Source organism: Aquarana catesbeiana, linkage group LG01, assembly GCF_042186555.1.
Source record: "Aquarana catesbeiana isolate 2022-GZ linkage group LG01, ASM4218655v1, whole genome shotgun sequence".
Classification (NCBI taxonomy): domain Eukaryota; kingdom Metazoa; phylum Chordata; class Amphibia; order Anura; family Ranidae; genus Aquarana; species Aquarana catesbeiana.
In genome coordinates this window covers 602,648,328-602,720,416 of record NC_133324.1, presented here as the reverse complement: position 1 = coordinate 602,720,416, position 72,089 = coordinate 602,648,328, and the positions used below count along the sequence as shown (strand labels likewise).

Below are 72,089 nucleotides of genomic sequence, written 5' to 3'. Positions count from 1 at the left end.
ATAGAATATCCTATCCCACAGGTGGGAGACTAGTTATAGAACATTATATCCCATAGTTGTAAGACTATTTACAGAAAGTCATATCCCTTAGGTGAGACTAATTATATTCCACAGGTGGCAGACTAGTTATAGAAAGTCATATCATATAGCTGGGAGATTATTTGGAGTTGCTTTTAAAATAAATGATTTTTTTTTGAGCCAACGCCTACCGAACAGTGGCAACTGATGCAAATAATTTATTCTAACAACATTTACCAGCTGGATAAGACTTTCTATAAGTAGTTACCCACCTGTGGGATATGCCTTTTTATAATTAGTCTCCCACCTATATGATATGCTTTTCTATAAATAGTATCCCACTTATATGATAGAACTGTCTAAAAATAGTCTCTCACCTCATCAGTGACATGCATACTGGGAAGTGGGCTTTGTTTGCTGGTGGTCAGATGTCACTATTGTTAATAAGGGAGAAATAACTGTGCATTTATCATGAAGAATTAAAATGTATTTTTTAGGCTCTTTTTTAACATCACTTAAAGATACTGTTTAAGCGTATCTGCCTTTACTAAAATTAGTTAAAATAAATAACTAACTATCTGCACAATTACCTATCTAGTGTGGGTTGCAAGTAACACAGAAAAAGCGATTCCACACCGCCTAGGAAATAACGTAATGCAGAAAATAGCGCAGCGCTACCCAAACTACTAAATCCTGTGCTCAAATCAAAATTACTATGAAAAAACATATACAGTACATGTGACGTTTATAAATCTTCAATTAGTTTGCTTCTCATCTAATTCAAAGGCAGATGTGATAAAAGTTCAAAAACATCATATAAAAGTAAATCAATAAAGAAATAGTCCAACAAAAAATCTTCAGTTATGAACAGTACCAACAATCTTCTGTGAACATGCTCCCCTGTTCCACAAAACATGTGACATACATTCCATCCAGTGGTATATGAGTCTGCTCACCTCTGTACTGGACCTCTGCTTCCTCAGATTGTTGGCACTGTTCATAACTGAAGATTTTTGTCAGACCATTTCTTTATTGATTTAATTATATGTGTTTGGACTTTTATCACATCTGCCTCTGAATATGGGGAGAAACTGACTAATTGAAGATTTCTAAAAGTCACATGTATATGTTTTGTCAGAGTAATTTTGATTTGAGCACATAATTTAGTTGTTTGGGTAGCTCTACACTATTCTACTCATTATGTTATCTCCCTTTACTATTGGTTTCTATTAACTTCCCAAATGTAGCACTACCCCTGTAGGGGTTGCAGAGGCCAATGACGCCACTGTTGTGTCTCAGCCAATCAGGAGGGAGAGTCCTGGAAGGTTGAGATATTTGTGGACATCGCTGGACAGAGATGGGGCTCAAGTAAGTATTAGGGGGGCTACTGCACACAGAAAGCTTTTTATCTTAATGCATATAATGCATTAAGATACAAAACCTTCTGACTTTACAACCCCTTTAAGTGCTGTCTCAACCACTCTGCCAGGCCCACTGCCTGTGGATTGGCCAAGCTCCCGAATATGCAGATCAATCCTCCGCCCACTAATATCTAGAAGTTTCTTCAAGCTTCCAGACCCAGTGGGAGGCACCAGAGACCTGCCTACATGAGTCATCTAGCCTAAACTCAAGTAAATCCTGACCCAGATTCCATGACTCATGCTTAACCACGAGCCAGACTATGTTTTGCCTACACTTACACTAGTAGCACAAGCACACTAGAGGGTGCTACATTTATATTTGCGATCACTGAACATTTCTTGTAGGCTCTAATTCTTGCTTTTGCAAATACATTCTTGGCATGTATGTATCTGTTTTATTCCATCATTAAATCTTAGAAAATAGAAAGCTAAACCAGTAAAAAGTCACTATGTGGGTTGTTTTTTCACAGTTCATAGCAGCAAACTTATTTCCTATTGCTTGAGATACTGCATGCCCATATGCATTTCAATTTACCTCAAGCCAATAAATAAAGCTCTTTTTTGAATTTTGTCTTTCCATTTTAGTGTACTTGTGTGAAACTGACCCCAAGCCTTGCTATTCTCATTCAATTCTAATATTTTTTACACTGCATGGAAAGAGGATTCAGATATTTTTTTATGAAGATGATGTTTCTCCTCACTCTGATGAATTGTTAATCTTTGCTGAATTTGTTTTGACAACAGGGAGATCCTTGGTTATTTATTTTGGCTGTGTTCAAAGAACACTCCGCATCCTGCTTACAAATAATACAATTGATAATTTTTCATTGGATCCATGGTGACCGATGAACCCTTAGCCAGAAAAATACAAGAAAATAACCTTAAAACAGCAAAGGGCCCAAACATTTCTAAAATAAATGTGGCACACTTTAAAGCTATATATGGTATAGTTAAAGCGTAACTCCACTTTTGTTGAGAAAAAAAAAAACAAAAAAAAAAAACAAACCATTCCCCTCTGGGTGATGTACATTGAAAGGAATATAATAACCTTTGTTGCAGATTCCTACCTTTTGTTATTCTGAAGTAATCCCTGTTCGTTCCTCTGAGCCTCAGTGATGAGTGGGTCTAATGGGAGTTGTTTCATAATTACCTATCAGGTGTGCACCTGCAGGGTATTAAAATGAGGAAATCTGCTGTGCCTGCATCCCTTTAGACATGTTCCTATTGGAAATATCTCATCAAAAATTACATTTTTATTGCAGGGGATGCCTGAAATCTGACTTGTATCTTAGGCGGACATCTGGGAAAATTGGTGAGCCAATCACACAAGCAGGAAATGATGTTTCTGGGGAGTGGTGAGTACACACACTCTGTGTACAGAACAACTCCATGTAGCCATATTACAATGCATTCTCAGAAAATGACAGTGGCTGCATATTGGAAAGGAAAGGTAATTTTTAATAACATTGAATTACAATATGACTTGTGTCGCAATTGTATACGCTATATTATTTTTTTTCTTTATTTGCTATTATTTTCCCCACGAAAGTGGAGTTACCCTTTGAAACATTGTAATTTCCAATCCCATAATCAGCTCCCTGCAAATGATGATACGTCTCTGGCAGCCTATGCCTCCTATTTTCACTCCATTGAAGAGCTACAGCCTCTGTAAGAATCAGCATGCTACACTTCCATGGGGACCTATGTGCCCTACTTGCAGACCCCTGAACCCCCTATATTGTGTGACAACTACCTTGCATTTTGAATCTTTTGTTTCACTCTCAAACCATTTCTGCTAATGCAGAATTCAGTTAAAGGCAAAAGTCAAGAAATATTGGCATCTCCTCTAAACTTAAGCCAAGTGGCTACAGCAGTGGTTGTCAACTTATGAGCTAATGGGGGCCTCAAATGTGGCCCCTGACATCACCAAAGGGCCGCACATAATGTTTATTATATGTAATGCGTAAGCGTACTGTCAGAAACTGCAGACCTAATAAAGCAAATGAGGGTCAAGTAGTGTGGACATGCTACATTTTGGGTTGGGAATATACTGCAGAAGACAATACGAAACTGGGTACGTTACATGAGGCTAGTAGAGATCAATGTTGTTACCATAATCAATGTTGCCATTACAGACTGCTGAGGACCAATGGCCACACATCATATCAGTCCCCAGGTTGGGCACCAGGGGGCTACAGAGTAGTTTGGATATTATCTTCAGTGTTATCAGTATATGCCAACAATTGGATACCAAAAAAAGAGCATCTCTTGTATCTAAGTACTTGAGGGACATATCAGAATAATTTTCCTTTCTCTTAAATCTGTGGAACACTATTGATCTCATTAGACCACTACTCATTAAGCCGCCTTCTTACAATGTTTAAAATTAAATATTTGATGAAATACCATGTCACTTACCTTTGTGTAATACCTTCTTGCTAACCCTATAAAAGTGCAAGAAATAGGTTGATCATAGTTAAGACCTGAGAGACTAACAAAAAATCTCAATAACATAAATCCTTAAAACAACCCCATTTTGAGAAGTTCATCTCTGAAAAGGTTTATCCATATGTTACTGTTGCTCATTACTGGCCAGCTACACAGTGTAATTAGTCTTATTTGATATAGTTTATGGAATGTCTGTGCTTATTCTCTGAAAAACACTGGGTGGTATATAGTAAATAACTATATTTCAAAAGAATAATGAAGTTCAGTAAACATTTCATGGCGAGTACAGTAATTCAGCCAGGAAAAACGGCATCTTTCATGCTTTGAAAAGGCTTCTTAGAAGCAAAAAGTATCTCTGGTAATTATTTTATACTGTCTACAAAGTTAAACAATACAAACAGCTACCTTGGGGAACGTACAAAGCACATATGCACAGGGGCTACCAGCCAAGGAGTCTTGAGACAACTTTTAAGGAAAAAAAAAAAAAAAAAAAAAAATCAAGGAGTTCTATCTATAATCATTTCCATACTATTGGGAGTCAGAAAAGGTACTACATAGGCATGTCTTTGTATATAATCCAAATCCACAGTACCAGTACAAGAGAAAAATTGTCTGCTAAGAGCAAACCACGGTTGCCAACATTTCATTGTACTTAGGAGCAGCAGTGTGGCGATTGCCTTTTTAGTCTCTCTTTGCACAGCGATTTTCAAGTTTGTGGGGCAACAGTCTAAATGTCAGCAGACTGGGAGTGATCACTGGTGCAAGTTAACTTCACAATTAACCCTTTACACACACGGCCAACATGTATTTTACCACCTTCCAGTCAGAGCCAATTCAAACATTCCTCTTTTTTGCTAGAAAACTACTTAGAACCCCCAAACAGTATACTATATATTTTTAAGCAGAGGCCCTAGAGAACTAGAGAATAAAATGGTGGGTATTGCATATTTTTGTCACACGATATTTGCGCAGTGATTTTTTTCAAATGCAAATAGGGACGAGCTCAATGTTCAGTGTGAACACAAGTTCGACTTAGAACATTGGGTGTTCGCCTGTTTCTAATACACTTCAGGCGGTGTATTAAAATTATATATATATATATACACACACACACACACTATCTCACAAAAGTGAGTACACCCCTCACATTTTTGTAAATATTTTATTATATCTCTTCATGTGACAACACTGAAGAAATGACACTTTGCTACAATGTAAAGTAGTGAGTGTACAGCTTGTATAATAGTGTAAATTTGCTGTCCCCTCAAAATAACACACAGCCATTAATGTCTAAACCGCTACAAACAAAAGTGAGTACACCTCTAAGTGAAAATTTTTCCTCCCCGATGTCATGTGACTCGTTAGTGTTACAAGGTCTCAGGTGTGAATGGGGAGCGGGTGTGTAAAATTTGGTGTTATCGCTCTCACTCTCTCATACTGGTCACTGGAAGTTCAACATGGCACCTCATGGCAAAGAACTCTGAGGATCTGAAAAAAAGAATTGGTGCGCTACATAAAGATGGCCTATGATATAAGAAGATTGCCAAGACCCTGAAACTGAGCTGCAGCACAGTGGCCAAGACCATACAGCAGTTTAACGGGACAGGTTCCACTCAGAACAGGTCTCGCCATGGTCGACCAAAGAAGTTGAGTGCACGTGCTCAGAGTCATATCCAGAAGTTTTCTTTGGGAAAAAGACCTATGAGTGCTGCCAGCATTAATGCAAAGGTTGAAGGGGTGGGGGGTTAGCCTGTCAGTGCTCAGACCATATGCCGCACACTGCATCAAATTGGTCTGCATGCCTGTCGTCCCAGAAGGAAGCCTCTTCTAAAGATGATGCACAAGAAAGCCCGTAAACAGTTTGCTGAAGACAAGCAAACTAAGGACATGGATTATTGGAACCATGTCCTGTGGTCTGATGAGACCAAAGACAAACTTATTTGGTTCAGATGGTATCAAGCGTGTGTGGTGGCAACCAGGTGAGGAGTACAAAGACAAGCATGGTGGTGGGAGTGTCATGGTCTGGGGCTGCATGAGTGCTGCCGCCACTAGGGAGCTACAGTTCATTGAGGGAGATACATTCTATGTATGTATGTATGTATGTATGTATGTATGTATGTATGTATGTATGTATGTATGTATGTATGTATGTATATATATATATATATATATATATATATATATATATATATATATATATATATATATATATATATATATATATATATATATACACACACATATATACACACAAAATATATAACACACACACGTATATAATATATATATATTATACACACACACACACACACATATATAGTGCATTTGGTGCTGTTTGTAATACACTTCAGGCGGTGTATTAATATGATATAGGTGTGTGTGTGCACGTGTGTATATATTTATTATATACACATACATACATACACAGTCTAGTATTTATATATATACACACTCTGCATTTAGTGTAGCCTATATATACACAGTGCATTCTGTGGTGTATAGTTTCTAATATACTTCAGTGTACATAGTGTAGTGTGGTGTTGCAAAACAAAAAATACATCATGTTTGGAAGGCCACCAAGGAGAGGCAGATGCTCACAGGCAGTGGCGACCCGTGCACTATGGGCGTCCATGCGCCCGGCCCCTTTTAGGACACGGGACGCATGGATTCCTATGGCAGGGGTGGGTGGTATTTTTTGAAGCACGTGATTAGAGCCAGAGGCTCTAAAAGCAGAGAGTGCGCCCTGGTCCCACCCAATTGTGTGACCATAGCGAATTAATTTTCTCTATTTTCACACTAACCTTCCTCCCCATCAATCAGGAGGCAGGACGTCAGACCTGCTTCCTGATTGGCTACAGCTCCAGGCCACTCTAATGGATGCCTAGCGCCTAGGAAGAGCAGCGAGGAGGCTCGCGCTGGAGCCCCCGCTCTGAGAGGATCTCCAGCTGACAGTGCTGCGGCAAGTCCCCTCGGGTGCTGGAGCCGCAATCCACGAGCGGGGGGTTGCCAGAGCCGCGATCCACGAGGGGGGTGGGGGTTGCTGGAGCCACGATCTGCGCGGGGGGTGCTGAAGCCACAGCCGCAATCCGCAAAGCGGGGGGGGGGGTGGGGATGGTACCAGAGCCGCAAACCCAGTGAGTGGAGAGGGGGGTCGGTGGGCACAGTGGCTGCATTTGATGGGCACAGGTGGCTGCATTTGATGGGCACAGGTGGCTGCGTTTGATGGGCACAGGTGGCTGCGTTTGATGGGCACAATGGCTGCATACGATGGGCACACGTGGCTGCGTTTGATGGGCACAGTGAGGCTGCAATTGATGGGGGGGTTTCAGCATTTTTCAGTTTGTTTGCGCCCCCCAAAAAATTTTGACCACTGCTCATAGGCCACTAAAAGAGGGCAAGCAGCCTCTGTGTCTACAGTTAACAGTGGTGGTTTTGGACATGGTGCATCCTCTGCAGGTGGCTGTGGGGCACGCTTGTCCTTTTTTTCTGCTGCTGGCCGTGTTATTGAGCCACAACATGCAGAAGAGTTGGTGGAGTGGATAACAAAGCTGTCCTCATCCTCTGTCACCCAGGCTCAGAGTAGTTTGCCTTCCAATACAGCTGCCAAAGCGGCCTATTCCACTGGCTCCTTGTCCACAGTAACTCCTTCCGTAGCCCCACCATCATGCACAGAGGAGTCCCCAGAATTATTCAACCACAGTGTCGGTTACATGCTGCTGGAGGATTTGCAGCGATTTGAAGGCTCCGATGTTGGTTCACAGGTTGAGGAAGGGAGTAATGTGAGCCTAGAGAGAGTGGGTGGCACAGAAGGGCAGTCATGTTCCCCCAGCTGCAGCATACTGCCAAGTTTGCTCCAGCGCTGCTGACTCCCCGCTGACTTTTAAAAGTTCCTTGGTGTGGGCCTTTTGAGACACATGTGCAGCAGATCGCACAGTTGCTGTTTGCAACCTATGTCTGAAGCGGATCAAGCATGGCCAGGACAGCAGCCACTTGGGCACCACATGCTTGACCAGACGTATCACAACCTGCCATGCAGTCCGTTGGCAACAGCACTTGAAAGACCCACCTCATAGAAAAAGGCGGACTTCTTCTTGCTCCTCATCTGGGATCTCCAGCCCTACTATACCTCCATTCCTCTCAAAAACCTGCACTGAGAGGAATGAAGGTATAGCAATAGGTGTCCCAAGTACTTGCAGCCAATCTGCTAGCAGTACACCACCAATTGATTTTAGCAGGTAAATTTCCCTACCTCAGTTGCTGAACCGCAAAAAAAAAAAATATATATTCGGTCCCAGCCATCCACATGCTCAGCGTCTAAATGCTAGCTTGGCCAAATTGCTAGCACTGAAACTGCTGCCTTTTTAGCTGGTAGACTCTGCCCCCTTCTGTGAATTTGTGTAATGCGCTGTACCTCAGTGGCAGGTTCCAAAATGCCATTTCTTTTCACGGAAAGGCCATTTCGGCTCTCTACCAGCATGTGGAAGACAATGTTTTGGCCTCGTTGGACTGGGTGATCAGCAGTAAGATTCATATTACTGCTGACTCATGGTCCAGCAGGCATGGGTAGGGACGTTACCTTTCCTTCACGGTGCACTGGGCAACTCTGCTGGCAGCTGGAAAGGATGCAGGACAGGGTTCAGTGTTGTTGGAGCTTGTTCCACCACCACGCCTCCAATAAGCTAGTGGTGATTCTGCCACAGCTCTCTCCTCCACCCCCTCCTCCTCTTCTTCCTCTAAGGCCACTTCTGCAGATTTGTTCACTGAACCAGCAGTGATCCGTAAGCGTTTAAGGGGCTACGTAAGCAGTCAGGCTAAAAGATTTCATGCAGTGCTTAAGTTGGTCTGCCTAGGGGACAGGAGCCACACTGGGGTAAATATTCTGTCAGCTCTGCAGGGGCAGGCTCAGATGTGGTTGACTCCCCACCAGATTCAGCCAGGAATGGTTGCATGCGACAATGGTACCAACCTTCTCTCCGTCCTCCGACAGGGACACTTGAGCCACGTTCCATGTTTGGCATATGTCCTGAATTTGGTTGGGCAGCGGTTCTTGACCAGGTACCCAGGCTTACAAGATCTTCTGAGGCAGGCCAGAAAAGTCTGTCGTCATTTCTGCTGGTCATACAATACCAGTGCTCAGCTGGCTGACATTCAAAGGGAATGCAACCTGCCCACCAACCACCTCATTTATGACATGCCCACCAGGTGGAATTCAACGTTGTCAATGCTGCAGCTGCTGCACACACAGCAGAGGGCCATCAATAAGTACCTGTGCGAGTATGGCACCAGGGTCATGGAAGCTTGGTTTCTTTTCGCCATGTCAGTGGCTACTGATCAAGGATGCACTGTTCTGTCACCATTTGAGGAGGACACAAGGATGGATGCATCAGTGACACTGTCCCTCTAGTCTTCCTGCTGGAGCACACACTTCGTGGAATTATGGGCAGGGCACTTGGGGCAGAACAGCAGGAGGAAGAGGAAGACTTCCTTTCCTCTCAAGGCCCCCTATATCCAGATATCATTCCTGCGGGCCCACCAAACACACAGAAAGAAGAGGAGGAGGAGGAGGAGGAGGAGGATTGTGTCAGCATGGATGTAGAAGATAACACTCAGCAGCAGTCTTCAAGGGATGGTTTTCAGTCCCCAGAAACCCAAGGAGTTGTACGTGGCTGGGAGGAGGTAGTTACGGATAATGTGATCCTTAGTGACCCAGAGGACTTAGAATCCAATGCCTCTGCAAACTTACGCTGCATGGCCTCCCTGATTCTGCAATGCCTGCGAAAGGACCCTAGGATTCGTGGTATCAAGGAGAGGGATCATTACCATGCAGTGCCAGCAATGATTGCCCACCACTGCCAGCAATCAGTGCCAAACAGTGCCCACAATTGCCACCAATCTGTGCCCACAAGCTCCAGCAATCAGTGGCCATTACTGAGGCCAGTCAGTGCTGGCTATCAGTGCCGCCCACCAGTGCTGCCTATCTGTGCCCACCAGTGTCACCTGTGTCCAGTAGTGCCGCCTATCTGTGCCCACCAGTGCCACCTATCAGTGCCACATATCAGTGGCACCTATCAGTGCCTATAAGTGCAGCATATTCGTGCCTCCTCATCAGTGCCCATCAGTGCTGTCTCAACAGCACCTATCAGTGAAGGAGAAAAATTACTGACAGAACCTAAGAAACACTTTTTTTCCCCCAAATTTTGGAAAAAAAATAAAAACCCAGGAGTGATTAAATACCACCAAACGAAAGCTCTATTTGTGTGAAGAAAATGATAACAATTTCACATGGTTACAGTGTAGCTTGACCACGCAATTGTCATTCAAAGTGTGAAAGCGATGAAATCTGAAAAAAGCCTGGGCAGGAAGGGGGTGTAAGTGCCCTGTATTGAGGTGGTTAAGCATTATTAAAATCACTGCTCCTGAAAAAACATCCGTTTTTAAAGCTTTTTTTGCATTGACACATGTCCCCTGGGGCAGGACCCAGGTCTCCAAACACATTTGATGGCAATACCTTGCATATAGGCCTTTAAAATTAGCACTTTTGATTTTTCACGTTCACATCCCATAGACCCCTTTCACACTGAGCTGCCCTGGGCATCAGCGGTAAAGTGGCGTTATTTTTAGCGCCGCTTTACCGGTGTTTTAGCTGCGCTACTTGGCCGCTGGCAGGGCGGTTTTAACCCCCCCCGCTAGTGGCCGAAAAGGGGTTAAATCCACCCGCAAAACGCTGCTGCAGCGTTGCTTTGCCGGCGGTATAGCAGCGCTGTCCCATTGTTTTCAATGGGGAGGAGTGGTGTATTCACCGCTTCTCCACCGCTGCAAAGAAACTGCTGGCAGGACCTTTTGTGACGCCCTGCCAGCGCAGTGCCCCAGTATTAAAGCACTCGTGTCGGGTTTGCAGCTGAGGCTTTTTTCAGGCGCTTTACAGGTGCTATTTTTAGCGCTGTAGTGCCTGAAAAACGCCTCCAGTGTGAAAGAGGTCATAGATCTTTAACGGTGTTCGCACAAATTTTTTGCCTGTTCTGCTGCAAACCGAACCAGGGGGTGTTCGGCTAAATGCAAATTTGGAAAATACCGAGTGTGTATGCACTGCTGCTAATAAACTGTAAACAAATAAAAAATAATAATAATAATAATAATAATAATAATAATAATAATAATAATAATGAAATAAGAAGTTTAGGCGCCCCCATGTGCAAATGCGAACGTCCGTCTCGCACACATATGTAAACAGCGATCGCACCACAAGTATTGCCTCGAACTTCAGCATGAGAGCAATAATTCTAGCTGTAGACCTCCTGTGTAACTCTAAGCTGGTAACTTGTGAAGACTTAAAACACTTTAATGAAAATTAATGTGCAAAAACACAATACCCAATTTTTTTTGTAAAAATGTAAAAGATGATGTTACACTGAGCAGATTCCAAATATGTCATGCTTTAAAATTCTGTACATCTGCGGAAAAACGCCTACAGTACCTAAATATCTCCATAGACAAAACTTTAAAAAAGTTTTCACAAGTTACCAGCTTAGAGTTACACAGGAGGTTTACAGCTAGAATTATTGCTCTCATGCTGAAGTTCGAGGCAATACTTCACGTGTGGTGCGATTGCTGTTTACATATGTGTGCGAGATCGTTTTGTCATAAATGACATGATTAGGGGTAGGTACACATGTCTCTACCTGCACTATAAATGCTCCAATTGGCAGACAAGGGAGCACAGTCATTGGTCAAAAAAAATTTGCTCAAGGACAATTAATAGTAGACAGGACTCAGCCTGTCATAGGTGAAGTGAAATAGATTGACCTATGCAGTCTTTGGTGAAATACACTGCACCATCTTGTGGAGCAAAATATAACCTCACATGAATGAAATTAAATCAATTATTGCGGTCATTGGTGAAAAGATGTGTCCATCAATCATGATGAACAGATACTTACAAGAGGCACTAGAATAGACAGCACCATCTTGTGGATCAAAATCTAACCTCACATAAATAAAATTGAATCAATCATGTAGGCACACTTCCCTGTAATTCCAATCGAGCATATAAAAAGTATGCAAAAATTAAAAACAATGCATGTGAATCAGCATTTAATATGGGCACACGTACATGCGCAACATCTGAGTTCATGGAGATATTGGACCCAAAATGGATGGAATAGAATAGTGACGATATTAAGAAAAAAATAGAATAAAATAGAAATAAAAATAAATAAAATTGATTCATTCAAATGGGAACAGGTTGTAATGTGTGGTGGAGGGGACATCAACTATTATTAATAAAACAGTTGATGTCCCACTCTACATTAAAACCATGAGGCACATGAGAACCCAATCTATAAATCCAGTTGGTCTCAGCTCTGGAGGTATTCCGCTTGCCATTGCTCCCACGCCAGTGAGGAACATACTTCTCAAGGGCAACAAAAGTGTTGCCCTTGGGATCTCGATTATGTTTCAAAGCATTATGCTTTGAAACATTATGCTTGTCACAACCCTTTCTGATGTTGACTATATGTTCCGCCAACCTGACATGTAGCATATGAATAGTACGCCCTACATATTCTAGGCCACAAGGGAACCTAAGAAGGTAAACACACTTGGTTGTACATGAAATGAAGGACTTAATAGGGCAAGTGACTCCTGTACTCACTGAAGTAAATTCAGTAATCTTCCTCCCTTAGTGTGTGTTGTTTCTGCAAGTTTGACACTTCCCACAGACATAGTAACCCTTCACATAACCAAAAAAGGTGGGTCTGGTAGGGGGATTAGGAACATTGGGTGCTACCATATTCCTTAGGTTTGTTGCCCCTCTGAAAATGACCCTTGGACGATCTGATGCTAGAGGACCAAGGACACGGTCATTCTTAGTGACTAGCCAGTGTCTCTTGATAATCCTCTTAATTGCCCAATGATGACTCGAATATGTGGTAAAAAAGACTAGACCAAAATCATACACATTATCACCTCAATGGGGGTTATTGCTGGCAGTTGCTGACGATCCCTATTGCCAACCTCTAATATGAGGGAGTCTAAAGCCTTGTCATCCTACCCTTTGGCCAAGAACCTGGTTTTCAAAACAGATGCCTCCTTCAGATAATCATCTAAGTTGGTGCAATTGCGTTTTTAACTCAAGAACTGGCCTTTGGGTACTGCCATCAGCCATGATTGATGAAGGCAGAATTCTAGTGGAATATATCCATTTCTGTCGGTTTGCTTGGCAAAGGTAGAGGTAACAATTTTTCCTTCTTGTATCGATTTTCAAGTCCAAGAAATTAATCTCTATAGAGCTTACCTCATGGCTGAGGGCAATACCCCTATTATTATTATTCAGAAAGGCAAAAAAAGAAAGAATCAACTGATTGAAGATCACCATCCCATATGAACAAGACGTCGTCAATAAATCTTTTCAACACAATTAGCTCTGAGCGTCTATTATGTAGAACTGTATCCTCTTCGCATTTAGATATGAAAAGGTTGGCCATGCTCGGAGCAAATTTCCTCCCATGGCCACTCCTTTAGTATGCAAATAATACACACCATGCCAAAAATAATTGTGTGACACAGAGAATTAAAGCAATTCTAAAATAAATTTACTCTGCATAGCAGGAATAGTTTAGTCGCCGGAAAGAAAACATTGAACTGCCTCATACCCCAGTTTGTGCGATATTGCTGTGTACAAAGACGCAACAACCGCGGTCACCAGCATGTATGTTGGCTTCCATTCTACAGTATTGAGGAGGTTGATAACATGTTTAGTGTCTGTAAGAAAAGAGGGGGTACCCATCACCAGTAGCTGCAAGTAATGGTCAATACATTTGCCGACTCGAGAAGTAATAGAGTCAATAACACCAATAAGGAGGCGTCCTGGAGAGTTTACCAAAGTTTTATGGATTTTCGTCAACTAATACATCGATAGTAATCTAGAGGCCAAAGGTACCAAATGCTCCTCCTCTTTTTTATTTAGAATCCCCATATTGAATCCTTTCTCTAATAGTATTGTAGCGCTGGTAAATTTTTTAATCTACTGCCGATAGGTGAAGTTAGATTTGCCTCTGTTGCAGCTTGGCTGAGTTGCGTGTGATTCCACACTGCGCCAGTGGGTGTCATTGTCCCCATGGGCCGGTGTTGGAAAGGCAACGTGTTGAAGCGTATGAGTGCTCCTCTGACCCGGAGACAACTCGGTGGAGGTGGTCCTCCGAGTTGCATTCTGGGAGAGGGTATTTATGGGACAGATGCCATGTTTAGGGGTTAGTTTTTTTCAGCCACCTGCTGGCCCTCCTGGCCGACAGGTATGCATTAGGAATACCACCTCGTGGTCCTCTGTTCCAGAGGCCCGCGTCGCTGCAGAGTGTGGGTGTGCCCAGAAGCCTGTCTGGGGCCTACCACAGCGGCAGAGGAATGGTCCTGAGCTGTCTATCCTGAGTGAAGAAGCTGGACAACTGAGGAGATCCCAGGGGAGGACCCATCATGGAAGGATCATGCAGAGTGCTGGTCTGGAGAGGGGCCTGGTGACTCAGTTGGAGGACGTATCCTGAAGTAATCTTGCTGCATAGTACTGCCGGGTTGGCTTAAAGGTTCAAGTGCTGTGTCTGATACTCATCGTAAACCATTACATCCTGTGGCAAAGGACCGTACCGGTTTTGTTCCAAACAAGTCTGTGGCAGAGACTTTTGTTCGTGCTACGTACTGGCTGCTAGGCAAGTGAGATAGGCCTATCCAGGCGGGCAAAGATTGAATCCCTCAAGGGGACTCTTGGCTAGGAAGAATGGAAATATAAAAGTTGTATATTTTACCTCGATTCCTGTATTTATATCAGACACTACCAATAGCTCTCCCATGGGCTTTCTTTCGGTCTTTTAGATCTAGCTTACTTAGGTATCTATGGCCAAAATTCACCGGCCAGACTTTGTTATGATATTCTAGTAAAGTGGAAGACAGAGGGGGGGGGGGGGAGCAGGCTTACCGAATATGGAACTTTATTATATAGCAGCAGTATTGACCAGAATATTGGACTGGTTTCATCGTGGGCAAACAAAACAATGGGTAGCTATTGAACAGAAAAGAATAGCGGTTCCTTTGACCTCTCTCCAATGGATTATGCCTAAGTCACGTCCATCCAGACAAACACTATCACCACTGACCCAATCTCTATTGAGAGTTTGGGACCGGACTATTCGAAGGTGGGGTGTGTAGCGGTGTAGTTGCCACTAGTAACAAACATCCACCAAATCACCCCGATGCCAGACTCCATACATCACTTGCAGAGACAATGAAAAGTCATTTGCTGTGTTTTGTTTTTGTTTATTGGGGGGTAAAACTTGGTTGGGGAAAGGGGTATATGGGATGCCCATAGAACATATCTTTGCCATCATATTTTTGTAGATTTACAGATTAGCACATAGTTTGAGCCTGAAGAAAAGATGTGCATAATTTGACAGTTAAGATATTTCCCATGCATCACCATGCAGACTATTGCTCCTCCTCTGCTTAACTCCCGCAGACTATTGCTTCCAGAAGTTCCTCACCCATAACCATGTAAGGATGAGGACATCACTCTTGACTGTGTAAGGGTGATGTTCCCAGAAATCCTCTCCTCCTGCACAAAACTTATCCCGTTATTGTCAATATAAAGTATGTCACATCTTCTGTAAGCAAGGACCCACTCTGAATAGCTCCTCAAGCTGGCTCTCGTTGCTCGCTGCTACTAGACCAGAGGCCTGCAGTACCTCTCCCCGGAGGCCTAGTTGTTTAAAAGCAAATGTTGAGCGGTGGACTACTGTTCCCAGCTATCTCATCTTGCAAATCCTGTGCCCTCAGGCCACATCGATTTGACAATTCCCCACAGTCTCTCCTCTGATCCAAGACTCCTCATCAATGAGGACTTCACTACTGACCGTGTAGAAGTGAAGTTCCTTCACAGACTTCCTGGCACATGCAGCCCTCCACTGTGGTACACTCACTGACCTTTCTCTGCCCTGAGTCCTTGATGGAGAACTTTACCGGGCCATACGTTCCGACAGCTTCATCTGCCCTTCTGTTTCAGGAGTTCCTCATCATTGACCGTGTGATAAGGAGATTGCCAATGACCGTGTAGAGGCAAAGTTCACTCACAGTTGTCCCCGGGCCTCCTCCTGCGATCAGCACACTCCCCCCAGATGGGGGTGCCCTCCTGCTGCTGTCTAGCATTCCATTCTCCACTTCACCTGGCTGACAACTCCCCCCAGTGGCATGTTACCTCAGCTTATATAGGAGGCCCACCCCCTGCCGATTCCAGTTGGGGATTGGTCAGAGCTCCCACCTGCCACTCCAATTCCAAGCCCTGCCCCTCTTCCAGAACATTCTCCCTGGAAGCAGGGGAGGCGTCTTAGAACCAGAGCACAGGTGGCCACACCCACTGCCACTCTAACCATTCCCAGCCCCCAGATCAAAACAGACAGGCCTAGCTTGCAGCATAGGCCTGCCTAGATTTACCTGTGCTGACAGTCTATTTAACCTCCCTGGCGGTATGATTATTTTGGATTTTAGGTGCTGAAAGCGGTACCATTATTTTGCATGGAAATTTGGCGTTTTATATTGTAGGTCTGTAAATCTTAACAATAACACACTTAAATCTGTCCAAACCAGAGTCTAGTAGATATCCCGGGTATGATAAAGTTTGAAACACAAAAACATAAATTATAATATAATAAATAAAAATAAATAATTAAAAAAAAAAAAATAGTAATAAAATAAATTAATCTCCCCACAATTCACTATCGCTCAATTCTGCAAGTGTTCTAATTTATTATCGCTGTTTTCTAGCTGGTCTAAAGCCACTTTTGACGTAAAGGGACACTTTTTGGTTGCTATGGACAATCTCCAGTTTCCAGGCAGAAACAGTGTATATCATGTAAAATTGCATGCAGGGCATGGGACAAAGCACTGGGGACAAAAGGGATGTGAAATCATTTCATACAGTACTGTAATCTGTAAGATTACAGTACTGTATGTGTTATGCTTTTGACATTTTTTTGAATTTGCCGCCAGGCTCCGCCCCCGTGCGTCGCGCCGCTCGCAGGGAACGGAGCCTGGCACAGAGAGGCTTCGGAGGAGGACGGAGCCCTCGGACACTGCGGGTGACATCGCAGGATCCCGGGGACAAGGTAAGTAACGCCGCCCCAGGATCCTGCAATGCGATCCCGAGTGTGGCTCGGGGTTACCGCTAATGGTACTGAATTTTAACCCCGAGCCACACTCGGGAAAACCGCCAGGGAGGTTAACAAAAATCCTATTACTAGCACCTACATGATGGTAAAGGGTGCTACAGGTGTTTCGCCAGTGCCACGCCCATTAACCCTGATTATGGGAAACCCGGAATTTTTGCCGGGTATGTCGTCAGATAGGTTCCTACGATGGACACTGTCAGCTCCCTCCCCAATTATACAAGCCCTTACGTCAAAAGGACTACAGGCCCTTAATATGATAATGACTACTGGGTGCAATTATTCGGGACAGTGGTTTCACTATTTTCAACTCAAAAGATTATTATATACAGTATCTCACAAAAGTGAGTATACCCCTCACATTTTTGTAAATATTTTATTATATCTTTTCATGTGACTACATTGAAGAAATGACACTTTGCTACAATGTAAAGTAGTGAGTGTACAGCTTGTATAACAGTGTAAATTTGCTGTCCCTTCAAAATAACTCACACAGCCATTAATGTCTAAACCGCTGGCAACAAAGTGAGTACACCCCTAAGTGAAAATGTCCAAATTGGGCCCAAAGTGTCAATATTTTGTGTGGCCACCATTATTTTCCAGCACTGCCTTAACGCTCTTGGGCATGGAGTTCACCAGAGCTTCACAGGTTGCCACTGGAGTCCTCTTCCACGCCTCCATGACAATATAACGGAGCTGGTGGATGTTAGAGACCTTGCGTTCCTCCACCTTCCATTTGAGGATGCCCCACAGATGCTCAATAGGGTTTGGGCTGGAGACATGCTTGGCCAGTCCGTCACCTTTACCCTCAGAATCTTTAGCAAGGCAGTGGTCATCTTTTATGTGTGTTTGGGGTCGTTATCATGATGGAATATTGCCCTGTGGCCCAGTCTCCGCAGGGAGGGGATCATGCTCTGCTTCAGTATGTCACAGTACATGTTGGCATTCATGGTTCGCTCAATGAACTTCAGCTCCCCAGTGCCAGCAGCACTCATGCAGCCCTAGACCAAGACACTCCCACCACCATGCTTGACGGTGGGCAAGATAAACTTGTCTTTGTACTCCTCACCTGGTTGCCGCAACACACGCTTGACACCATCTGAACCAAATAAGTTTATCTTGGTCTCATCAGACCACAGGACATGGTTCCAGTAATCCATGTCCTTAGTCTGCTTGTCTTCAAACTGTTTGCGGGCTTTCTTGTGCATCATCTTTAGAAGAGGCTTCCTTCTAGGACGATAGCCATGTAGACCAATTTGATGCAGCGTGCGGCGTATGGTCTGAGCACTGACAGGCTGATCCCCCACCCCTTCAATCTCTGCAGCAATGCTGGCAGCACTCATACATCTATTTCCCAAAGACAACCTCTGGATATGACGCTGAGCACGAGCTGTTCTAAATGGACCGAAAAAAAACTAAAGAATTGTCAGTGTTGATCACCCTAATGTATGGACTTGAGCAAAGAAGAATAAGTAGTTAATAAAAAAATACAAATAATTCTTCAACTGCCCAAATATAAACCATTCACCTAATTGTATATATATTAATTAAAGGTGGGTCTGTCCCTCTGAATCAGGTAGATGTACACTCTGTATATGACGCTGAGCATGTGCACTCAACTTCTTTGGTTGACTATGGCAGGGCCTGTTCTAAATGGAACCTGTCCTGTTAAACCTCTGTATGGTCTTGGCCACCATGCTGCAGCTCAGTTTCATTTGGAAATCTTCTTATAGCCTAGGCCATCTTTATGTAGAGCAACAATTCTTTTCTTCAGAGAGTTCTTTGCCATAAGGTGCCATGTTGAACTTCCAGTGACTGGTATGAGAGAGTGAGAGTGATAACACCAAATTTAACACAACTGCTCCCCATTCACACCTGAGACCATGTAACATTAACAAGTCACATGACACCAAGGAGGGAAAATGGCTAATTGGGCCCAATTTGGACATTTTTACTTAGGGGTGTACTCACTTTTGTTGGGAGTGGTTTGGACATTAATGGCTGTGTGTTGAGTTATTTTGAGGGGACAGAAAATTTACACTGTTATGCAAGCTCTACACTCACTACTTTACATTGTGGCAAAGTGTCATTGCTTCAGTATTGTCCCATGAAAAGATGTAATAAAATATTTACAAAAATGTGAGGGGTGTACTCACTGTTGTGAGATACTGTATATCTATCAAAAATGGGCCCACTACATAAGGACTTAAAAGGAAAGGTCCAGTCTGAGCTTTTTAGGCTGGGCTTCTCCTCTGGGGCACAGGAGTGCAATTCGTTTTGCACTCCTTTGACCCATTTTCAGCGGAGAACAGTCTGAAGTCCGCTCTACGCTGGGGTTACTGCCATCAGTCGAGACAGTGCGTCATCCCGACTTCCCAAGTCTGGATCCATCAGCTACCTTGATTGATGGCACAGTTAAGGTGTCGGCAATGGGAGGGGTGGGGGGGACCCTCTTTTGCCACCTTTAAAAGTATTCCAGCGGCTGCTGTAGAAATTCTGACCTTGGGAAGTGTTTGATACTGCTGCACTCAGACCAAAATGTAACAGTTTCAAAATTTTGGTAGCCCTCACAAAGGATTCTTTAAATAAGCTCACTGAAATGACAAGCCTCAGATGATAAACAATCACAAAACACCTCTTTAGCTGAAGCCCTCTCCCCTCCAAAGCCCTCTAAAGCACACAGAGCAAAACTTATTTCCTGCTTTTCAGAGGCAAGGGGTGGGGACCTGAAGTCACACACTCCACAGCAGACAGCTGAGTGTAATTTGAGAACTGAGTGATTGGAATGAACATATCCCCTCTACACAGCCTTACTAGGAAATATGCAGATCATCAGTTTAGTGAGACTGTATGCTTTTGGGGTGGGAGGTGGGGGGGGGGGGGGTAGGGTGTCACTACAGATTGCCTGGTGTCAAAGAAAACTGGCAGAATTGACACATGCAGATTGCAGAGGAAGGAGACAGCAGACAATATCCACATTAGGAGCCATGGCTTTATACAGGTGTGCATTATGAGGATTTGCAGTTTATTTAATTTTTTCCAAAGGATTACAACAAACAGCCTTTCTCAACCTATTTACTCTGGAAGAACTGTTGAAATAATTCAGGGGTCAGGTAAGTCCTGGTAAAAGTAACTCATTGGTGGAAAGTGCCCCCCCGCAGAGGTAGTCCAAATGTCACTCTTACAGATAGCTTGTTCTATCAAGTGTCGTTGGACCATGCAGGAACCATCAATGGAAAGTCAGTCACAGCTCAAAGAACACCTAGAAACCACTGGAGGAACCCTGACTGAGAATGGCTGGTTTACAAAAACTTTAAATCCCTGACTTAGGACATTCAGAAATTTGGCTTAATGGTTTAAAACATTGTCTTATTGAAAATGAAAGTCATTGAAGAAAATATGGAAGAATAGATATTACAAAACAGTGTTACCATCAGTGAAATAAACGGGTTCAACCCCTTCACGCTGACAGAAACACAGTATATGCAGCTTCACTGGACTGAGCTTTTTGCCATGGGGCCACTAATATGGGTATCTGTCTTTGTGCTGCATCCCAATATTAAGTCATCTGCTTGGACACTGTGGTAGCCAGTCAATATGAAGCCTGTCCCTGTGTTGCTCTCTGTCAATTAGAGGGTAAAGATACATATATTTAGCACTTTTTGCAGAGAAAAAAATAAAAAAAAAAGTGCATGTAAAAAACAAATAAAAAAATAAAGATAAAAATACCTAGATCAAGGTTTGATCTAGGTCAGTGCAAGGTTTAGTGTTCAGGTCAAAAGGTCAGGGTCAGTATATTTTGAGCAGGATATTTTTTCTTAATTATTAGTGTATCAGTGTGTTTTGGTAAGAAAAAAAAACAGCAAAATGCGCACTATTGTTTCTGGGCTGTACTACGGGTACAAACAACAACATACACGTATGGGGTATGGCTGCAATCGTCAGGAACAGCAGAATTTATTTTGAGTCTTTTAGTGCTAGCTTATGGTAACAAGAAATAGAGCTAAAATTGCAAAAAATTGTGTTTACGATTTTGGGCAAATTTTCCTGTAATAAAAAAAAAAAAAAAAAAAAAAAAAAAAACCACCTTACCGCCAAATGAAAGCCCAATTTGTCCTGAAAAACAAGGTATAATCCACCTGGATGCATAAACTAGTTGTGATGATATGTACGGTTTTACTAACATGTCGAAGTTGTAAAATGGTGCTTGGGCATTAATATTTGGTTTACCCTTAGGCGTGAAGGGGTTATGTTTGAAACATACTTAAAGTTCACCTGCTTTTTGTTCCATGTAGAGCAGAGGCATCGTTAGGGGGTGGCTACAGCCCCGAGCCTGGGGCCAATAGCCCCGAGTCTCTTGTCCCGGTTCAGAATGCAGGGGACAGGGGCGGACTGAGCTGTGGTAGCGCTGGCTCCGGCTCTGCCTCCACCTGACTATACTCTTGGTCACTGATTGCTATAGCCGCCTAGCAACCAGTGACGTCACTGCCCAGCATTCAAAGCGAAGGAGGATTGCACTTCCTCCTCCACGCTAGTGCTCATGTCTGCGACTTCTGGACTGGAGCGTCCCTCCGTTGGCAGCGTGGAGTGCAGAGCAGCAGGGAGGGGGATACCTGGGCAGCCAGGAAGAGCCCAGGAGGGAGAGAGAGAAAACACCGCCACCCTGAGCAGCATCCCCAGCGCCTCCCAGAGCCTGCACTCCACCTATCAGTCCTCTCCCAGCACGCTGTGACTGGAACAGGAAGAAGGCGGGGATTACAATTCGTCCGCCGTGCAAAATCAATCGGCACTCGGGCGGGCAGCTCTCCTCTAGCTGCCTCACACACCAGCACCATGGCTGAGCTACTGCTGCAGGACCTGGACACATGAAGTCTGTCTCCTTCTGGTCAGGTAGGGGTAGGGGTGTGTGTGTGTGTGTGTGTGTGTGGATGTAGGTCAGTGCGGGTCAGTGGATGTAGGTCAGTGCGGGTCAGCTAGGTCAGTGTGTGTATGCCAGCTAGGTCAGTTTAGTGGTCAGCATTGATGGGCACTGGTAAGCCAGGCAGCAACCAGCAAGTGAGCTTACCACCCACCACACAACCCCTCCGCCCAACCAAAAAACCCAGCGCCACTAGAAGGGGCCCCCCCCCCCCCCCCATGCCGGCCTTGGACTTCGGGCTAAAGCCCCTGGTCTTTTTGCCACCTAGCAACGCCCCTGTTGTAGAGTAATTTATTTGCACATTCATGTACAAAGAAATTTATATGTATATTTATGTTCTTCATACAGAGTTTGAGCTAGCTATGGAACAAGCAAGCCCTGAAGAAGCGGATACACAGACCGCGAAATGTGTTGGCTTTTAGCTATTCCAATGATACTTTTTTTTAAATAAAATAATGTGTAAGTGATTTTATATGGAGGGATATGTCTGTCTTCCTTGTCTGGAGAAGACCATTTAACACCCTACCTTTCCATATAGCCTTTTTTCTTTGACTGTTAGCATTCCTTCATAGTTCTGATAGTAATCAAGTGCTCCCAAGCAGCAACATAAGTCATGTTTTTTGCTCCCTGAATAAGGTGTTTACAGAAATAACAATCAGTTAAATGGTCTGACAAAGGGGTGATGAAGGTTTGTAGAAGTTTTTTTATGAAGCTAAGTACATAGTTAGTCAGGTTGAAAAAAGACACAAGTTCATCTAGTTCAGTGATGGCAAACCTTGGCACCCCAGAGGTTTTGGAACTACATTTCCCATGATAATCAACTACACTGCAGAGTGCATGAGCATCATGGGAAATTTGGTTCCAACACATCTGGGGTGCCAAGGTTTGCCATCACTGATGTAGTTCAACCAAAAAAAAAAATATAATAAAATATATTTATATTACAATATCCTATACCCACAGTTGATCCAGAGGATGGCCAAAAAAAAAAAAAAAACCTGCAAAGCTTGCTACAGCAGGTGAAAAAATTCCTTCCTGATCCCCCAAGAGGCAACTGGATTTTCCCTGGATCAATTTTAACTTTAAAATGTTATAGTATTTACATTTTAGGAAAGAATGCAGGCCTTTATATATATAAAAAAAAAAAAAAAAAAAAAAAAAACGCAAGCTACCAGAATGTACACTGCCGAAAAATTTTGTTAATTTTCGTTTCGTTTTTTGCAAATACAAAATTCAGAATTCGAAAATAAGAATGGAAAATGCGAAAGAACGAAAATCCAAAATAATAATAATTACTAAATTATAGGTATTGGAATTTCCTTTCAAATTTGGCTTTTAGTGAACGTAACGAATACAAATTTATCTGAAGTTACGAATTATCCAAAATAACGAATGCCGCATCTAAACAAATAAAACGGAACAAAATAATAAAATAATAAGACATTTATTATTGTTATTTATTATTAATAATTCATTACGTTCCATTTGTTTAGGTGCGGCATTCGTTATTACGGATAATTGGTAACTTCGGATTCTTATTCATTATATTCACTAGCAGCCAAATTTGAAAGAAAATTCCAATACCTATAATTTTATAGCTAGTAATAACTAACTTATAATAACTTAACTATTATTTCAGATTTTCAGGTTTTTGAATTTATTCTTATTTTCGAATTTCCAAATTTTTGAATTTCCGGCTATACGGACAAATGTGAAAATTCGGATATTTTCGAATTAACAAATTTGTCTAAATTTGTTAAAAAAAAAAAAAAAAACTATTTCGGAACTAAACTAATTGCCCATGTCTGCAATCTACTGAGCTTGCTAGAAGCACCTTAGGAGGGATTCTATTACACATTTTCACAGGTCTTACTGTGAAGAAACCTTTCTGTATTTGGAGATGAAATCTTTTTTCCTCTAGACATAAAGAGTGCCCTCTTGTCCTCTGCGATGACCTTAAAGTGAATAACTCAACACCAAGTTCACCATATGGACAACTTATGTATTTGTACATGTTGAGTTGATCATATCCCTCCTTAATCGCCTCTTCTCAAGAGAGAATAAATTCAGTTCCCCTAATCTTTCCTCATAACTGAGCTCCTCCATGCCTCTTATCAGTTTGGTTGCCCTTCTCTGCACTTTCTCCAGTTCCCCAATATCCTTTTTAAGAACCGGTGCCCAAAACTGGACTGCATATTCCAGATGAGATCTTACTAATGATTTGTACAGGGGCATAATAATATATCTCTGGAGTCCATACCTCTCTTAATACAAGAAAGGACTTTGCTGGCTTTGGAAACCGCAGCTTGGCATTGCATGCTATTGAACTTATGATCTACCAAAACTCCCAGATCCTTATCCACCATTGATTCCCCCTAGTATTTATGATGCATGCATATTCTTAGCCCCCCCAAGTGCATAACTTTACATTTATCAACATTAAACCTCATTTGCCACTTAGTTGCCCAATTAGACAGTGCATGGAGGTTGGCTTGTAAATTGGAGACATCCTGTAAGGACGTTAATCCACTGCATAGCTTGGTGTCATCTACAAAGACAGAAATGGTACTTTTAATCCCAGACCCCATATCATTTATAAAAAGGTATTAAAAAGGTATTAAAAAGTAAGGGTACCAACACTGAACCTTGGGGTACACCACTGATAACCTTAGATCAGAGTAAGATTAACCACTACTCTGAATTCTGTCTTTTAGCCAGTTTTCTATCCATTCACAAACTGATCTTTCCAAGCCTGTAGACTTTACCTTACACATTAGCCATGTGTGGGGAACCGTGTCAAACGCTTTTGCAAAATCCAAGTATACCACGTCCACAGCCACTCCTCTGTCCAAGGTTTTACTTACAGCCTCAAAAAAGGAATTAGGTTTGACTGACAACTTCTGTCTTTCATAAATCCATGCCGTCTGTTGCTTAACCACTTCAGCCCTGGAAAGGATTTGCCCCTTTCCTGACCAGGCCATTTTTTGCGATATGGCACTGCATCGCTTTAACTGACAATTACATGGTCGTGCGACGGTGTACCCAAACCAAAACATTTTCCCCACAAATAGAGCTTTCTTTTGGTGGTATTTGATAGCTTCTGCGGTTTTTTTTTTTTTTTTTTTTTGTTTAACACAAAAAATAAAAGTGACAATTTCGAAAAAAAAAATCTTTTGTACTTTTTGCTATAATAAATATCCCAAATTAAAAAAAAAATAATCATTTTCTTTATCAGTTTAGGCAGATATGTATTCTTCTACTTTTTTTTTTTTTTTTTAATCAAAAATAACACACAATAAGCGCATATTGATTGGTTTGCACAAAAGTTATGGCATCTACCAAATAGGGGATAGATTTAGGGCATTTTTATTTATTTTTTTTACTAGTAATGGCAGTGATTTTTATCATGACTGCGGCAGACAGATCGGACACTTGATGTTTTTTTGGCACCAGTGACATACAGTGATCAGAGCTAAACATAGCCACTGATTACTATATAAATGTCATCGGCAGGGAAGGGGTTAACTGTGTTCCCTAGGTGTGTTCTAACTGTGGGGGGGGGGGGGGATGGGGGGGTGGTACTGACTAGGGGAGGAGACCGATCATTGGTAGGAGCACACCATCTGTCTCCTCTCCCCTGAGAGAACCATGATTTGTGCGTTTACACACACACACATCCCAGTTCTTGATCTGTCATGAGCAATCGCGGGTGCCCGGCGGTCATCATGCCCGCTGGGCACACGCATCAGCTCGGGGACACGCTGCAGACACGTCTGCTAAAGTGTGAGACAGACACAGATTAAATTATGATTAAATTAAAAATGATTGCATGAAATTAAATTAGTAACTATACAGATGACAAAGATATCACTGAAATGAGATAAGTAAAAGGGAACAAAAGAAAAGGAACGGCCATCAAAAAAAATAAAATAAATAAATATGTACACTCGGTTGTTAGCTCTACGCGTTTCAAGGCCTTATTGCCTATCAGCCTATACTTATCTCATTTCAGTGATATTTGTCATTAATCTGTATAGTTACTAATTTCATTTCATGTAATCATTCCATGTATCTTACTATATATACACACACTAACTCCTTGTTGGAATGCCAATCAATGTGCAATATTTGGTTCTAATGAATTGTAAAACTGTAAAAATACTGATATAGCAAAATGCATAAAATAATTTAATATGATAACTTTGACAATCTGTACCAATTAAAAGCCATTTTTTATTCAATTTACTCGATTGCTCCCGTGTGCTTCATGGAAAGTCCCGTCTTCTGCTCTCTCTAATGGTTTTTATCTTTCCCGCATGTGTTTGTTTACAGCTAAATGAAATCATGTTATGGCCACTGCTACCCAGATATTCTTTTATATGAATATTGGTAATAAGCTCTGCATGGTCTGAGATTACCAGGTCCAGCAGAGCGCCATTCCTAGTCGGGGCCTCAATGAACTGGACCATAAAATTGTCTTGTAATAGGTTTATACATTTTGCCCTTTAACTGTCCCAGCAGTGCCATTACTTCAGTCAATTTCTGGGTAGTTAAAATCCCCCATTATTATCACTGCCTATGAGGTCTAACAAATTCCAATGATAACCTTTGTAGTACACACACCCTGTACAGTTCCACCCACAATGCTTCAGACTCATTACACTCTCCATCAACTAGGTCCTCTTTCACACTCACTTTGAGATCACTTCTCACAGAGACAGACACCACCACCCCTCCATTTTACCCTGTCTTTCCGAAAGAGTATAGCCAGGAATATATTAATATCCCAATCATGAGACAAATGAAGCCAAGATTCAGCAATACCAATTAGATCCTAGTTCTCTTTGTGCACCAGAGCTTTCAACTCACCTATTTTGCTTGGCAGACTTCTGGCATTGGTGAACACTAATTCATTGTCATATTTTGCAAACGTATGTTGCATATATTTTTTTTTTTTTTTTTGGTACAAATAGTACCATTTCCAATGGCTGTTTGTAACATAGGAACCTCCATATCATCTGCCATAGCCTTCCCCCCCCCCTCAATAGGGGCTGCCCCCTGTCAGACCTGTCTGCCTCATTATAAGCCAATTCACCCTCCCCATAATCCTAGTTTAAATACTCCTCCAGCCTTCCCAAAAACCCTCTCCAAGCACAGTAGACCCCCTTCCATTTTAGGTGCAATCCATTTTTAGCATATAGGTTGCACCAATGAAAAGTCAGCCCAGTGCTCTAAGAAACCAAATCCCTCCTTACACCAGGTCTTTATCCATGCATTCAGCTCTCTAATCTCCACCTGCCTTTCCTCTGTTGTGCACGGCATGCGCATGGTCCTTCCCTTTAACTTGCAGCCTAGTTCTTTAAAATTGGTTCTTAAAGGAGCTTCCACCTTTCATATATTCTGTCATTGGTTCCAACATGGACCAAAGCAGCTGGGTCATGCCCAGCCCCTCCCAGTAATTTATCAACCCTGTCCAACACATGCCAAACCCTGGCACCAGGGAGACAGCAAACCATGTGGTTGAGGCGATCCTGGTGACAAATTATTCTATTACTCCTGATTGTAGAATCCCCTATTACCACCAACTGTCTAGGCCTACCTGCACTCCCCTCACCACCCCTACTAGATGGGCTGCTCACCCAGCTGCTGAGGGGAGTAGTGACATCTAGTACTGCCGCCTATGAGCTTGATACCCCCACATCTTCACCCAACTTGGCGAATCTGTTAGGGTGCTCAAACCCAAGGCTGGCCTTCCTTTTCTGTGAGCCCCTACCACTCCCTCTAACTAAATTAACCCATCTTCCTACCTGATAATTCTGGCTTACCCCTCCACCCTCCCCATTAACCCTACTAGCCACCTTCTCAGTGAGCAGAGAACCCCTTTCAAGGTTATCCTATCTGCCCATTGTTGCAATTTGCTCCTGCAGATCTCTAATGTGAGCTTCCAGAAGAGCAACTTGCTCACATATGTTGCAGCGGTATCCATACTGGAGCTGTTGCTCCATTGTTGTATACATGCGGCACAAGTAGACACACCTTGAATGACAATTTTCTAACTTTATATTGTGTCAGGATCAGGTGCAACCAGAAACGTGTGGACTGCCACAGAGCATACCAGGCACAAATAAAGTGTGAAATAATATAATTTATTTAAAAGATAAGTGAACAATAAAGATGTAAACGCACCCCCAACATAAACTGTTAAACCAGATAACCAAATAATGACATAATGAACTGCCTAAACTAAGTATATACACCAAATAGGGAATCGTAAATTATAGCAGAGCCAGGGTCATACACAGGAGATCAAGCAGAGGGAGCTGGGAGCAAGACCGGGCAGGGAAAGGGTAACAGGAGACAGAGCAGGTTGGAAGGGATCAGGCTGCGGGGCATGTGTCCAGGAACAGATGCAGGATCACAGGACGCAGGTCAGGGGCACATGGAGACCATAACAAGGCAATCAGAGCAGAAAACACAGGACTTAAATATACTTCCTGTAACGAGCATCAGGTGATGACTAATGAGCTTCTGGGAAACACCAGCTGGTGGATGCTGGAACTGCAGCCTATGGATGTGGGAGCCACAGTACCACCAGCAGGTGAGTCCTTTCCTGACATTGTCAGATGACAAGGTACTACAATCCAATAAACATCGAAAGAAAAAAAAAAAAAAAAAAAAATTATGATTAGCTAGAGCCAAAATAGGATATAAACAAGATGTGTAAATGCTTAGAACTTTTGTGATCCATTCACCTTCTGGACATTGTAGCAAAAAGACATGCTTGGTGTCTGAGGCATGTTCCCATACAGCAGTGGAATCACTTTTTATATAGTTAGGTCCATATATATTTGGACACAGGCACAATTTTCACACTTTTTGCTCTGAATGTCACCAGAATAAAATTAAAATGCAACAATCCAAATAAATTTGAAGTGCAGACTTTCACCTTTAATTCAAGGGGTTGAACATAAAATATAAAAAAAACAAAAAAACAAAAACAAAAACAAATTTTAGGAACTGCAATCATTTTTTTTTTTTTTTTTTTTTTTTTTTTTACACACAGTTCCCCCCCCCCCCCCCCCATTTTCAGGGGCTCAAATGTAATTGGACAAATATCATAAATAAAATGTTCATTTTTATATTTTGTTGAGAATCCTTTACTGGCAATGACTGTCTGAAGTCTGGAACCCATGGACATGAAGTTTGGGTTTCCTCCTTGCTGATACTTTGCCAGGCTCTAACTAGCTGTTTTCAGTTCTTTGTAGTCTTCGTTTTGCCTTCAGCAAGTGAAATGCATGCTCAAATTGGGTTGAGATCAGGTGGTTGACTCGACATGGCAGAATATTCCACTTCCTTTCCTTCAAAAGCTCCTGGGTTGCTTTTACAGTGCATTTTGAACCATTGTCCATCTGTACTGTAAAGCGCTGTAAAATCAACTTTGCTGCATTTGGCTGAATCTGGGCTGACAGTATCTCTAAATATTGCAGAATTCATCCGGCTGCTTCTGTCTTCTGGCACATTAAAAACAAAAAAGACCCAGTTCCACTGGGAGCCATGCATGCCCTTGCCATCACACTGCCTCCATCATGTTTTACAGATGACGTTGTGTGCTTTGGATTATGAGCTGTTCCAAGCCTTCGCCACACTTTTCTTCCCATCATTCTGGTACAGATTAATCTTAGTTTCATCTGTCCAAAGAATGCTTTTCCAGAACTGGTCTGTTTTTTTTAGATTTTTTTTGGCAAAGTCTAATCCGGCTTTTATATTCTTTAGACTATGAATGATTAGCACCTTGTGGCGAACCCTCTGTACTTGTTCGTGAAGTTTTCTCTTGATTGTAGACTTTGACAATGATACGCCCACCTCCTTAAGAGCGTCCTTCACTTATCTGGATGTTGTGAATGGGTTTTTCTTTACAATAGAGAGGATCTTGCAATCATCCACCACTGTTGTCTTCCGTAGACGTCCAGGCCTTTTTATGTTGCTGAGCTCACCAGTGCATTCTTTCCTCAGAATGTACCAAACTGTTAATTTAGCCACTCCTAATGTTGCTGCCATCTCTGATGGATTTGTTTTTGAAGCCTTACAATGGCCTGGTTTCGCTTGGATGGAGAGCTCCTTTGAATGCATGATGTAGGTTCACAGCAATAGATTCCAATTGCAAAGATAACACTTAGAATCAACTCCAGACCTTTTACCTGCTTCATTGATGAAGAAATAACAAAGTAGTAGCCCATACCTGGCCATGAAACAGCTTTTGATTCAATTGTCTAATTACTTTTGGTCCCTTGAAAAAGGGGGTTGGCTATTCTTAAGAGCTGTAATTCCTAAACCCTTCCTCCGATTTGGACTTACATACCCTCATTAAACACGTGTGCACTTTCAGCTGCTATCCATTTGAGAACTATAGCTTGAATATGTTTTGGTAAATACCTGAAAAAAACTAAAATTTTGCCCATGTCGAAATATATACAGACTAATTCCATCATTATTAATCAGCAGTAATTTTGTAAACTGTATGACATTTAACTCTGCACAGTTTATTGGCAAGTCATTATAGGTTACTACCCCCAGTCTGACAGATGTGAACCCCCTCACTAGACGGTTTACATTTTTGACATAAATTCTATTGACATGCAAGCATGGGGATCTTTTCTGCCAATCAGGCTTTATTCTGGTCTGTGGCTCCTTTATGTCAATGTGTCTAAATATTAGTTGCGTTCTAGTGGCGGTTATAATTTTCTCACAATCTTAAGCTGTCCACCCCCAGACATTTATTCTGTTTTGGCATTGACATGCACATTTTGGGAAAACAACAATGACAGTGATACTGTACTTAGTACAACCTCCCTGTTCCTTTCATACTGTTTGGGGTAGGGACCGACTGATTATCAGGATGGCCAATTATTGCAGGCCGATATTCTCAAAATAAATTATTATTACTATTATTATTAATAATATCACAAAATAGACCGATATTGGTCTCTGTGGGCCCTGCGAAACCTGCAGACCCAGAGTGCAGGGGCGCACTGCACACACACTTCATTATGCCTCCGCATACTGGGCCCAACGTTCCGAGTCTGACAGGCCTCCCTCGCCACTCAGATGGACACGCCAGCCGGCCCCCCACCCACAGTAGGCTGCGAGGCCAGCCAGCAACCACCCACAGCAAGGTGCCAGGCCACTGAGGCCAGCCACACACAGCGAGGTGCCAGCCAGCAGCCACCCACAGCAAGGTGCCAGCCAGCAAGCCCAACCACACAGATGGTGCCTGCCATTTTAAACCTCTTTCAAATTTCAGAGCAGATGGATGCAGAGAGAAAAAAGTAAAAAAAAAAAAAAAAAAAAAAAAAAAAGGGACCATTTCTTGTCTCAACCATCTCCAGGAAAAGCAGCAGTGTGCAACACATGCACAAACAATGTGATCAAAAATGGCAAAAACCAAAAATACGTCAAATCTTTGGGCCCTTCTAAGAGTTAATCATGTTGAATTATAGAATGAAGCACAGAGAAAACAAACTGAATCAAAGCGAAATACCACAATCCCAAACAATAATAAAAAGATATAGGTTTCAGAAAAAAGCTAAGTGGCTAAATTCGGAAGATCCCAACAGCTTGATAAAGCAATCAGAGATGATGGTTATAGATAACCAGCCATTTACAATGGTGTCTGACTCTGGATTTCAGTGGTTGATGTCCATAGCTGAGAGAAGGTACCCACTGAAGAGTGAAAAGTATTACCGAAACAAAATGCTCGGAAAGATTCACCAAAAAGGTAGTTGAGAAAGTAAAGGCTATGCTGCAACCAGAGAATGCTGGCAACTCACTCTCATTCACAACTGACTGCTGGTCAGGACCAACAGTGTCACTAATGATCTTACATATTTATTATATAAATAGTGCAGCGCTACCAACTCTCATGTGATTATTTAAATTAAGCTAAACACAGTGAAAAATGTAAACATTCAAAAAACACACACACACACACACACACACACACACACACACCCCTCCACCAGCTGTTATGCCTGCTCACCTCAACACAGAGCAACATAAGCTCTGGATGGAAGCTCCCTCCTTTCTCTTCACTTCAATATCAGATATCCTGCTCCAGTCTGTTGTAAAAACAGTTCACAGATGAGACATTTTCCCCTCGGGATATGGTCCGTATTCATGCAAATACAAAATGCAAGAAACATAGTGCTCTCCATTTCAATCATTCATTTAGGTTCCCCCTTAAAATATTGCACTTACAAGTAAAATCATTTGTCACAGTATCACAAGACGTCCACTCACTCACCACTTTGATGGCGCGATGTCATGAACTCGGCTCCTTTCCCTCTACACGCGTATCGCCTGCAATTGGCTCTCTCAAAAGATGGGCGGGCCGCCTCACCCGAGCCCTTAAATACTCATCTCCACGGTAACCTCCCAAGCTTTCCCCGGCAGTCAGGGCGATTCCAGGTCTGCCCACTTCCCGTGGACCACAGAAACTATATTCCTGCTTGTCCCCGTTCAGAGTACTAAAAAGCACCACTACCGCCCCTATCATACATAATTTTAAGCCTCCTATCCCAAACAGATCATAACAGTCAGCCTGTATACACACTATGTGACTGCCGTACAGATCGCTCAGTTACAATATATACATAAGATACATTCTACATCAACCAAAACAAACATGGGCAATGTAAACCCTTCCTTTATGTGCCGCATATTCAATATAAAAACATTTATAATATCAATATTTAAAAAAAAAAAATTTTTTTAGAAAACCATTAAAGCTAATGAACTTTAGACCAGGAATAATTTTATTCTAATCTCTTAAAAAATGATTATGATATAAAGAAAAGTATTACTTAATTAAATTCCTTATTAATTCCCTCATTTAGTCCCCATTTATCTTTTTGTATACAAATGGAGTCCCCATTATTCAATGCATACAACTTTCTTTATATTTAATACAATTCTCCTTCCACTATACATATTTAATTAAAATATATGGGAATTTTTTAGAAAGATCTCCATGTAAATCTCTTCGCAAAATCATAATTTTTCCAAATTATTATGCTGCTTTTTCAAAAAAGTTTATCTCCATTAACTCATTGCTAATATAAAGTCACCCCATCTAAGTCATATTTCCCCTTATTAATTATAACCTCTTTAACTTATTTGTAATCTCCGACACTGCTTACACTTTCACTCTCAACCATTAAAAATGAAGCAATTCAGGTCAAAGGCTATGTTGAGTCCCCCGGGTGCCAGAACCTCAGTCTCATATACCCAGGCCGACTCACATTGACTTAGGGTTCTTCTAAAATTCCCTCCCCTCCAGTGGTGGTTAACTTTCTACCCCCCAGAATGTCAGACCTTTAGGGTTCCTCCCATGTTCCTCTCGGAAGTGTTTAGATACACTGTTCTTTAAAGTGGAGTTCCACCCACTTTTACAACTCTTCAGCATCCTTCACTAAACTGTGCACTGTAAACAAATTGGATATTTTTTTATTTTCTCAGCACCTACTGCAGGGGTCTCAAACTGGTGGCCCTCCAGCTGTTGCAAAACTACAAGTCCCATGAGGCATTGCAAGGCTGACAGTTACAAGCATGACTCCCACAGGCAGAGGCATGATGGGACTTGTAGTTTTGCAACAGCTGGAGGGCCGCCAGTTTGAGACCCCTGACCTACTGTATATCTGCTGTATTCATTTTTCACTTCCTCCTCCCTGGCCATGGCCCATCGCATCATTTCCTGTTTGCAATGCCTTCTGGGAAGGGGCAGCAACTTCCTCTGAAACTGCCGTTGCTATGGAAACCTGACCTGAAACCTATTACACTGCTTGTGCTGCACTGAGCATGTGCGTTATCTACAAGGATGAGATCCAGGAAGAAATACAGTCTGGCTTCAGATGGCCACGGCCTGCTGTAAGTTTATAAAATAACAAACTACTGCTAAAAAAAAAAAAACTAACAAAACAGACCTTAGTTTAGAGACTAACTTTACTACAATACATTAAGCTTGTGTATTATAGGGGTATTTATAGTTAAAAAGTATAATTTTGGCCGGAACACCACTTTAAGTCCATTTAGAATATTGAATAATTTGGACTTCACCCTCACCAGCAGCGGTCTACAAGTCCGACCTACATACTGGAGCTGTCACGGACGTTCTAGTATATACACACACAACCCCCTCTGATGTACACGTGATAAAAACCTGAATTTTACCTGGGAGTTGTCGCTACAAAATCCTTATTTTTCACGTTGTACTACATGCCAGGCATCCCCCGCATGATTAGAAGCCAGTGAGGAACGGTGTTAGGGTCCTGTTCCCTTTTGGGGGGGGGGGGGGTCTAATAATAATAAATAATAATAATAATTTCTTTACTTTTAGACCTTGTTCATCACACCATGGCGGACTGCAGACAGATGTCAGTTTTGAAATCTGTTTTTCTCCCATCAGTTTTCATGCAGGTAAGGTGTGAAGAATGTGGTTTAATTTTACTAAACATTAACATGTTCAGTTTATACCAGATTTATACATAAAATTGTTATTTTTGAAAAGTTTAAATGTATAAAATATTAACACATATCGGCAGGAGAGCTGTCCGAAATATTGGTATCGTATCAGCACCGAAAAAAAGCGATGTCGGTCGAGCCCTAGTTTGGGGCTTGTCAGATCTGAAACAGTCTCACAGATTCCAACAGTAATATATTATATACACAAAAAACTAGATAATAAAAAAGCCATGAGGAGTTTAGAGCTAGTTAAAGATTTAAGCCCCGAACACACGATCAGAAAATCGTATGAAAAATACCGCTTTCGAAGCGAACACACGCTAATAGGATCATTAGTACAGAGCTTTCTAGAGCCACCACACATCAATACAAACACATTACAACACAGATTACATCACTTCCATTTTTTTTTTTGAGACTTTAGTAAACTCTTCAGGTTCGATATGAGATTAGCACGAGAAATAAAAACAAAAAAAAAAAAAAAAACCCAACAACGGACGGATCATTCATCCGATAATCTCCTTGTGTGTACCAGGCATTAAACCTGGAACCACTCATGTGACAGACAGAAAATTAAAAAAAAAAAAAAAAAAAAAAAAACACAACCCACACATGTCTGGGCATAAATGTTTACCTTATTTGCTTTAGAATAGGACACCATGTCAACATAGAAAAGACAAACAATGAAAGTATTTTCTATGAAAATATAAAAAGGCACTTTTTATAGCTGAATGCTGAACTTTGCCAACCAAAGGGCATTTTTACAGTTCCAGCAATAGAGACTTAATGTATAAACTTGTTACATTTTTATATTTAATAATGCAATAACTTTTCAAGCACATTTAAAAAAAAATAAGTTAGGACTTTCCTGGATCATGTGGGACACAGAAACAGGAAGGACAGTGTTCAAAAGTTTCAGGACAGGGCGAGCTGTCAGCTATGACATCAGAATGTACTTTTACTTCGGTTTCTTTCAGTGCAAAAGGAGATTTAAAAATAAAAAAGGCAACAAAGTGGGTTTCCTGTTATCCACACAGAATGCTACCAGTGGGTTTGTTGTGTCATTGACAATCTCTGACATCAATGTGACTTGCTTGTCATCATCAGCTGGGATTAAATGAATAGGAACTGCCCTATATGAGAGCAATAGAGTGTAAAGAAAGTTATTTATTTGTGTTTGGAGAGGAAGGAAGAAGGTTAAGGCAAGGGATACATTGCCAGTTTACTGTCAATAATAATCTAGCCAAGGCTCAAAATTTCAAGTCTTGTGCTAATAGCCAGGCCTTAGTTACGCGCCACCAGTTGCCCCACCCCTAAACACGCCCTCGTAAATTAGCTCATGAAATTACACTTTTATGCAGAATTACGTTACAAAAATAAATTTTAACAATTTTAACAAAGCATATTTCATTGATCTGCCTGTGATAAATAAATGATTGGCTACTATAGGCACTGTACACATCATTACTGCCTTGTTAAGTAAATATGTGCTACGTACCGAGTTGAGGGGTGTGCTACGTACAGAGTTCAGGATCGAGGGGCACACTATGTACCAAGTTCAGTGTTGAGGACTTGAGGGGTGCTTTACATACTGAGTGCAGGGTCGAGGGGTGCTTTATGTACTGAGTGCAAATGTAGAATAGTGAACCATTTATGTATTTGTTGGATCTTGGATTAATAAAAAACTTTTTCCTCCATAAGTGGAATATATTACCGCTCATACAAATAGATAAAGCTATAATAGGCTACAAAACAAACATTTTACTCCGCACACACGCGAAACAAAAAACAAAACAAAACACACCTTTAACAACTCCAAAGCTGAATATATTGGACTATTGAATTCAGCTGGTGGATAGGCAAGAGTGTTCAACATGTCAACCTAGGCCCTAGTTTTTGAAAATCACCAGATGCATTCTCAGGAATGCCAATCAATTTGTAAATAAAATCAAAAGTTTCCCAATCTATTTGCATTTTGTAAAGCGCTGCACTAACTGATGGCCCTATATAAATACTGTATATTAATAATAAAGTATATTATACACACACACACTGTCCTGCCACAGTACATATGTGGTATACACACACACACACACACTGTGGTGGGGTGGCATGTGCAGGCACAATGTTATTTTTTTTTATAAATAGCTGTTGGTAATTCAAGTGGGGATGTTTTTTTTAACTTCAATACCACCACTGCGCCTAGAACAGAAAGTCCTACCTAAAACAGAGCTGCCACTTAAAATTATTATGAACTGTGGGTTATGTTTTTATCCATAAATAAAATAGTGACTATAGGGGAAAAAAAAAAAAAAAAAGTGGCGCTTAATTATAACGTAAATGTCTATTCAACAAAACTGAAAAACTGTGCAATAAATGAACATTTGAATCACCCTGTGACAAGTGAATCACATACGTGAGTGAATCTATCAAAGCATACACAAAAAGTCCATAAAATTTTCAAAATGTCCTTGACTTAGTGTCTTCTTATTCCATTCACCACACCAAAGTGTTAGTGACTGCACTCCCTTAAGAAATGCACTCACCGACTCCCAATGCCTACACTTGCGTGTCAGGCTAAAGTGCTTATAAACCACACAGAAAGGGATAAATCGACAATCCAATATACAAATGTGTATGCAAGGATCACTCCACATGTAAAATAATAAAGGTGCTCCAATAGTGTAAAAAAGTATAAACCAGTTTATTGCGAACACTTCAAATCAAACCTTTACACTCACATTTCACAAAATCCAAAGCCAGCAAAAACTCAGAATCACAGCAAGCATTTGTAATGGATAACAGTGTTGGACTGCGTTCACGGCGGACCTGAGGTGTGCAGGCGTTCTATCATATCTCTCACCCTCTCCTCGGTATCTGGCCACAGTATCGAATCACCACTTCCTAGTTCGGCTTCAAGCGTCACACATCACTGGTGATGATTGCCGTACAGCCACGCCCCCCCGACATGTTTCGTCACAAAAAATTACTCATGGAATCCCATGAGTAAGTCACTAGTTCAAGTACTAGTGAGTACTAGTTCTCCAGGCACTGTGCGGTTTCAATAGCATTCACAATCTGAGGCACTGATCCACATGTTGTATGATCTACATACCTGCAGTAGGTCAGTGACTTAAAGTATTGAGGACAGGCAGATTGTAGGTTAGTACTGGCAGCCTGCATGTTTCTCTTAGAAAAGGTTTCCCCTAATTTTGTTTAACCCATTCCATGTATAGATTCAAGTTCTCAGGTATACTGCACCATGCTGAGAGCATGTAATCTACTTTCGATTTTGGAACTAAAAATGCACACTTCTAGTTCTGGGACAGAAGTAGGATGAGTATGCATCAAGAAGATTGTTGCCCCCTCCATGGTGAAGAGGCTTTGAGGAGCTTTCTTACAATGCAGGCAAGAAGTTAAGTCAAATACACTACACAGTAAACAGATTTAAAACCATTTAAAAAAAAAAAATTTACTTTCAAGGTTCAAGCAGTAGCCCAAGTCCAATGGTATTTCTTGTAGACATTGGCAGTGATGTAAAAGAAAGCTTTTTCAGGAATTCAGCAGCCTTGTAAAGAGTGCACATACGAGTAATCTTTCTGTATGTGGCCCCATTACAGAGATTCACCCTCTAGTTGTCCTGTTTATTATCGAAAAACTGAAGTATAAGAAAATTTAAAAAAAAAATTTGGGTTGTCCCCAGAACAGTATTAAAGAGGAATCTTCCAATAGAGACACTAGTTCTGGTGACTTGGAGCTCAAGACATTCCCTTAACTTGCAAGAATTTCCTCACGTCCTGTTATAGCTATGGGATAGGGGTGAATCCCCCCCCCCCCCCCCCCTAAATAGGTCACAGATGTCAAAAACTAACAGGGGTTATAACCCTCCCTCACTCTACCCAAGATGGAGAAAAAAAAAAATTATAGGTGGTTTTGCCTAGTTCTACATGGTGCCTGCCACCTCTTGGATATACTTGGGGGGGGAACGCAGCATACACAGCAGCAATGCACTCACCTCCCTTCTGCTGCCCATTCATAGAAGCTTTTGTATTTTGTAAATGAGTTTACGCAATACAAAGGCTTGAAACGCTTGAAGAAGCAGAGACCAGAGCATTCAGCTTCAGAGCCATCTTCCTGGAGCACAATAAACCTGTCAAATGTAAAGATCAGAAGTCCACAAGGTAGCAGGTACTCAGACTTCACTCATAGTACACATGCACTTTTTTTTTTTCCCCATATACACACACACACACACACACACACACACATATACACACCTTGCTGAATTCCTAGATTTCAACCTAAAGAGAGTAGTTGCTTCTACCATCAGCAGAAGTTTTGAATAGCAGTTAAAACATCTACTTATCTGCTCTAAGCATTAACTAAACAGAAAACAAAATCAAACACGCTTGCAAAGTTACATATTTTATTTTGTATCCATAACATAAAGGAAACCTTTGCCTATTTACTAAAATAACTGCCTGGAAGTTTTTATGGATTATACATTAGGAAAAATTGCTACACATTTCAAATAGTCACAAATCGGAAAGTCGTTCATTTCTATGAGACAACTGTCCAATCATTTACAAGTAAATTCTGAATCCTTTGCTTGCCATAATGATTTGCCAAAAGTAGCATTTTTTTAAGCTATGGATTTTAAATTTTGACTTCTGTTTGCATGAGTACTTTTACAGAGGCATGCTTTACATACTGTACATGTGAAGAGAACATTCAAACTGCAACAAATAGGATTTACAGAGTTGAAAGTGCATCCCATCTAAAGTTGATCTTCAACTCCCAAGTCCAAAGAAAGAAAATGCAGTAAACATAGTAACAGGACAGTCAAGAAAAATATTATTTAATTCTTAGTGCCTTAGGACGAGTTTCCCTCTACTAATGCTATTGTGAAAGCCTCTGCTCCCATCTGGCCCATGTGGAAGTCGAAGTATCCCACTGGGAAGCCCATGAGAGACAGCCTTCTTCAGTGCTAGAGGGCTACAAGGCACAGACTTGTTCTCCAAACACAGATTGTGAGCAGCAGCTTTCCGTCTTTGCACCCAAGAACTTGAACAAATCCCACTGTCATTAGAATGCTCTGGGTGTCTCCGAAACTTTTCTGGGCTTGTCCCAGAACTAGAAAATACTCTATTCCCATGATCTGTAGCCAAAGGAGAAAGGCTGTGATAAGGTTGAGAGAAGCACTTGCGTGCCAATAATGGACTAGAGCGAGGGCTGCTGAAAGAACTTGGGTTGAAAGAAATATCTGGGCTTGCAAAATTCATAGCACAAGGAAAACGAGGTGCCAAAATGGGAGAAGCTGGAGTACTGTCAGATTCTGATGAGCTATAACAAGAAGCATCCTCTGTGTATTGCAGCTTTACTGGAAGTTTACCATGTTGCTTAGCCAACTTCTTATCTGGTAAATCACAATTTTCAGTTTCATCAGACTCCATGCCACTTTTCTTGCGTGTACCTCTTCCACTTACTGGTACAACTTTGACATCATTGTCATCATTGGTGGTGCTTTGTTTGACACTAAATGTCTCTAGTGCCTTTCGAGCTCCTTCCAGGTTCTCATATTCTACAAGTGCACAATTTTTTGTAGCCAGCTCAGGATATCTAGCCAAATATTTTTTGACATCACTTGGTACTTCTTTTCCAGGTTTTAAGATGCGTACAGAAGTGAGAATGCCAAAAGAAGCAAACAGAGAAGTGGCCGTTTCCAGGAAGTTCTGGGGCTTTACAAGACTGGTCTTATCTGTACAATCTAGATTCCAGGCCAACAGTAGTTTTGTGGGAGGAAGTCCAAGCAAAGAATTTGGAACTGGAGTTTTACGCCTCACTTTGGTTTCCTCTTCATTAACCTCTAGGTTGTCTGAAAACTGGAGCGCATACAAAGTTTGTCTCCAGTCTCTAGTAAGGGACTTCATCTGAGAAAAATAAATAAAATAAAACCACGCAAGTTAAAGCATAAATCAGGATAAGTAAAAATAAGTTTGCCTGTAAATACCCGTTTTTGGACTACTCAGGGATATTACTATAATATTGCATGTAGAACTTAGTGTTATGTACATTTTATTGCATGAATACATTAACTGGTGGATATTTGCTTTTCTAAACCACTGCACATAAATACATTTACCATGCTTCTTCTCCACCTTTCACCATATTATTGCTGCCAATCTCCTACTGTGAGCAAAACAGCAACCTCTCTGTAGCATTTGCTAGACTTCTATACTGACCTATCTGAAGTGTCAGCTGTGACAATACAGCCACTGGATCCTACGTAGGTCTCTAAATCAGTTAGGAGCGCTTGTCAGCAGGGCCTGTACATTACTAGGGACCAGTGCCATGGATTTACATAGTTAGGAGACAGGCCATAGTGTAAAGCCTCGTACACACGATCAGATTTTCAGAGGACCATTCATCTGTTTTGTTGCATGCTAGTCTGTTGAAAGTGAAGAGGTTACTCACCATACGAAAATTCTCAGACAGAATACAAGAAGGGATGTATTGTGTTGAATAGTTTTGTATGTATGCTTTCGTTTGTACATGCGTAGTCTTGCCCTTACAATTTTTTTTCTCTTCGGATGAAAACCGTACTAATTAAAAACGAAAATCGGACGTTGAGTTCACATACGACAAAAATTTGCACATCCAGCTTTTGTCGGACGAAAAATCGGAATCAGCTGTTTTACTTCCGATTTTCGTATCATGTGTACAAGCCTTTAGTGTAAAGTCCCCCCACCCCTTCCACCATCACAGCAAGAAATTAGGATCTTTTACTTACTGTAAAATCCATCTCTGCGCTCATTGACAGACACAGCCTTCTTATTCAGAATTATAGGGTTATATCGCCTCTATTAGGATTTGGCAGAACAAAAAAAAAAAAAAAAAAAAAAAAAAAAAAAACACTTAGCCACGCCCATGGGCCATCCTCAGACACTATATAACCCCCTCCCTGCTCTAGGCATTCAGTTTAGTAGCCAGCAGTAATAGAAGTATAAAAAGCAAAAAACAAAAAAACAAAAAAAAACACAACCTCCATAGAGGGGTGGATGCTGTGTCTGTCAATGAACTCAAAGAAATGGATTTTGCAGCAAGTAAGAAATCCTATGGTCTCATTCGTTCATTGACAGACACAGCCTTCTTATTCAGAACCATAGGGACGTCCCAAAGCAGTGCCAAACATGTGGGGTGTGACAACGAAAATTCCCAAGGCTAAGAGCCATCCAGGTAACAAGAGCTTCACACAGGACCAGCTGGACCACAACCTGAAAGCTACCCCTTCAAGAGGGAATAGACCCTCCAAACAGCAGCCTGCAAAAACTTGCAGCCAAAAGAGGCATCTGCAGATGCTAACGCATCCACTTCATAGACTTGTGAAAATGTACACCGACAACCAGTGGTCGCCTTGCAAACTTGCACAATGGACGCATGACAACAGAAGGCCCAAGAAGCACCAAGCGCCCGAGAAGAATGCGCCGTAACAGGGAAGGAGGCACCCTATCCCTGACAGCATATCCCTCCATGCAAAGGGGGGGGGGGGTTGCAGGAACAAAAAAAAAAAAAAAAAAAAAAAAAAAAACAAACAACACAAAAACAACAACACACAACACAGCCCCTTTCTTGGCCCGACCACAAAAACCCATTCAGGACCGACAAGGCAAATTCCTTGGAAAGTGCTGACCAGGAACACAAGGTCCTTATTCAAATGGAAATCCAAGGACGGAACTCTGTAAAAAGGGGAAAAGCACCATCTTAACCTGGGTAAGGTGAACGACAAGATAACACCACCCTTTTTGACATACTGTAAGGGGAGAGGGAGAGGGAGAGGGAGAGGGAGAGGGAGAGGGAGAGGGAGAGGGAGAGGGACCAGGAAGTGCAAGACCAGGAGACACTGAAGACCACCCAGGCTGACACCTGGGCCACCATGGTACTCGAGGCCCCTCACCCGGCCCATCACAGCCAGGCCGTTAATAACCAGCGACTAAAGCAGAATGGAAGAACGGTCCTTGGGACAGTAGGTCCTTCCTGAGAGGCAGTCACCAAGGAACGTTGGTGACCGGGCACACCCGGTCGTCATACCCAGACCACCGGGACCCATCTGGAGCCAAAAGAATGACCGGAATCCTGCCAAAAAGCCACAGAGCAAACGTGGGTCACTAGAATCGCCAGAAGATCCCGTGACCTTGCCAAAACCCTTGGTACTGTCCTGTTGAGCCAGGACGCAAAACAGATCTACCTCAGGCGTGCCCCCAGCGGAGCTACATACGATGAAACACGGCCCAGTGAAGGGCCCACCCAAAGGTCCAACCCTAACCAACTGAGGTATCCGTTTTACCGTATTCTACTCCTGGAAAGCGTACGCCAGAAAGGGCCGGAACGAGACGCTCTGCCCACCGGAGGATACTGGCAACAGCCAGGGCCAACAGTCTATTTTGGCCCGCCCTGGTGAAGGACATAAGCCACCGACGTTGCCTTGTCCGACTGGATCCGTACCGGGAGCCCCCGAAGTCAATCCGTCCATGATCTAGAACTAGTCTGTTCCCATGAAGTTCCAGGATCTTACTCGGTAGTCCGGATTCCACCAATGTCCGACGACCCTGAGCAGAGCTCAGTCCCAGGACCTCTCCCCACCAAACAGGCATTGGCGTCCACCCTGCTCAATACAAGGGGAGAAAGGACTTACCCCACTGAAGAACCAGAGAGTGAAGCCATCAAAAAAAATAATAAATAAATAAATAAAATAATATGATACCATCGGACCCAACACCCACATGTAGATCCGCAGAGGGGCCCACCTGCCAGACATTAAATGGCTTAAAAAAAAAAAAAAAAAAAAAACGCAGTCTGCAACTTCCGGAGTATTGTCCGGGAGAAGAACATGCTGGCCAGAGCTGAAGCCCAGGTCAGGCTCAGATAATCCAAAGATCTGGCAGGGCCAAGCAGACTTCCGGTAGTATAGACTCCACTGAAATCAGTCAAGGTTTGTATAAGAATTCCGTTGCTCCTCTGAGTAGTCGATGAGTCAGAAAAGAAGATCGTTCAGGCAGCCCAGGATCGCAAACCTCCACTGACGTAACCATGCCAGATCCGGGGCCAACACCACGTGAACACCCAAGGAGCGGTGGCCAGACCCAAAGGGGTAACACTACACACACCTAATGCTCCGCACCCAGAGAAAAAAAAAATTATTTTTTTAATGTAAAAAAAAAAAAAAATTATAAGGGGGAGGAAGGGCTGGAGTCGACACATGATAGAATGCGCAAGTAGCATTCATGATGTCGATAGAAGTCAGAAAGTCCCCATGATGAAGGAGTGCCACCGCTGCGCAGATGTACCCCCACACGGCAGGTCAAGGCCTTGAGGTCCAAAATTTGACGCACCATGCCCTCCATCCTGTAGGCTGAACAGGTTTGAATAAAACACCTGAAACCATTCTCAGCACGGGAACCGGGACCATCACACTCTACAGCAACTTGGCTTGCATAGCAGCCTCCCCCCCCGGACAAGAGATCCCAGCAGGGAACCAGGTCCTTACTCCTGATTAGGCAGAAAATAAAATTAAAAAAAAAAAAAAAAAAAGGAAGTCTAGAGCAGGGAGGGGGTTATATACTGTCTGAGGACGGCCCATGGGCATGGCCAAGCGTTTTGTTTTTGTTCTGCCTAGTCCTACTCCCAATAGAGGCGATATAACCCTATGGTTCTGAACAAGAAGGCTGTGTCTGTCAATGAACGAATGAGAAAAGTGGATTTCACGCACAGGGGTCAAACGCTCACTGTGCATGAAGCCTAAGACTGCGTTAGCCATACAGGCTTAATTTCAGTGCTGGTTGATATGACCAACAGCTTTGAGAGCATATCAAAGCTCTACACTACCAAGACAGCCTAGTAATGAGGTGTTGGTGAGTGATTGCATCTAGAAGACAATGATCCTGAAGTCTCTTCCTGTGCATCTGATGTCCAATCTTTGCTGGAAACGTCAGAGGGTACAGAGACCGGATCAACCGCAACCTCTACAACTCCTAATGATACAGTAATGGATTTGTATTATCTTTACATGCACACAAATTTTCAATGTTTATTTTGCCTGAACAATCTCCCTATTTGGAATATGCATACCCCTCAAGCCCCATAGCATCCACATATTGTTTTTCCACAAACCTCATTAAGGCTACGTACATACCTATGCTATTTGCTTTTGATCTGTTCCTGTCATGCATTTTTCACACTTTTGCATTTTTTTTTATGCTATCATTTTTGTCCAATTTGTTGTTGGGTAGATAAAAAAAAAGCAAATTGTGGCGAAATTACGGTAAAAACGCACTGAAAAAAAAAAAAAAAAAAAAAGATGGTTGTGAATGTGTCCCATAGGAAAATAGGTTATATGGACTGTAGTGTGTTTCTGCAAAAAGCATTTAAAAACCATATAGGTATGAACCAAGCCTAAGCTACTTTCTGATGACAAATACTGACTCCAGCATGAGCTGCACATCACTGTTCATCACTGCTCAGGGCTGGCTTCCATATAGCGCAGCTGACACTACAAGGGCACAATTGGGAGATAGCTGTTAACTCCTTAAGGCTAGGTTCACATCTATGCAGGTTGCAGTTGATGCATTTTTCTGGCACATTTTGCATTTTTTTTTTTAAAATGCGTTTTTGCCAATAGGAATGTATGACAGTTCTGTTCATGTACTGCAACTTTGATGTGACTTTACACTCTGGCACTCAAGTGCCTCAAAATTGAATCAGTAGTGCAGGAACCTTTATGTGTCCAAAGTCGCATGTTCAGGCTAGGGTTAAGGGCTAAGGTTAAGGCTAGCGTTATAACCCAACAATAGCCCTTAACCCTAGCATGAGACTTTGGACACAAGGGTTCCTGCACTACTTTGATGCTACTTGAGTGCCAGAGTGTAAAGCCACATCAAAGTCACACTACATGAACAGAACTAATATTTTCCAATTTCCAATCTTAAGAATAACTTGTTTTGAGATTTTACCATTTGATCTTAGATTCATTTCATGCTCATGTTATTTGTATTTATTCAAAAAGAAAAAGTTATACCTGTGCAGATCAGTTGTCAGCAATGTGCACTTTAAATTATTTTCACTTATGAGCCAGTTTATTATACTGCTCCTTATTACAGTTGTGCTCATAAGTTTACATACCCTGGCAGAATTTATGATTTCTTGGGCATTTTTCAGAGAATATGAATTATAAAAACACAAAACTCTTTTCACTCATGGTTGGTGTTTGGCTGAAGCCATTTATCAACTGTTTACTTTTTGTAAATCATAATCACAACAGAAACTACCCAAATGAACCTGATCAAAAGATTACATACGCTGGCGATTTTGGCCTGATAACATGCACACAAGTTGACACAAAGGGGTCTGAATGGCTATTAAAAAGGTAACCATCCTCACCTGTGATCTGTTCACTGGAATTAGTGTGTGTGTACAAAATGTCAATGAGTTTCTGGACTCCTGATAGATCCTTGCATCTTTCATCCAGTGTTGCACCGACGTTCCTGGATTCTGAGTCATGGGGAAAGCAAAAGAATTGTCAAAGCATCTGCGGGAAAAGGTATTTGAACTGTATAAAAAACAGGAAAGGGATATAAAAAGATATCCAAGGAATTGAAAATGCCAGTGTTCAAACTCTAATTAAGAAGTGGAAAATGAGGGTTTCTGTTGAAACCAAACCACGGTCAGTTAGACCAACTAAAATTTCAGCCACAACTGCCTGGAAAATTGTTCGGGATGCAAAGCAAAACACAAATAACTTCAGGTGAAATACAGGACTCTGAAAACATGGTGTGGCTGTTTCAAGATGCACAATAAGGAGGCACTTGAAGAAAGACATTACTACGCAAATGCCACAAAGTATCCCACTTACAATGTGCCAAAACAGCACACACAAGCCTCAAACCTTCTGGCACAAAGTCATTTGAAGTGTCAACAAGTCCTATGATGAAAAGGTATACCATTCCTACTGTGAAACACGGAGGTGGATCACTGATGTTTTGGGATGTGTGAGCTACAATGGCACAGGAAATTTGGTAAAAATGTATGGCAAGATGAATGTAGTAGGTTATCAAAAAATACTGGAGGAACATTTGCATTCAGCAGCCAGAAAGCTGCACATGGGATGTACTTGGACAAGGCCGATCCTAGGGTCACAGACGCCTGGGTGCAGAAATATTTCTGGCGCCCCCACGTGGACGTGGTCATCTTAACAACTCCTCCCCTTTACAAATGTTTTTATGGCAACGACTCAAACACAGATGCTCCCCTTAGAAGTCTTTGTTACCCTAGGATCCTCCCATGATCTCTTAATGAAAGAAAATACAGGAAGAGAGTATACTAATGAGACCTGGAGGGGACTTTCTCTGATGCACACACTGAGGGCTGTCTGTTAGAAAGAGCCAGCAGACATGATACAAGAGACGGTCAGAGACTGCAGACATGGCACAGGAGACTGTCAGAGACTGCAGATATAGTACAAGAGATGGTCAGAGACTGCAGTTCCTATGGACGTTAGTAGATAATGGCCAATCGGCCCTCTCACCTGACCCAGCGATACAGCAATGGTTCCTCTGATTGGGAGTCAGCTCACTCTGAATTGCCCATGGCGACTCCGCTGAGTAGCACCCAGATCTGTATTCTGGAAATGACTCCACTCCTTTCTCTGCCAGGGATCTCCCTCTCCTGCAGTTTCAGTGTTACAGTGGGGCTGCCAGTCCTCAAGACTACATGTGCCACAATCCTCTTTCTATTCTATTTCTTCCCTGGCTGATATGAAGACGGGGGAAGAAACAGTGGGAGGCTGTGCTGGCCAGCACTGCTCACTACTACAGCAGTGCACGTGAGGAAAGGGAGGGGGAGAGGGTAAAGAAGAGCCCGCAGCTACAGTGGGTCACTAGGGTCAGTGTCACCCCCCTTCCACCAACTATAGTCGCCGCCCAGTACGGCCCCCCCTCCACTAATTATAGACCCTCTTAGTCAGTGCAGACCCCTCCCCTTAATCAGTATTGACCCAAGACAAACGACCCCCCCCCCCAATTAGTACAAACCCCCCCAGGACAACCCCCCTCAATTACTACAGACCCCCAGGACAAACCCCCTCTCTCCATTAGTACAGACCCCCCCCCCCCAGACAAACCGCCCCCCCCCTCTCCATTAGTACAGACCCCCCAGGACAAACCGCCTCCTCTCGATTAGTACAGACCACCCAGGACAAACTCCCCCTTATTAGTACAGACCCCCCCCTCCATTAGTAGAGACCCCTCAAGGACAAACCCCCCCCCCCCTCTATTAGTAGAGACCCCCCCTTCCATTAGTGTACATAAAAACACCGGGCGGTAGCTAGAGGAGGACAGTGTGCAGCCGCGCCGCTCGGGTGCAGATGGAGACAGGCTTGGATGGGAGTGAGAGACAGGAGGAGAACACGTCAGGAACGGACCGCCCCCCCCCCCCCCCCCAAGCGATGTCACTGCGCGGCTGGCTTCTCTCCACACAGACCAGCCGCTCCGATCTCCAGCGGCTGCTCTCCTTCTGACAGTAGGGAAGGGCTTGAGCCTAGAAAAATACAGCGGCGGCGGTGACCTGCGGAGGGAGCTGCCTCTGGACACAAGGAGGAGGCTTCAGCGCCCCCACCTCTCTAGCGCCCGGGTGCACTGCACCCTGAGCACCCGCCTGGGATCGGCCCTGTACTTGCACATTCCAAACATGACAATGATCCAAAACACAAGGCAAAGTTGACCTGCCATTGGCTACAGCAGCATAAAGTAAAGGTTCTGGAGTGGCCATCTCAGTCTTCTGACCTCAATATCATTGAGCCACTCTGTGGAGATCTCAGATGTGCAGTTCATGCAAGACAGCCCAAGAATTTACAAGAACCAGAGGCTTTTTTGCCAAGAGGAATGGGAAGCTTTACCATCCAAGACAGAGCCTCATCCACAAATACTACAAGAGAGTTCAAGCGGTCATTGATGTTAAAGGGGGCAATACACGGTATTAAGAACAGGTGCATGTAAACTTTTGATCAGGGTCATTTGGGTAGTTTCTGTAGTGATTACAATTAAAAAAAAAGATAGTAAACGAAACAGTTGATTGATAATAAATAGCTTTAGCCAAACACTAACCATAAATAAAACACGTTTTTGTGTTATTCATATTGTCTGAAAAATGGCCAAGAAACCATAAATTCTGCCAGGGAATGTAAACTTATGAGCGCAACTGTATATAGCTAGTCTTTGTTCTCTGGGCAAGAGAACCCCCCCCCCCCCCCCCCCACACACACACACACACACACACACACACACACACACACACACACACACACACACCCTACAAACAACCCCACCACACCTTTCTGTCCATTTCTATTTCCTCAGCTTTGTTTTAAAAGGACTAGGAGCAAACAGAATTTGCCTGCACAATTTTTTAGATTGTTCCACATCTCAAACATTTATCATTGTAATTTAAAATTGCATGAGAACTAGCATGGATCTCTATAGCAATAACCTTGAATAAAAAAGTACGCTGTTCTGGGCTTTTATGTCTGTTGTCTTGTAATATATGCCCAAGAACCACCCAATGTATACTGAAAATGTTTTTACTATTGTACTACAATTTTAAAATAGTATTTTGGCATTTTCGACTTTACAATATATAAAAAAAAAAAAAAAAAAAAAAAAAAAAAAAAAAACTTCCATTACAGCGTTATTACATTTGTTTTTTTTTATCCGGGCACCCTGCTGCATTATGCCAGAATGTGCCAATACTACACATGACAGACTTACCGGTAAAGGAAGCCCTCCAGCATTGTACTGTCAGTGCAGGGGTGCTTCAATCATCACCCCTTTTCCTGCGTTCACTCCATTCAGCCACTTGACAGCCATAATGTCACTCTTGCATATCGCCATGAGACAGAGCAGGTGCTATTACATACTTTGAATTGCGCATGCATGAGTGTACATTACTGCCGACAGGCAGGAGGAAGCATTTATGGCTGAAAAGACCACACTTGCCAGCTTTAGGTTTAAAACCCACTTTAAAAGCGGAGTTCCACCCAAATAAAAAAGAAAAAAAAAAAAAAAAAAAGGCTGTTTGAAAGTGTTCTATAAAGGGTTTTTTAACCATCTACTTTATTCACCACTTACGAATTGTCATTCCTTAGCAAAACTGTTTGAAAACAAAAGAAACTCCTCACCTTTTTGAAAGACGTAAGTAATTTAATGCTGACAAAACCAAACTTGTTTTTCTGTACATGTTTGAGCAGAAAGGCATCGCGAGACAAATTCTCATCCGACAGGTAAAACTCTACTTGGCTTACAATCTTTTCAATTAGCTTCATATCAGGAATCCCCAAATCACCTTCACAGGAGTCCTCATCCAAGGTTTCAGTCATATCACAGAAACTTCTGTAAAACAATCATGAGAGAAGTCCCAATTTTACAGCAGCAGAGTGCTTCTCACCATTTACTCAGCAGTCTATCAGGGCAATGTATTTGTTAGGTGTAACCTGGACTGTAGCTGATAACTGCTGAGGAACTTCTTCCTTTGTTGCTGATGTATTATCCTTCTGCATTGTGAGCAGGGTTAAACTCAATATGTATTAATGCAGAAGTGCAGCAGCCACTTAAGTAGACCACTTCGCAATGATTGTCCGTTAAGTGCCCCCAGCGCAAGGGGCAGCCATCTTGGCTGGGTTTGGATCAATCCTGGAGAATCGTGGTTGGCTGATGCAACAAAGCAAGAAGTAGGTATCTGCAGATTGCTGAGGAAAAGAAGGGACAGTGAAAAAGCTAGGAGGGGGTGTCCGAAAGACTTGGCTTCTGGATTAACAGAACCCTGCCATAGCTGACCACAATCAGGTGACAGAAACAAAGACTGCACATTGCATAAGGCCTTGCCTCAGAGTCCAGGAACATTCTCCCTGGGAGGGCGGGAGGTGCGATTTGGATGCCTGGCGAGATTAGACTGGACAACAAGAAACCACTCCTACCTCTTGTAAGGGGGGAGGGAGGAAAAAAAAAAAAAAAAAAAAAAGGGGGGGCTGAGAGAAGCAGAGACTGTCTCCGTAGGATTTACCATAGCATCTCCCAAACCTGTCTGACTTGAACTGGACTTTTACTGAATCAGAACGTGTGACCCAGTATGGTCTGGTAAGACAATATTCCACAATTCAACGGCTCCTCAGGGGGTACGCATCTACATTGTGCCATAAGATATAGGAACGCTAAGCTTGTTTTTTTTTAGGGTTCTGTGTGGATAAACTGTACAAAAATGTAAAATTGAAAGTAAACTTCATAGTACAGGACAAATAAAAACGAAGTGATCAATTCAGATGGTTTGTGGTTTAAATCTGTATGCCCTTTATAGTTTCTGGAGAATGTCAGCAAATTGACACTTGCCAAACGCTACATAGAATAAGGCAGCTTTAACCACAGATTAATAGTATCCGATACGAAGGATTCCTTTGTCTATTGGGGGGGGGGGGGGGGGATTCCTAGATAGGTCTGTCTCTGGATGTAAACAGCCATTAGTGATTGATGGTCACCTACAGGGGGAGGTATAACTAAAGTTTAGAGATTAGTGGCAATAGTAGGAAGGCTGTGCAGAAATCTTGTGAATGAGGGAAGTTTAATGAACCACATAGTACAAGATGTGGCAGATATGGATGTTCTCAGCTCATTCATCGTAAACCACTGTGGCTCCATTATTGTGCCATTTTAGTGGTAGATGTGCCTCGGTTATATATTGGGGAGCCTTCAAGTCATTGCTAGAATTTCCTCTGACCCAATGAGAAAAGGATTGGCCACTGCCTGTATCAGGAAATCTGCCAGGGAAATACCATGGTCACGCCTGACAAAAAAAAAAAACCATCAGCAGTAAAATGCTGCCCTTTCATGTATTGTGGACTTGGAGAAGGTTTGTTCAGGAAATTGGCGGCTGATAGGATTGATTGTTGTGCAATTCTGTGTTATGCTAGGAAAGATTGGTGCTGTAACCTTAAGGTAAGACAAGGAGCGTTGTTTACCAGATGAACAGTGCAGCCAAAGTAGGATATTTCAATAGGGTTCAATGGATAACTCTTTATATGAGTCATCAGCTGTCAACGGGCTGATTGAAGAAAAAAAAAAAAAAAAAAAAAAAAAAAAAAAAAACACACCCCACAACAAAATTTTGTTTGGGTACAACGTTGGCCAACCGCACAATTGTCAGTTAAAGAGACGCAGTGCTGTATCGCAAAAAATGGCCTGGTCATTAAGGGGGTAAATTCTTCCGGTCCTTAAGTGGTTAAAAGGAATTTTTATTGTTACACTTTCATCATTAAAATTATTGCTCCTGTAAAAAGATCTAAAAAAATAAAATAATTTGCATTGATACATGTCCCCCAGGGCAGTGCTCAGTCCCCATACCTTTTTATGGCCAATAACTTGCAAATAAGCCTTCAAAGGGTATAGACTAGGCCAGGGATATGCAATTATCGGACCTCCAGCTGTTGCAGAACTACAAGTCCCATGAGGCATAGCAAGACTGACAGCCACAAGCATGATGTGTCTTGTAGTTTTGCAACAGCTGGAGATCCGCTAATTGCATATCCCTGGACTAGGCTCGGAATAATAATATATATATATATATATATATATATATATATATATATATATATATATATATATATATATATATATATATATATACACACACACATATATATACATACACATACATACATACATACACTGCATATAGTGAGGCAAGCCTATTAAATTAGTCATATATATATGAAGTATTGCTAAGAGTGTTAGTTTTTACCTGTCAGAGGAGCCTAGGTACTCATTCCTAGATTCCTGCCTCAGTCTGGAATTAAATGAATGTGGGCGAACATCAACGGGTAGGCTACAGATGCTGTTAAGAGATCTTGGATATGGATACCCCCCAGGAGATGCCATGATGTTCACATAAGGCTGAAAACACAAATTAGATAGTTACACATATGCAGGCTTGCTGCCATTAAATATTTTTCAGGTTTAAAACTTATGGTACAATATGTACACAGAACTGCAACATTCATGCTGCAGTGCCAGGGTAGTAAGGGGTTTATAGATTAGCACTATGTAACAGGAACCAAACTCTGAAATCTGTAAACAAAAAAAAAAAAAAAAAGGCAAGCAGAGGGCAAACATTGCCTGGTGTCTCCTACCCACTAGGTTCTCCCCAATTACTGATGTACCATGGCTTGCTCTGCACCACATCTCTGCAGAGATGGCCATCTTGGTAGAGTGAGTACTTGCTTTCCCATGGAAGAACCTCCCACAAAGAGGACAATGAAAAGCACAGTAGTGAGATCAATATCCTGAGACATTTTTTTTTTACTTTGACGTGAAGAACTGTATTGACCATAGTGTACAGCCCTATCCATAGCCTCCTGACCCTGGGACATGTTCAGCATAAGTGCAATACTACCGGGACATGACTTGTAATGAGTTTTCCAGGGCAGTCACACTATAGGTCAAATTTAAACAGAGCTTCCCACGTATTATTCTAATCCTTAGAAGGCAAGATGGTACCGAAATTGTGTTCCCATCTTAAGCAGAAAGTTTGGGCGTGCATGTTGGTGGGGTTCAGTATGGTTGAGCACAGCAGAGAAATAAGACAAAGTCGTTGAGCATGACTAGCATCTAGACTCAAATGCTGTCGTGGTTAAAGACCAGTTGTGATTTCCAATTAGGGATTCTACTAGAAAGCAGGTTTGGATGTAGTGCAACCTTTTGGAGTCAAGTATATTGTAAGAGTCTTAGCTGTTGGAATGAGCAAATGCCCCTCATATTTAAAAAGCAATAAGCTATCATTATGGTCACCAATTCAACTTTTTCTCACTTCCTCTATTCTTCCCAGGTCAGCTCAAAATCCCACAGACATTTCTTGTCCTGAAAAAGGTCCAAGGTGTCTACCATCCAATGATCACAATTACATCAGTGGACCCAGCAGCAATGGGCCTATCACTCAAGTAATGTAGCTATAGAATTTTCATGGACTGGAGGCTAGACGGTGGGCTTAAATACAGCCCAAGTCCTCCTGCAAATTCAGGCTGACCTGCAGTCAGCCTTCCCACTTGTACTCGGAGTCTCTAGTAGACCGTATTAGGAAAGGTATGAAGGGAAAACAGGAAGTGACCTGGGGGGTGCCATAGTCAGTATGCCTAAAGGGGACAAAAATAAAGACAGTAGGATGAGCTAGCAAAACAGAATTTATTGAAAGTCACCATATGCAGCATAAAAAGATAGTATCCATGTATGAAGCATGCTGAATTCCACCTACCCAACTTCTTAATTACATGAACAGGGACCCCTTGGTGAGAAACAGCGGAAACCGCCCCTACCCTGATAGAATGGCTGGAATAAGCTTTGCCGGACCTACCTAGGTTTGACAGCAGGGTGCGGCAAAGTTTCATGAACTTTTCATGAAGTTTCATGAGGGGAGTACTAGGGAAAGGTAAAAGTGGACTATCCCTGGGTTTAGTGATCACCAAGAGCTGATCTAAAACTGATCGGGCACCAGGCATCGCTGGTCTCGAAAACCCTAATGTCAGCACCGGCTCCTGCCTGCTGCGTCTTGCAAGCGTCCAGAAGCAACTGGAAATGATCAGTGTACCTAACTGGTAGATCAAGAGTATACGGCATCTCGTCCAGTACAAATGAACTTACCTGACGAAACCATAGAAAGCCAGCTACATGGCCACCTTGAGGACCAAGCTGGGTAGCAGCCCAAAAAGGAGCCCTGGAGTGTAAAAACAGACATGCCCCGAAAAATATGCCCTGTAATGGAGAGTCTGCTAACCATGGTGGGGGGGGGGCTACGCTTCTGAATCTCCTTGAAAATGGCCTAAATGGGATGTGCTGCATAAATGGATGGCCTATTAGGGTCCCGCAAGGGCAACAATGCTGGACACCTACCAGATATGCCTTTATAGTACTGTAAGGATAGCTTGAGCTGAGTGGTAGAAAGCAACAAACGCAAGTAGATATAGAATGTTGTGGCAATCACACCTAGGATACCTAGACTAGAAAGCCTGGAAGGTATTCCAGGCTGTGTCATAAGCCTACCTGGCGTTAACTGGCAATGACCTGTTGATCAAAACTGCTGCGCCGGCCCAGTTGGAATCTAGTCCATTGTTAGCGAGAAAAGCAGTGATAGTGACACAGGTGTCCGAGTCTCGGACCTGTCGGAAAATAGCGGGTAATGTGAATGATTCTGCGCAAAAGGAAGTAAATACTAAACAAAAACACTAAAAGAACTGCTGCCTCTACTAATTACTACCACTAGGTGGAGTACGTGATTGGAAAGAAAATAAAGTAGATATGGCGCTGTTCTATATCTGTGTTTAAAGTTAACTAAATGAATAAATTTGTTGGTGAATATACACATGAAAGTGCAACTAACGTGTACACTACATAGCTTTACATGTGTCCTTTCACCAAGAGAAGGAAAAATATTATCAAAATATACGAACAAATATGAATAAAGTATCAATTGGTTAAATAACCTCTGTGCAAATATGTCAAGTGCTAGACCGATAAATCCTCCACAAAAAATGTGTTTAGAAGACGAATATTCCCATTAGTACTTTTAAAGTGCTTCTGTGCAAAAACTTTATGCATTAAAAACAATGTGTGTAGTCCCAACTTTAAATATCCAAAAATAAAGTGCTTCTGTGCTGGTGAAAACAGTAATTGTGTTGGCATTTTCACTTTGCAAAAGGTGATCACAGCATGCGTGCTTTATCCGTGCTCTTATTGTGGCTGCACTCACCAGAATCCCCCCCCCCCCCCTTGGGGTATGGAGCATTCACAGTATCTGCCACTGTGCAGCACTCTGGAGGCTGGATAATCCCTGATGTATTAATATACATCAGGGATTAATATAATTTCCACTCTTGTCCCATAAGTCATATAAAGCATAGGAGAAAAGGATTCCAATAGTGTGATATTGTTTCAACTATTTTATTGCTTAAAAGCATGAAAAAGGTACTCATTCAGTGAAAGACATAAAAGCATTTGTTGCTGACACAAAAGGCAGTGACCGGAAGTGATGCAAAAGCGTGTGCTGACCCCGCCCAAGGCACTCTTGCATCACTTCCAGTCACTGGGTTTTGTGTCAGCAACAAATGCTTCTATGTCTTTTACTGAATGAGAGTACCTTTATGGTTTTAAGCAATAAAATAGTTGAAACAATATCACACTATTGGAAGCACTTGCCCGCATCCTGATCCAATCCCCCCATTGTGACAGCGGGCTCTCCCCCCCCACAAATAGAAGCTCTTTTGGAGACAGACAGACACTACATTCCCCCCTCCCCCCCCCAAAAAAGAATAAATCGCAGTAAGCATATATTGATTGGTTTGCGCAAAAGTTATAGCGTCTACAAACTATGGGAAAGATTTATGGATATTTTTTTTAACTAGTAATGGCGGTGATCTGTGATTTTTTTAGCAGTAATGTGACATTGCGACGGACAAAGCGGACACTTGACACATTTTTTGGGACCATTGACATTTATACAGCAAACAGTGCTATAAAAATGCACTAGTTGGGGGGGGCGTGGCCTGGACAGCGATGTGAGCGGACGTGCGAGACTGTAGCTCCGCTGACGGCAGATCCTCCTTCACCCATCCTGCACGATAGAAACACCGAAATCCTCTCTAAAATAACCAGGGACCGGGCACGGACCCCCGAGCACATCATGTCCCCGCCGAAACGATCCAACGCAGCCTCCTCGTCCCTCGAGAGATACCGCAGGACGGAATGGGATGCCGAGGGCCAAGATGGCGCCGCGCCAGCAGAGCACGCGGCTTCTCCCACAGAACAAGCGCCTAATGACAGTACCAAGGTACTTGAGGCAATCTCTCTATGTCAGTCCACCTTGACAACAAAAATAGAGGAGGTGAAGGTGGACATCTCACTAATTAGACACGATATGACAAAAATTAGGGAACGGGTCACTGAGGCTGAGACCAGAATCGGGCGGGTGGAAGATACGCTATATCCTATGCAGAACTCACAGGAGGACATGCAGCGTCAGCTGCAACAATTGGCACAGAAACAGGATGATTTAGAGAACCGGACCCGCAGGTCCAATCTCGGGTTTATTGGACTGCCAGAGGGCTCCGAGGGTACTGACCCAGCCACCTTCTTAGAGCAACTTCTGATTAAAACGTATGGGAGGGAGGCATTTTCAACTACTTTTGTAGTGGAACGCGCCCATCGCATGCCAGCCCGTCGCCCACCTGAGGGGGCACCCCCGCGCACATTTATAGCAAAGCTGCTGAATTTCAGGGACCGTGACGCGGTCCTAAGGCTGGCAAGACTGAAGGGAAATATCCCATATCAATCAGGTTCCATCTCAGCGTTCCCGGACTTTTCAGCAGAGGTCCAGCGCCAAAGAGCCCGATTCTCCGACATTAAACGTCGCCTGAGAGCGCATCATAAAATATGCAATGCTTTTTCCAGCCTGCCTTCGTGTGGTGGGAGAGGATCGTGTTCATTTTTTTGAAGACCCAAACCTGGCTTCCACATGGCTGGATCAGCAAGATGTGCAGAGAAAACGTCCTGCCTGATGCATACCCTCGCTACCAACCAAAGTAAGTGACATTGCACTACTCTTTAAACTGAGCTATTTCTCATGACCCCCGCAATCCAGACCCATAGATGTAACTCCACTGACCTCACGAACGTTGGATGTTCACTGAACATTATATTCTGCGGCCCTGATTCTACCCTCTATACACCTTGGCCTTCCACCGATAAAATCCTATAAAGCCATCATGCCTTATACATTGTTCAAGGTCCATACGTACTCTGCCACAGGATCTTTATGTTTCCCGTACAAGTGCCTTCACGACAACCAATACTGGAACAGTCTGTCACTTTGGATCACTCAACCAATCTTATACCCCATTTTTATATCCTCCATTTTGTTTTAAACCCTCGCCTTACCACCAGTTGCATCTTACTGTATTACGGAGGACTGCTACGACCCCATCACTACCTATGGATTACGAGGACTTTTTCCTTGCTATACACAAATTCCTTTCGCCAATCGCCATAGTGGAAATGGTTCCTACCATACGGAAACTTTCCTATTTGCCGTATAATTGTTGCTACGTGTGCTTCATCGCTGGTGTATTACCCAGTACTTGTTCGCCCCCAAAGGGTGTTTGATTATGTCGCCACTGTCGTTGCCCAATAGGCTATTGACGGTATTGACCTGTTTAATGTGCACCTGTTTTTTGCTTTTTTGTTTTAATTTTCTTTGTAGTAACACCCTTTTTCCTTACAGCTGCACTAGGTTTGAGTTACATGCCCCAGTCAAGTTTGGGCGACTGAGGGCAGGGAGGGAAAAAGTTAAGGTTCAAGTTAAGCTAAGAAAAATGTACAACAACTTGCAACGCACTGTAATGAATGTGTATGTATACTGTTATCTGGAGGAGAGAGGAGTGACTGAGATCACCTTGGGGAGACGGGGGATGGCATGCGCCCCTAACGAGTACCATAACTTTATCCTAAAAGAAAATTGGAGATGTCATTCAAATGGCTAATTTAAAAATTCCTTATTTGGAATATCCGCTGGATTCGGGACAAAATCAAACGCACGGCTGTCTTCACCTGCCTTAAAACATACCGTGCAGACATCACAGTTTTAGTTGAGACCCATGTTACAGGACAGCTCCAGCTCGCGCTGAGGCAGCCCTGGATAGGTTGGGCGTTTCATGCTACTCACACTCCCTACTCCCGCAGGGTCTCGGTCCTTATAGCTAAAAAACTGCACCTTTTGCGTTAATTTCAGTACGCACAGATCCCCATGGCAGCTTTGTTTTCATACATTGTACATTATATGGCTCCCAATACTTGATTATGGCATTCTACATACCCCCACCATACAAATCCAATCTAATTACGGAAGGCCTACTATATATGGCTCAACACCCCAATATACCCGCTATCTGGATGGGGGATTTTAATATGGTATTGAATCCACAGATAGATAGAACACAGTCAAGCCAAAATGTCCACCTCCCAGACACTACCAGACTAGGACGCACACTAAAAGAATTCTCTGACTGACGTCTGGAGATATAGACACCCTCATGATTTGGCGTACTCGTGCTTTTCGGCAACCCACTCCACTATGTCCCGCATTGACCTTATTTTAATTTCTGACATGATACTTCCCCAACTAATAGACTCAGGATATCACACTAGATCCCTCTCTGACCATGCCCCTTGCTGGACAACATTGCAATTTACCCAGTACGCTGGACCTCGAACCTGGCGTTTACACCCCTTCTGGTTGTCAATGGTAAGGGACCAAGAGGAGACACACACGGAATGGAAATTCTTTTTTAGAGTTAACCAAAACACTGCCTCTGTGGGACACATCTGGGAGGCGTACAAATTACATGTCCGCACTATTCTAACTTCCCGTATAAATAGAATTAAAACCTCCTCCAATTTACTTCTTGAGCAGGCCTCAGATAAGATTGACTTACTAACAAAAGAATTTCACAAAGACCCCAGTCAGGAAAGAGCAGCAACACTTAGACTTCACACACGACTACTGGACCAACTACACTACTGCAAAGCTAAAAAGAAGCTCTTCTTCCTAAAGCAACGCGTGTTCGAGCAAGGGGAGCGTGCTGGCAAATTACTAGCATACCTAGCCCACCAGAACACCAACCCCCCAAAATATCAAAATCTCAGATCCCCCTGCAGTAGCAGAAGCATTTCGCAACTATTACTCGGACCTGTACTCCTCTAAGGTAACAGTCACTGTACAGGAAACCAGATCATTCCTCCAGAAAATCCCCTTTCCACAATTATCTGAACCTCAATTACAAGAACTAGAGGCTCCCCTCACACTAGATGAAATTACCCTAGCTATAGCATCCTTGGCACTGGGTAAAGCGCCAGGAGGAGATGGTATCCCATTGGATTTCTATGCGGCATACTCAGAGATATTAGCCCCCGAACTTCTGAAATTGTATAACCATATATTTGAAACTGAATCCCTCCCTGAAACCCTCCGCCAGGCGGTAATTATATTAATCCCCAAGCCGGGTAAGGACCCCCAACTACCAGAATCCTATCGCCCTATCTCACTCCTTCAAGCAGACAAAAATATTAGCCAAAATATTAGCCATGCGCCTTAATAACAGCATTCTCTCCCTTATTCACCCTGACCAGACAGGGTTCATGCCAGGAAAAAAAACACTGCCATTAATTTAAGACGCCTACACATGAATGTTCAAGCGGAACATGAGAATATGGGCGATAGGGCGGTGGTGGCGCTCGACGCCGCTAAGGCGTTCGACTCAGTGGAGTGGGGATATCTCTGGGAGTGCCTGCGAGGATACGGCTTTGGTCCCAATTTCATACAATGGGTACAGCTACTATATTACTCCCCAATGGCAAAAGTGGTGGTAAATGGTTGGACATCCGATCCCTTCCCACTGAGTAGAGGAACCTGTCAGGGGTGTCCGTTGTCCCCTCCGCTATATGCTTTGGCGGTGGAACCTCTGGCCATCTCCCTTAGACAGAATCCACACGTACGGGGGTTACGAGCGGGACCTCTGACGGAGACACTAAGCTTATACGCAGATGACATGCTTCTTTATCTAGAGGATACTGGCCCATCTTTACAGGCGACCCTTCTAACCATTGAAGAATTTGGTAAACATTCAGGTCTAAGCATGAACTGGACTAAATCTCAGATTCTCCCCCTAGATGTGACATCCCCAACACACAGCGCGGCATCTCTCCCTTTGCAAAGAGTTGCATCCATTAAATACTTAGGTATAGAAATTACTAGAGACCCACTGGAATATACCATAAATAATATCGAACTACTCTTTTCATATTTAAAATCCCGAACACAAACCTAGGCGAGACTCCCTCTTGAAGTAATGGGTAGAATTAACCTCTTTAAGATGATACTATTGCCAAAGTTCCTCTATATACTCTGGAACTCTCCAATTTTTATTCCCCTTAAAACCTTCAAAACCATCGATAAAATCCTTAATTCCTTTGTCTGGGGCTCCAATAGGCATAAATTGGCCTGGAATACACTTAAGAACCCAACTTCTTCTGGGGGGGCCGCCCTTCCGGATGTACACACACACACACACACACACACACACACACACACACTATATAGCAGCTCAGCTCTCACACTTCTATTATATCCACAAAACAGACGAGGAAAGATATCAAATTTTAGTATGCAAGAAAGTTAACAAAGACTTATATTCCCCATTACAAGTACTCTTTAGAGGAGGTAACACGAAACATAAGAAAGAGGATCGCAACTTGCTGCTGTCCCAACACAGACGCGTATGGGAAAGAGCTGTCAGGCTCACTGGAACTGATTTTTTCCACTCGCACACTCCATTGTGGCACAATCCACAGCTGAAGGAGCTTATGTCCTTGCCCGGGACCCTTAGCTGGGCCGCTAAAGGAATAGTGTTCTTATTCCAGGTTATCAATATATTTGGCATAAGAAACTTTGAAACAATATGCAGAGTATGACCTCTCTCCCCATATGCGATTTAGATATATACAATTGAAACACGCACTCCAAACACAATTCGCAAATGGCTTCCCCAATCCACAATCACTAGCATTGGTGGATGTGATCACAGGATCAGACCCTGACAAACTTATCTCTACCCTATACACCACCCTACGCACCAAGTCGGTAGCTAGAATTACCGATAAGGCAAGGATTAGATGGGAAAATGACGTAGGACCAATAGATAGTTCTGACTGGGAAGATATATTAGAAAACGTTAAAAAAACCATCACCTAAAATCTCAGAACGCCTGACCCAACTTTATATAATACATAAATCCTATCTTACACCAGCTAGAATAGCCAAATACTCCCCACAGCAGAACCCAAACTGTCCTAGGTGCTCCAGTAACCCTTGCACATTCTACCATTTAATATGGCTATGCCCCGAAATACAAAGCTACTGGACACAGATCATTAAATTCCTCCACGATCACATGGGATCACCGATCCAGCTAGACCCCAAGTTGTGTCTCCTTGGTCTATTGCCAGACACCATTAAAGATAGATCCACGATCACATTTCTTAGTGAATCAATATTTTATGCTAGAAAATTGGTTGCTAGGCATTGGATGAGCACAGACTCTTACCATGCAGGTCTGGATTAGGGAGGTAAATGCGTCATTACCATATAAAAGGGCTATGTACAAACACAGGGGTTGCCCAAATAAATACTATAAAATATGGGACAAATGGCTGAACAATGATAATACTTGCTCTAATTAATCTTGAAGTATTCCAAGAGTTTAACGAGTCACCCATGACCACCTTGTGAGATTATGTTACATAGGACCAAGCTATAACCCCCAATAAATAGGAATATACTGGTGAAAACTGAAGTATTGTCTGTAACCATATCAACCTATGCCTACCTGTAAACTGTATAACTTACCCATGTACCTTCATGCCGTGTGGGAAATACCCCTTCATGTGATTGCAAGTGTTGTACTATAACTGTATATTGACATAAATTTTTCAACAACAAACATTTTTTTTTTTTTTTTTTTGAAAAAAAACAAGCCCTAGTTACTGTGTAAAATGTCACTGTTAGGGAATACACGTTTAACCCCTTCCCTGTGTGTTCCAACTGTATGGGGATAGGACTGAGTAGGAGAGGAGACATATTGCGGTTCCTACTTACTAGGAACAAACGACATGTCCCCTCTCCGACAGAATAGGGATGTATGTGTTTACACACAAATCCAAGTGCTGGTGCACGCGTGGCCAGCAGTGATCGCCGGGGGGGGGGGTGGCTCTTTAAGGAAACCCCGTACGGGGTTTTGCGCAGGGGGTGCCATTCTACCCCCATAAATAGACGTGAGTCGGTTAAGATAAAAGACCTTCTGCCTTTACAACTCTTAAATCTTGTACATAACAGTAGAACATTTAAAATATACCATAATCATTTAACAATCACCTGCTTACAAGTTCCCCTTACCCCCATCTCCACCTCCCTGCTGCTGTGATAAAGCCTGAAACATGAAATAAACTTATGCACACTTGTAAAATTACAGACAGGCCTGCTTTTAAGGACAACTGTACTTTTAAAGAAATTGCTCCAATCCCCTCTTAGGCTACATTCATATTTGTGTGGTGCACATGTGTTGCCATGATAGGTTTTTTCCCCCCCATACCCCATTAGGACAGCCCATTTGAATGGGTTGCCTACCACATCTAAAAATGCATAGCTTTTTTTTCTTCCACGCCGCACTAAAACCCATAGATTTTGTCAAATGATTTCTCATGTACTTCAACAATGTGCTTTGGGGTGCCATTAACAATGTCAATGCTGTGCACCTACAAAAGGGATGCACTTTTTTGCACAGCAACGTATGCATTATTGCATAAATGTGCTTTTTACTATCAATTATCCATTAGGTTTTACTTACCCTCCTAGCAGAGTCAAGTCCTGGCCAACGTTTGCACCACCTTTGGAAAAAAGGTCCTCTTAAGCTTGGGCAGGGTAATGAGCGTTAGGACTTCTATTGGGCCATCCCCAGGATGCTGGAGCCACTTCTTGATTACTGGAGGGAAAGAAAATAAAATACTCTCAATTTATACTAAACACACACAATGAAATATCAGAATTACAATCCAGAAGTGTGAGAAAAAAAACTTTAACTGCTTAGATGAAAGAGCCAATTGCCTGCTGGGAAAACTGATTTAACTATGTGTCAAGGTTTACTTTGCATACAGGTACATCGCAACAAGGACAACCCTTGAAAAACACACAATCTGGGCATCCATAAACCCAGTCACTTACAGGTTCTGGTTAAGTTCCCCCCCCCCCCCCCCCGCACATACTTTGATATATTTCTAAACTTTGGCGTGTGTGTCCAACCACACCCAATGTCAATAATTTCTGCTTAAAGCCAGTCCGATAGCTAAGGGGTCATAATGCAAAAAATAAATAAAATAATAATAAATTGGAAGTATACTTTCATGTGTGCACTGCCACCAGCACCTTCCCAGAATAGCGATCAGTGGGTGAGCCCATTATAGTTAAGTACACGCATTTATGATAACGTCAGTGAAAAAAGTAAAATGGTTACCAATGACTTTTGTTGTTAAAGCCCAAATGAATCTTCTGATCTCATTACTGTGATGCAGTCAGGCTACATGCACAATGATAAATATGGCAGTCTTATTTGAGGACTTTCTATTTGCTACAGAAAAGCGTAGAAACACTCTGCTAGCAGCAAGTTGGAGAGCTGTAGAATAATGCATATTATATAGTTATACTTACTGTTCAGTTAAAGCAAACCTGGAGCAATATTTAGGGCCACACATTAGTATGCTATGGTAGTGATGGGGCAGTCACATTTAAAAAAAAAAAAAAAATCGGTCTGAACTCTAAAAAGTGTGCATGTTAGCGTGCCATTTAAAAATAACAAAGCACATACATATTGCAATGCAGTAAGCATTGATGAAGTGTGTGGTAGTGCATGTGTTACTGCAGTATATTATTAGGTGCAAGCGAAACCATTATACAATTTTCTTATTCAATTTCCTTTAGATTTACCTTCAACTATGTAGTACAAGGGCCTGCTTGATTGTTTACAAATTAAAAGTGTTTAGATTTGACCTCATATTATAAGGTTTTGGTAAATCTAAAGGAAAACTATAGAAGAAAAATTGTATAATGTATGGCCAGCCTCAGGCTAGGTTCACACTTACAGTAAATAACAAAAAGAAAAAAACAACTCCTGCGCACAAGTGGATCACCATACGAATAGTACAATAACACAGGCCTTGCTGCCCTTATTACTATTATTTATTTTTTATTTTCATTAATACAATATAATAATTTAATATGTACCCATTATCTTCTCCAATAATTTTATTCATTATTAAATGATATTTATATTACTTGTCTCATGTATTATTTTGTAGGGGCCATTCTGGTCTCCTTTTAGGGGTTCCCCTAGTCCGTGTGAGCCGCTGCCTTACAGGCAGCTGTAAATTTAGACTGACGTCAGTATAGCTCTAATGAGCGGCCGGCCTCTGACATTGTAATCCCGCCCCCAGCTATATGCCACCGGGCTGTCCCTCGCCGCTCACGTTATCAACGGGCTACGTAGGATGCGGAGGTGGCGACGTGAACTCCGCCCCCTTCCTCCTGCTTGGAACGCAAACACATCGGCGTGCGTTCCACAACGAGATTGCCACGCTGAAACTATCGGCCCATTGTATACTTGAGGCACTTCACATGCACGGACCTCCTGAGACAATATTGTAGGTACATGTATCTTTTCTTTTGATACAATCGTTAGTATTTGAAGTGGGGGGTCTCCCTACCTATTATGTTCATTACAGCTCCTACCCATATATATATATATTTATATTATGCTAATGTCATCTCTGTGCTCCATGTGCGCAGCATGCCACGATCCAATACCAATGGTTTACTCTGCCTCCACTCTATTTTGTTGCCCTTATGACTGAAGGGCACAAGAGGGAGGGGCGCTCTGAGGGGGGAGGGGCCCCATATGCCATCCTTGATTTACTGACATTCAGGCACATAAATAGGGACTGCTGAAGGAGAGTCCACTGCTAAGCTCTGATGAAGAAGGGATGTCCCCTTCGAAACGCGTCAGCTGGTAGTGATGTTTGTGGGTTCCTCCACAATCCTTGGAAGGTATCGCTCATCCTAGGTTGCATGCTGTCAGTCGGTGCACTTTCACGTTGTGCCTTCCTCTACAATTGCTTGTGAGTTGTTTCTTTTTTACCTTTTTATTCAATATTTTAAAAGATAATGCACAAGGCTGGTGCGCCCCTTTTTCTCTCGTAGGTTCACACTTATGCAGGTTGTAGATGATGCATTTTGCATTTTTTTGGAGGCATCTGTTGTCATGCAGGAGAAACCAACATCTGCACTGCATTTCTGCTGCGTTTCCATTAAAGTCTATGGAACCAAAGACACACACTCTGGTGTCAACCAGACCTTAGTTAAAGTGGTAATCAAGCTATACAGCACTGCACATAATCAGTGATTTGCCAGGTTGCTGGGGCACTTTTTTTATACAAGTACCAATTGAAAATTTGAACTTTGGGTATTCTGACGCTGATTGTTGTGAAGTGATTTATCCCTTGAGGACTCTATGCCTGGCCTGTATAAGATATAATCACTGACGACAAGCCTCATCAGATAGCTTGAACTCACCAAACACAAAGGTGCTTTTATTCTGAACATCAGGTTACAGCAGATGACAGGATACAAACAGATGAATAGGTTGTAGTATTTATGCGGTCAAAAGATGATATTGTCTGTAGCTTACAATGTAGAATACATGTGGCCTGTTAGCTGCATTCATGACACAGGAAGTACAAATCACAAGAAGAGTGGAGCATTACATACAAAGGAAGTGTGTCATAACATCAGGGAAAAGAATATAAGAAAACAAGTGAATTACCACAAAATTTCACTAGATGGCAGCATGTGAACTAAATATAAAACACCCATAGAAATTGTTAGGAAAGCAATCTATATAAATTCTGTGCCGTCCCAACGGGGCACATTGGCCTTCTATTGCACAGTGCACCTCACTGTTGATGCCACCCATCACATGTAGCAGTTAATAGCCCTTTGCTTGCCTTTTTCCATCCCTTGGGGCACTATTCCTCCCACTGATATGAAACACTATTCTGCCAACCATCAGCAGCAATGGGGCACTATTTCTGCCAATGATACCAACGATGGGGCACCATTTCTACCACTAATACCAAATGTGGCGATGTTTACACCCACCAATTCCAGGAAAATTTCCACTTCTGCTGGCTGCAGTCCGGCCCCCCCTAAAGTCTGAAGGGCAGTAAATTGGCCCTTTATTTAAAAAGTTTGGAGACCCCTGCTTTAGATTACTGAATATGTATGCAGGTACCTGAGGGTGTTACAAAGTAATCATAGGAGTCCTTTGCATTGAGGACCACCAAGAACTAAAACCACACAGGATGTATAATGTTTTAAGACAGTCATATGGTTTTGCACAGTGAGTTGGGAAGAATTAGGACTCCCCCAGTTGGGTTTTTTACTGCCATCTAAAGCCCCATTAGAGAAATTTCCCCACACACTTATGGTCACCAACAAAATATGTGCAGAAATCCATCTTTAACAAAGCACCAAATAGTACTTTTAAAACCACACCAGACATTCTAATCCTCTCTCACTATACAAGGGGAAGAATTCGAAAACATTACCATTCATGCTACTGACTGCAATTACATGGAAACAGAGTGCTTCTGGGAACATCTAAAAAAAAAAAAAAAAAAACTAACCCACACAAAAACCACTGACCGATTCCTGCAAATATTGTTACAGGAGAGTCTAAAAGTCCATGCTAAGCCACAAAAAGAAGCCACAGAATTGGATGAATACTGTGTCAGCAATAATCTGCAAGGTTACCCCCTAAGCATAAATTCCTCCTCCCAGTACAAATTTGCTCCCCTTCCGAAAAAACCCCTTTTAAGCACAAATCATTTCCCCCCCCCCCCCAAATAAAATAAAAATAATAATACACACACCCAAGAACACAAATCCTCCTAAATCACCGCTCCCACAAAATTTATACACGTTTCCGCAACTAGACCACCCCCTAAATTCCCCTTCCAACACAAATCCCCTCCCCCCAATCACCTTGTGGTGCCCCTCCACTCACATGATACCACAGCGCCCAGAGCATCCTGCCCACTCCTTGTCCCAGCCCTAAATAAGAATACAGTAAAACCTTGGTTTGAGAGCAACTTGGTTTGAGAGCGTTTTCCAAGACAAGCAAAAAGGTTTTAATAAATTTTGCCTTGATATACAAGTGATGTCTTGATATTAGAGTAACGTCATGTCACAACTGGAGTATAAAAAAAGAAGAGGAGCCTCTAAGTGTAGCATTATGGTTACATTTAATGAAGGTACAACATTTAGCAACTTATTGCTACACTTAAAAAGGTGCCCCTCTTCTCTTTTATACCCTGTAAAAAAAAAAAAAAAAAAAAAAATGCTTTGATATACAATGCTTTGGATTACAAGCATGTTTCTGGAACGAATTATGCTCGCAATCCAAGGTTTTACTGTACAAAAATAAGGAATGCAGCCACTGCATCTCAGGATTCATATGTTGCAATACATTACAATTTTGCTTTTGGGTTTAATACTGCATACCTGCCAACTTTTTGAGATGAGAATGAGGGACACCTATCAGCAAAAGTATGCAGGCATAGGACACACCCCTTGCCACGCCCCTTAAAAAAAGAGAGAAAGAAAGAGAAAAAAAAAAAAAAAGGGAGGATGGAAATTGGTTAAACTCACATGTGCTTTTTTTTTACCACTACTATTCCTTTATATTGTCTTTTGGTATTTACAAAATCAGAGGAGGGACAAATGAGGAGGAAAGAGGGACATTCCCTCAAAATCAGGGACAGTTGAGAGCTATGAATACTGGTTTAGGAGGCGATTGCTTCCCCCCTTATATGCTTATTGAACAGGGACATAACAAATCCCACCTGATTTCTGTGTTGCGCCCATGCAGCACAGGATGGAGGAGACAAAGTGTTGCTTAGGTCAATTTTATTGCAACCTTATATTTTGGCTAAATCTGCACTGCATCATACACAGATCAACAATCCATATGGGATCAAAACAGATCAGCCAGGATACACCAGGTGAAAAATAAGGATGAGCTCAGACATGTTCGCACAGCCCACCAGGAAGTTGGCACTGCGGAGCGCTAATCACAGGCAGTGAGACATTTTCCGATTGACATTGTCCCGATGCGCGGCTGCAGATATCAGGAAAGGTCTCACCGCCTGTGATTAGCGCAGCGCCGACTTCCTGGCGGGTTCTGCACGTGGGCTGTACAAACACGCCTGAGCTCATCCTTAGTGATAAACATACAAGAATGTGTTGTTTAATACACAGATCAAGATACAAAAAAGGAGAAACACATACGTGTACATACTTGAACCCGGGATGGAGGCACAAACATTGTGCCTCATTTAAACTCCCAAATTCCTCCCCCCCCCCCCTGGCTACATAGGTGTGCTGCTTCAGACTAGAAAGCACCATACTTATAACCTCTTACTAAAGGACTGGCCCCTAAAAATATAGATAATTAGGAAAGAATTTACTATTTATCGAGCATCATGTTTCTTCCATGGCTTTCACAAATACAAGACCTTTACAATCACGGACACCTGTTTTTATCTTTGAAGTTGTTTTCATCAAATTTAGTTATAAAGGAAGACAGATTTACTGCAGACTATTAAAAAATCACAAAAAATGAAAATTGTCCTACCATTTCTTCACCTCCCAACCATAAATCATCTGCTCACTGAAAGAGCACAGCCTCAAGATTTTCCTTTGCCTGCTTTATCAATTTAGGTCATTTAAATAACAAATTCCCTGCACATGAATCTCTTTCAATTAAAGGTACAGGGGCAGTTTGCATGTGCTGGGGTTTTTTTTAGGATCTTGTTTATTTGGTGTGCATGCACATGCAATATTTCTGCAATGTTTGCAAACAAAAAACAGACCCGTCAATTATGGAAAATGTGGCCGCACACAAGAACAGAATGTTTATACATTTCTACTGCGCAAAAACTTCCCAGATTGATAACCATCATCTGTGTCAAAAGAGATCTAGGTAAACTGTGTAATAACACATTATCGGTAGCAACAAAATAGCCCTGCGCATTGCTTAACACATTTTATCTTGTTTATCTTATCTTAGTAACCTTTTTTTTTTATTATTAATTTACAAAAAGAACTTTTAAAATGTATTTCCAATCAAAACTTCTTTTTATTCTTTTTTTTTGGGGGGATCTGGGTTTGGAGTGAGGAAGGGTTGGAACCCCTGTCAAGTTTTACATAACCACCCAACATTCTGAAATGATAAAAAAGGATACCTTTTAGACCCCTTTCACAATGGGGCCGCAGCCGTGTTAGCCCTTAAAGCGCCGCTTGTTTTAGCGGTGATTTTCGGCCTCTAGCGGGGAGCTTTTAACCCCAAAGAAGGAGTTTAAAACTCCCGTGTTGTGCCACTTCCAAATCGCTTTTCCGGCGCTTCGGAAAGCTCTGCCCATTCATGCCCATGGGCAGGGCATTTTGGGAGTGATAAATAAGGAAGAGCTCTGGCGTGTTCGCACAGCCCACGTGCAGAGCCCGCCAGGAAGTCGGCACTGCGCTGCGCTAATCACAGGCATTTCCTGATCTCTGCAGCCGTGCATCGGGACAATGTCTCACTGCCTGTGATTAGCGCAGCGCAGTGCCGACTTCCTGGCGGGCTCTGCGCGTGGAGTGTGCGAACACGCCTGAGCTCATCCTTCGTGCTAAACCAAACCCCCCCAAAGATGCTGCTTGCAGGACTTTTCTAAACGTCCCACAAGCACACCGCCCTAGAGTGAAAAGTCACACTTGAATGAATGGGAGGCAGTTTTCAGGCACTTAGCAGAGGATATTTCCAGCGCTAAATCGCCTGAAAACCACCCCAGTGTGAAAGGGGTCTATGTACTGGAGTAACTAGAACCTTCAGGGCCTCAGTGCAAGAAACATTTAGGACCCCCCCTGTCCCCTGGGCTGGGACCCTTCCTTCCTAGCCCATTGGTGGAACACCAGGGCCCAGTCGCAAGTGTGACCTTTGTGACCCTGGTAGTTCTGCCAGTAGTTTTTTATTTTTGTTATTTTATTTTTTATTATTTTTTATTTATTATTTACAATATTATTTTTTTTTTGTTTTTTTTTACAATTTGTTTTAAGACCCCTGTTGGCAGGCTTTGGTGAGATACCAGGGGTCTAAACAGAGTTCCACCTTTGAGCCGGAGCCAGAATGAATGGACAGGAATGGCTCTGTACAGAGCTTCATATTCATTCACAAACTGCAGCATAGTAAACATAGTTTACTATGCTGCAGGTTATGAATGGACAGAGTCAGTGACTGGAACGACTATTTATTCAGACAAAAAAGGGGCGATAAATGACACATTTACTGGCCCCTTCCCCACTCTCTATCCTGACACATCCCCAGCAGCTGGCGGGAGAGGGGAGGGGGAAACCCGGCAGAGCTGTGGGGGGCAAGAGGGGCCTGGAGAGAGCACAGGGGGGCAGGAGAGCACACAGGAGGGCAGCAGAAACAAGCTTAAAAGGGGGAGTGGTGGGGGCAGCTGCATATAGAGGAACCAATCTCTTCACTTGCCCCCGCCGCTCCTCCTATCCAGGTGTACAGGGGGGGTAGGTGGAGCATGGGGTCCGGTCGCAAATACCTTTTAGCACACAATATGTAGGCAAACGACACACCCATGCCACGGCCCCAGTTACCAAAAAGAGCCATTATGCAGAAAATGATTGGCTAATCCACAAAATGCTTTTCTGATCTCTATTTTTTTTCCTCATATTGGGCTCAACTCACCAAAGGAAATTACATGCGAAATTCGGGTCATGTGACACATTTTCCCCAAATATCACATGTGATATTGAAAATGTCAGTTCACTATCCTTTTTTGCGGTATTTACCTCAAATAGCAAAAACGCATTGTAAATACCGCATGAAACAGTGTTAAAGTCAGTTCACTAAAGAAAATAAATAAATACATGCGTTTAAATAAGTAGTGGTCCAGGCATGCGATATTTAAGGAATGTATGAAATTTGTTTGGTAAGGAGGTGCCAAACCTCAATGGGCAGGGCATGGAAGTGTTTAACCCATGGTTAAACACTGGTTATGCCGTGGTTTTACTGCCCCCAACCACTCCCTCTGAAGCTACAAAGGCAGCAGCCTGGGGGTGTACATATGCCAAAGCCGCAATATTATGCTTTGTCTTTGTGATCATTGCAGGAATTAAATACCCTGTCACACTCTGTGGACATTCTGTTCTGGGAACAACAAGATCTGCAACAGGGAAACAATAATAAAAAGCTGACAGGGTTTTAGCATTCTCCTACTTAAAGAGGAGGTCCCCCCACAAAAAATTTAAAGTCAGCAGATACAAATACTGAAGCTGCTGACTTTTATTATATGGACACTTACCTGTCCAGGGAGCCTGTGATGTCAGCACCCCAGCCGATCTTCAGATTGGCTGTCGGGTGCAACCGCTGCCGTTCCTGGTAAGGGACCCCGGCATTGAAGCCTATTGGCTTCACAGTCGATTCCCTACTGTGCATGCGCGAAGCATGCTGCTCTTTCTAATTGGTCTTGCGGCGGAGGAGGGAGCCGAACTTCTGAGAGCCCAGGCAGCAGCCCCGTCTCCCTGAAGTGGGTACCTGTCATCCGGGAGGAGACGGATAAGCGGAAGTTCCATTTTTGAGTGGATCTCTGCTTTAAATTAAAGTGAACCTTCACTTGGAAATTCATTTTCCATTATTCCAATTATCCTCCCTCTATAACTTCAAAATATTTTCTTAAGAAAAAAAAAAAAAAAAAAATTTACCTTTTACTTTTAAAT

The 72,089-nt window shown here is 42.5% G+C and overlaps 1 pseudogene across 1 annotated transcript; it reads right to left on the bottom strand.

The window, feature by feature from the left end:
- Positions 1-38,745: 38,745 nt before the first annotated feature.
- Positions 38,746-68,978, bottom strand: LOC141108090 (la-related protein 6-like; annotated as a pseudogene). Its single transcript, XR_012236009.1, has 5 exons — positions 68,950-68,978; positions 63,055-63,189; positions 52,356-52,507; positions 49,747-49,957; positions 38,746-40,453 (listed from the first exon to the last, which is right to left on the bottom strand). The product of XR_012236009.1 is annotated as a la-related protein 6-like (transcript).
- Between the last annotated feature and the right edge of the window lie 3,111 nt (positions 68,979-72,089).